Source organism: Ovis canadensis, chromosome 11, assembly GCF_042477335.2.
Source record: "Ovis canadensis isolate MfBH-ARS-UI-01 breed Bighorn chromosome 11, ARS-UI_OviCan_v2, whole genome shotgun sequence".
NCBI classification, from domain to species: Eukaryota; Metazoa; Chordata; class Mammalia; order Artiodactyla; family Bovidae; genus Ovis; species Ovis canadensis.
The window spans coordinates 11,672,228-11,744,316 of record NC_091255.1 but is presented as its reverse complement, the minus strand read 5'-3'; the positions used below and the strand labels follow the sequence as shown (position 1 = coordinate 11,744,316).

Below are 72,089 nucleotides of genomic sequence, written 5' to 3'. Positions count from 1 at the left end.
TCTTTTTGCTTCCTTTTTTTGTAGCTTCTTTTCTTATCTTTGGACACTTTTACCTAATGTTATCTCCTGCTAAAGGTGAGTGTTGGAGGGTGTGAGCAAGGACATTCCTGCTAAAGATAGAGGTTGATGGGCTTTGAGCTAAGACCTAGAGGAACTCTGGCAACATGTCTAGATTGTATTTTAATTGGACTTGCTATTGAATTCACAAAAGACAAAAAATTAGTAGTAGTCACCACGTTTATTGTATTTGCAAAGTGATGTGTTTTGTTTCTTAATATATGTTAATGTTTTATAAATTTTGAAGATTAATTTTGATGGTGGGATACAACAGACACTTGAGCACATGCAAGGTAGAAAACTTTCTTACTTAGAACTCAAAATGAGAGAAGGCTGCCATGCAAATTCACATAGGAGGTTGCAGTCACAGTCAGGGTAACAGCAACCTGGGGCTGTAAGAGGCAGTTTATATATGGTAAATGACTGTGATTAAGTAGGTTCCTAGGTAAATTTAATAGGCTTTTGGGCATGGGATCTGTCCATAGTCCTCTGGCTTCTGGCCCCAGGGTATTAAAGAGAGTGCCTATTGGTCCCAGGTATCTCAAGAAAGGAGACTGTTCAGCTTCTAACCAGGGCTTTAATACTGGATCAAAGCATCATTAAAGTGTGTATTATTAGTAGTGCTATCATCATCAATAATACTATAAGTATTATTATATAAATTTGATATTAATTATTTACAAGAAATTATCAAATTATCCACAACCTCAGATATGTAGATACCACTCTAATTGTAGAAAGTGAAGAGAACTAAAGAGCCTATTGATGAAGGTGAAAGAGAAAAGAGAACAAGCTAGCTTGAAACTCAACATTAAAAACAAAAAAATCACTAAGATCCTGGCATCAGTCCCATCAATTCATGGCATATAGAAAGGGAAAAAGTGGAAACTTGCAAATTTTATTTTCTTGGGCTCTCAAATCACGCAGACTGCAACCATGAAATTAAAAGACACTTGCTAACTGGAAAGGAAGCCATGGCAAAACTCATTGCATTTGTTCTTGGTTTCTCAGTCATGGCTGACTCTTTGTGACCCCATGGGCTATAGCCCACCAGACTCTTCTATCCATGGGATTTCTCAAGCAAGAATACTGGAGTGAGTTGTCATTTCCTTCTCCAGGGGATCTTCCAGATCCAGGGATTGAAACTTCATCTCCTGTGCTACTGCATTGGCAGATGGATTCTTTCACCATTGGGTCACCTGAGAAGCCCATCTTGTCAAAATCTAGGAAGTGTATTAAAAAGCAGAGATATCACTTTGCTGACAATAGTCTGTATAGTAAAAGCTATGGTTTTTCCAGTTGTCATGTACAGATGTGAGAGTTTGGTTATAAAGCAGACTGAGCATTACAGAATTGATGTTTTCAAATTGTGCAGCTGGAGAAGACTCTTGAGAGTCCCTTGCACTGCAAAGAGATCAAATCAGTCAATCCTAAGGGAAATCAAACCCAAATAATCATTGGAAGGATTATTGCTGTAGTTAAAGCTCCAATAATTTGGCTACCTGATGTGAAGAGTCAACTCATTGGAAAACACCCTGATATTGGGAAAGAATGAAGACAAAATGAGAAGGGGGTAGCAGGGGATACGATGGTTAGATAGCATCACAGACTCAGTGGGCATGATTTGAGCAAACTCTGGGAGATAGTGGAGTACAGAAGAGCTTGGCATGCTACACTCTATATGGTCACAAAGAATTGGACATTACTTAGTGACTGAACAACATCAAATTGAAACTGCTGCTAACTTTGTATTGTAGTAATAAAAAATGAGCATCAAGGAGGATAAGAAAAGTGCTAATGTACTCTACAGTTGTAACTGGAAGAGCTTCAATTTATTTTTTCTATCATATTCAATCTATATTCTCAAACTTCCACTCCAAGATGGAGACATAGGAGTTTCAATGAACTCACCTCCTCCCAGGGACACATCCAATCTATGTGTCCCTCCCAGGGACACACAGGGTTTTATTGTCCCTAAAAGGAATACAGAAACTAACTGAACAGCTCCTACACATCAGATAAATGAGAAAGTCTCCATATTGAAATGGTTGATGTGAGATACACTCATATAAACCCCACAACTGGGAGGTTATTCACAATCACTAACTTCTCCCTGAGGAGTCTGAAGGTCTTGGGTTGAACATATACTGCCCCAACTTTTAAGACCTTTACTTGGAGGACTGGCCTGTAAAACACCTTGATCAGAAACCCAACTTGGCTTGTGTCCATGAGACTCACAAGTGTTAGTCTCTCAGTCATGTCCAACTCTTTGGGACCCCATGGACTGTAGCCCGCCAGGCTCCTCTGTCCGTGGAATTATCCAGGCAAGAATTCTGGAGTGGGTTGCCGTTCCCTTCTCCAGGGGATTTTCCCCACCCAGGGATTGAATTCAAGTCTCCTGCACTGCAGCCAAATTATTTACCATCTGAGCCATCAGTAGGCTTGTGTCCATGAGACTCACAAGACTACAGCAAAAAAGAAACAATTCTGAAAAAAACTTGGGAAAACTCACTGTGTCTATTGCTTCAGGACTCTATACAGAGGGAGGAAAAAAAAAATGCTGTGCCCCAGTCTTTCCCTTAAAGAGGCCTATTTGCATATTATAAAAGCTTCTGCCTGACGGTCAGGCTTCTAATTTAGCACCCATATAGAGGCTGAGTGAAATCCTCCCCTTTGTGACACTGACAGGTTCTCCACACATTCTCAACTGCTGGATACACTAAGAAAAAAAAAAAGGGATTTGGACAACCACCAAGGGTTTAGGGACAGCCAAAAGTTCAGCTCTAAACTATTAGGTTCATCTCCTACATGAGGCCATTGTCAGGATTGGAAGAGGTTGCTCACTGAATATATATTCTCTTGTGCAGATCTAGATGAGAGCTCTCCTTGATTCTGAGTCCTCTGGGTTCTCTTTCACTCTGATAGATTCATTCTACGCATTGCCAAATGCTTATGATTAACATCAACCTAAAGCAGAAGAAAATTAATCAATGGAGTCTCCATATTCACTCACTCAAGTCTAACTATAAATGTACTTTCACTGTTTCAACTCACCTAGCTCTGATAATCATAATTCCTCCCAGCACCTAGTTCCAGATTTTTCATTCAGCTGACCTATTAATTAACGGGAAAAGTGAATAAAAACAAAAATTGAAATAATAACAAAATAGAAGATGCTTACTTACTTTCGTGAGGGATGAAAGCCATTCACAAGTATACTGTGAACCTATTATAGTAAGTTTCAACTGATTAAAGGATTCTTGAATATGGGAACAAGATACTCTATGATACAGAAAGATGAAAGACACCAATGTGTTTATAGAACAGTTAATAAATCAATGTGGCTAAGGAAGAAAATACATTTGTGGCAGGGTCAGGAGAAGAACTAGGTACATTAAAACATTAGAACATAGAATGGATGTTTTGTTCTATTGTTTGTACATTTTATTTTATGAATCTACTTAAATTTAAAAGTAGTAATATGGTCATGTTTGCACATTAGAAATACTACTGTCTGTATTGCAAAGGACATGTTGGAGCAAGGAGAGAGTAGAGGAAAGACCAATTGAGAGACTGTTATGGTACTCTAGACAAGGAAAAATGAAAACATATATTCAGGTAGAATTAGTAGAAATTAATAGAAATGAAAATCAGGGCAGAGGAGGAGGTAAAATCAACTATGAAAAAGTGTAGCATTTGCGACCCCATGGATTATAGCCCACCAGACTCCTCTGTCTATGAGAGTTTCCTGGCAAGAATACTGGGATGAATTGCCATTTACTACTCCAGGGGATCTTCCTGACCCAGGGATCAAACTCTCATCTCCTGGATCTCCTGCACTACAGGCAGATTCTTTACCACTGAGCAACTTGGGAAGCTCATGAAAAAAAAGTAGAATACCTCCTAACGCTCAAAAGCAATGAACTCTGTTTTGGATGTGCCACATGAATGCCAATAAGCAAAAGCAGATCTATCTGCTAGGGACATATTATGGTATCTGAGTTTTCTCTGCTTGTGGAATGTAGAGTTGTAGGTATAGCAACCAGAATACTAAGGATGAAATGTGTGCCTTGAAATGTATGTCTGAAGTTTATATTCTCTGAGAACAATATGTCTGTAATCCTTTCTGAAGTTAATATTTGGAAATATGCTATATTTACATCTAAATCACATTTGAATGCTGTGGTAGTTTAAAGTGAGAAAGGTTTTTATGATTCCTGGAAATGATTATTTATTTTACCTTTACTCTAGAATTTTAGACAGGTAATAGAGTGTTAGCAAAAAGAAATTAAATAGCTTTGCTGTGATATCTTCTTTGCATGTTATTATTTTTAATCCAAATTTCATTCTATGTATGAGGATTATATGAACAATAAAGGCAACAAAATTAGAAAGAGAGAAAAAGAGATTCTGTATCCTTCCCCTTTAGGAGCTCATTTAGTGATTAAATGACTAACCTGTCAAGAATTATCATTGTAAAAATAGATATCAAAGAATCACTTTCTCTTTTGCTTTTCCAATTATTTCTGCTGTTCTTTCATGAAGTGCTTCTGTGACTGAGACAAACGTTAACAATGGAAGACTGTATTTCAGTCATTTAATGTCTTAGTACAATGGACTTGCTAGCATATTGTGATAACCTATTTAAATATTTCTGTATATAAATATTTATAATGGGAATTTTTGACAAGGGAAAAAACCCTGTACTTTCTACAAAATGTAGATTTGAAGTTTGAACTATACAAAACATCATGAAAAGGAGAGATAAAATAGCCACCAGTGGCCTCCTGAAGATGATGTCCTGAAGATGGTTGAACTGTTTTAGCAAGTGAAGTGTCTCATTGTGATTGGTGACTAGACTAAACTGTTAATGAAATAATTACTTAATTCACATTCACTGATTTACTCTTTATTGCCATGTCACCCATTATAACTATTATTGTGTTCTTAAAATTCTATTTTGTCTGGTATTAGTATCGGTTCACTAGTCTTCCTTTACTTATGTTTGGCTATCTTGCTCATATCTCCTATTTTATTTATAAGGATACTACAATTTTTTGTTAAAGAAATACTCATAGCAGCATATAGCTGCAATTTAAGAAATTCAATTTAAGTGATTGTACTATAACAGTCTTATTCTGTTAGCATTTACTGTGGTTAATATATTTAGATACTTTTTTCTAGTTTTTTTTTTTGCTATGCTTGGGTATCCTTCCCTTTTTAAATCTATTTTTCTCCTTTTGTGGTTTGTACACTTGAAATGACTATTACCTTTATTGGTGTCACCTAAAATTTTCATACATATATCTTACTGTACACATTTCTAACAAGTCTAAAAACACTTAGTTCTACTATGTTGCTCCTCTTGTGTTTTAACATTGTTTATACTTCACCCCATGCTCTTTTTAAAATTGCTTTCTGAAAGTTTTGTGCACAAACTTAGCTATTATTAATTATAGTCAATATTGAATTAAATTTATAAACATTTTGTTGTTTTTATGAGGCCTAATTCTTCTTTCTGGAGAAGGAAATGCAACCCACTCCAGTGTTCTTGCCTGGAGAATCCCAGGGATGGGGGAGCCTAGTGGGCTGCCATCTATGGGGTCGCACAGAGACTCCAATACTTTTATTTTTGTTTATGTTAAAGCACATTCTTTAGCAATTATTTCAAGAAAGCCTATGTATGACAAGTTGCCATTATTTTTTATACATATACTTCTGTTTTTCTTACTTCATCTTAACTCCTGAATGTTATTTTAACTGACTATAGAATTCTAAACTACAACTACTTTCAATCAACATTTTATAGATGTGTTTCTATTCTCTTCTGGCTTATATTATTGTTGCTGAGAAGCCTGCTCTTTCTTTTTATCTTGAATTAATTTATTTCTTTTAATTGGAGGCTAATTACTTTACAGTATTGTGGTGGTTTTTGCCATACATTGATATGAATCAGCCAGATGTACATGTGTCCCCCCTATCCCTCTAGGTTGTTCCAGAGCACTGGCTTTGATTGCCCTGCTTCATGTTTTGAACTTGCACTGGTCATCTATTTACATATGATAATATACATGTTTAAATGCTATTTTCTCAAACCATCCCACTCTAGCCTTCTCCCACAGAATCCAAAAGTCTGTTATTTACAGCTTTGTCTCTTTTGGTGTCTTGCATACAGGGTCATCGCTAAATTCCATACATATATATATTCCATATATATATATATATATATATATATATATATATATATATATATATATGTTTATATGCTGTATTGGTATTCCTCTTTCTGACTTACTTCACTCTCTATCTTACTTCACTCAGTTTCATCCACCTCATTAGAACTGATTCAAATGCATTGTTTTTATAGCTGAGTAATATTCCTTTCTTGTCAGCTATAGGTATGCAACTTATTTATTTACCCATTAATTTTCACTATTTCTGTCTTTAACCTTAATGTTTCATTGTTTAACCAAAATGTTACAGTTATAAACATTTTCTTTTTTTTTTTTTTTTTTTTGGTTTGATACTTAGTGTACTGATTTAATCTGAGCAGGAAACACAATCTAATTATTGGGAATTCAGTCCCTGAACAAATATGTAGTTTAGTATAGATTTTAGCTGAAGAGGATATGAAGCTTTTCCTACTTTCAGTTTATTTCTTAAAAATAAGTATCAGCTAGTAGTGTCTAATTAACTGGCTATAATGGGCTATATAATTAGCATTCTTTCACCACCTGGGGAGCATTAACACATCTCTGATTTGAAGGTATGAGTTTTACATCTGTCTTCCATGTGTGAGCGTCTAATATTCTTATAACATTAAAACATTTGTTTTTTTGTTTTTTTGTTTGTTTGTTTGTTTTTCCCAGGCTGCAAAACCAGTCATATCTGGACCCAGGTCTTCCCACCAGATGGCCAACACCAGCCTTGGGAATCCCCAACAATTAAAACCAGTTACATTGGGACCCAGCTTCCCTATCAGCAGGCCAGTAACAGCTCTGGTACCACATAGCTGAGCAGTCAGTCACTCTGGGAAGCAGATCTACTCATCAAAGCAATGGAAGCCACTGCATGAAGCAGGGCTAGCAGTCAACCTGGCCAGGGACCAGTCCTGCCTACAACTGCACCCACAGCAGTTGGCTGTAACACAACGGAAGTTTCCATGCAGCCCATATAGGAGACACCTTAGAACATGGAGCTCTGATGACCAGAGGAGAGTGTGCTACTCACTCTCAGAGGATATTTTATGTAAGGCCATTTCTCTAAGAATGAGAAATATAACCAAACTATCTAATACATAGAAATAAACATTAATAATCGGGTAAAATGAGAAGATACAGGAATATATGTTAAATGAAAAATCAAAACAAAACAAAAAACTAGCAATAAAAACAACAACAACAAACAAAGAGAAAAAAATTAAAAAAAACTAAGCAGAGAGTAAATGAGTAATACCCACAATGAACAGTTCCAGGTATTGATCATAAAGATACTCAACCAATTCAGGAGAATGGATGAACACAGGGGGATTAACAGAGTGTTAGAAGACATAAAGAGGAAACATACAGAGACAAATAAATCAATAACAGAAATTTTAAAATTACATTAGAATAAATCAATAGCAGATTAGAAGATACGGAGGAACAGATCATTTAACTGAAAGATGGAGAAGTGGAAAAACCATTCAAGTTTAACAGAAACAAAAACAATGAGGATAGTTTAAGATAAGGATAGCTTCCCTCTGGGGCAACATCAAGCACACTAACATTTATTTAAGGGGTCTCTAAGGGATAAGAGAGAAAGAAAGGGGAAACAAATTTATTAAAAGGAAAAATAGGAAAAAGACATCTAGGTCCAGGAAGCACAAAGCATCCCAGATAAGTTTAGTCCAAAGAGGTACATACCGGGGTCCAGCCCCGGTGGATCCAGGGAATTCGAAGCGGGGACAGTGTTGGTGAGGGAAAAAACTTATTTATTTATTAATATAAGATTAGATTAGGAAGAAATAGTGTGGTAGGAAAATTTAGTGGAGAAAAGAGGCTGATTAACTTGGTTTATGTGGATAACCAATAGTTTCAGACAAGGAACTTGCACCGTCTATGCTGGGCCACAGGCGTCCACATGAATATCCAAGGGTGCCCTGCCTTGGGCTCCCTCTTGCATGGGTCTCAGAAGCCCAGGCAAGTAAGTAGGCTCGGTGAGCCTCTATGTTCCAAGGGATCAGCCTGAAAAGGAGAGGGAGGGAACAAGAGAAAGAATCGACATCGGGAGGCCAGGTTTGTGCAAAAAACCCCTCCAACTTTATTGTTCAAAAGGTGTTTATATACCCTAAATTTTACATAATGGAAGATACAGAGTCACGAAGGGGCAGCAGTCCTGACCCTTTCTGTATATCTTTTTGTATACAAAAGGTCTCAGGTGATTTACAGTATCTTCTGACCCAGAGGCTTGCTAAGACTTTTTGGCTCTCTTTCTTAATGAATGTTAATCTCGTTTCCCCTGAAATGTTTTTCTTTAATCTGCATCTCCTTAAAGCACTAAAGTTACATCTCTACAGAACAAAGGTGCTGTGGGTTATAACAAAGAAGGTACTTAACTCTAAAATCTAATGTTGCTAATACCAGGTCTACTACTTATTTTTCTATATACCAACTATATCTAAAAATAAAGGATATGAAAATTTGGCAGCAAGTATTGGCTCAACAAATAAGACCTTTAATCAGTCCTATTCTAATGATTTTGACTCCTCAGAAGCCCCTACATTCCTAGGATGTTTTAAGCTTCCTGTGCCTCCTGTGGTCAGGAGGCCTCAAACAATCACATGCGCAGCTGTACGAGTCCTGCAGGCAGGCTAGAAAGCCATCAGAGGGTTTTTTGGATTGAAACACTCGTATTATGCCCAGGAGATTTATTATCTAAAAGCTCTATTTTTTTCCAGAAAAAGGTGGTGGGGGGACAGCCCCCTGTTAATGACAGAAGAGTAGGTGGAAAGCATAACACAGTAAAGCAGGCAGTCTGGTCTTGGGGGGTGGATACTCAGGAAATTCCAGGGGGAACCCCTGAAGTCTAATCACGCCCTTGTGTTTTGTCAGCCTTCCTTCCACATGACCTTGTCATGGGTGGGATTCTTCACGCTGGCCCCCGGCAGGTTCACACCAAGATACATTAAAATTAAAATGATAAAAATTAAAGATGAAGAGAGAATACTGACAGTAGTAGCAAGAGAGAAACAACTAGTTGTGTATAAAGCAACTGCCATAAGTCCATCAGCTGACTTTCAGCAGAAACTTTATAAGCCAGAATGGAGCACAATATATTAAAAGTAATGAAAGAAAAGAAACCCATAGCCTAGAGTACTTTATCCAGCAAGATTATCATATCAGCAAGGTTATCATTCAGATTTAAATGAGAGATAAATTATTTTACAGACAAGAAAAAGCTAAAAGAATTCGATACGAGTCAACCAGCTTTAGGAAAAGACAACAGCTAGAAATAAAAATTTATGACAGAAAAACCTCATCACTAGAGTCAAATATACAATAAAGGTATGAGATCAACCATGTATAAAGCTAGCACATGTGCATGCTCTGTCACTCAGTCATGTCTCACTCTTTGAGATCCCATGGATTACAGCTAGCTATGCTCCTCTGTCCATGGAACTTTCTAGGTAAGAATACTGGAATGGGTTATTATTTACTACTCCAGGGGATCTTCCTGACCCAGGGATCAAACCTGTTCCTCCTGTGTTTCCTGCATTGGTAGGCGGCTTCTTTACTATTGAGCCACATGGGGAGTCTCATAAAGTTAACACAAAGGCTAAAAGACAATGCAATAGTTTGATGCATGAAGCAGGGTACTTAAAGCCAGTTGTCTGGGACAACCCATAGAGATGGGGTTGAGGGGGCAGTGGGATTGGGAGAGGTTTCAGGATGGGGGACACTTGGGCACCTGTGAATGATTCATGTCAGTGTATGGCAAAAAACCATCACAATAGTGTAGAATAATTATCCTCCAATTAAAATAAATTAATTAAATAAAAAAGACAATGCAGTAAAATCTTCTCTATGCTCAATAAGTGGTTAAAAGATACACAAAGCAAAAAGATATAAAATATTATGTCAAAAACATTAGTTGTCAGTTGGTGGAGTAAAAAGAGGGGGCAAGAATACACAGAAGAACTGTACAAAAAGATCTTCACAACCCAGATAATCACGATGGTGTGATCACTCACCTAGAGCCAGACATCCTGGAATGTGAAGTCAAGTGGGCCTCAGAAAGCATCACTACGAACAAAGCTAGTAGAGGGGATGGAATTCCAGTTGAGCTATTTCAAATCCTGAAAGATGATGCTGTGAAAGTGCTCCACTCAATATGCCAGCAAATTTGGAAAACTCAGCAGTGGCCACAGGACTGGAAAAGGTCCCTTTTCATTACAATTCCAAAGAAAAGCAATGCCAAAGAATGGTCAAACTACCGCACAATTGCCCTCATCTCACATGCTAGTAAAGTAATGCTCAAAATTCTCCAAGCCAGGCTTCAGCAATACATGAACCGTGAACTTCCTGATGTTCAAGCTGGTTTTAGAAAAGGCAGAGGAACCAGAGATAAAATTGCCAACATCCGCTGGATCATGGCAAAAGCAAGAGAGTTCCAGAAAAACATCTATTTCTGCTTTCTTGACTATGCCAAAGCCTTTGACTGTGTGGATGATGATGAACTGTGGAAAATTCTGAAAGAGATGGGAATACCAGACCACCTGACCTGCCTCTTGAGAAACCTCTATGCAGGTCAGGAAGCAACAGTTAGAACTGGACATGGAACAACAGACTGCTTCCAAATAGGAAAAGGAGTATGTTACGGTTGTATATTGTCACCCTGCTTATTTAACTTCTATGCAGAGTACATCATGAGAAACTCTGGACTGGAAGAATCACAAGCTGGAATCAAGATTGCCAGGAGAAATATCAATAGCCTCACATATGCAGATGACACCACCCTTATGGCGGAAAGTGAAGAGGAACTAAAAAGCCTCTCGATGAAAGTGAAAGTGGAGAGTGAAAAAGTTGGCTTAAAGCTCAACACTCAGAAAACGAAGATCATGGCATCCGGTCCCATTACTTCATGGGAAATAGATGGGGAAACAGTGTCAGACTTTATTTTTTGGAGGTCCAAAATCACTGCAGATGGTGAAATTAAAAGACACTTACTCTTTGGAAGAAAAGTTATGACCAACCTAGATAGCATATTCAAAAGCAGAGACATAACTTTGCTGACTAAGGTCCATCTGGTCAAGGCTATGGTTTTTCCTGTGGTCATGTATGGATGTGAGAGTTGGACTGTGACAAAGGCTGAACACCAAAGAATTGATGCTTTTGAACTGTGGTGTTGGAGAAGACTCTTGAGAGTCCCTTGGACTGCAAGAAGATCCAACCAGTCCATTCTGAAGGAGATCAGTCCTGGGATTTCTTTGGAAATAATGATGCTATAGCTGAAACTCCCGTACTTTGGCCATCTGATGCGAAGCGTTGACTCATTGAGAAAGACTCTGATGTTGGGAGGGATTGAGGGCAGGAGGAGAAGGAGACAACCGAGGATGAGATGGCTGGATGGCATCACTGACTTGAAGGACATGAGTCTGAGTGAACTCCGGGAGTTGCTGATGGACACGGAGGCCTGGTGTGCTGTGATTCATGGGGTCACAAAGAGTCGGACACGACTGAGCGACTGATCTGAACTGAACTGGAGTAAAAATGCAGTATTGTTAGAGTTAAACCTGCTTAAAGAGATCATCAACCTAAAATAATTACTAGTACATATAAAGGTTTTCCTATGTGAACTTTATGATAACTAAATATCAAAACCCATAGAAGATTCCCACATACACAGAAGAGAAAGGAATCCAAACACGATAGGTAGTCATCAAATCATAGATCAAGAGAGCAAAGGAAGAGAGGAAGAAAAAAATTACAAAAACAAACAAAAAACAAGTAACAAATTTACAATAAGTACATGTTTATTAACAACTACTTTAAATATAATGGACTAAATGTTCCAATCAAAGAGATAGAATGATAAACCCAAGTCCAGGGCCAAATAACTTCAAGGCGAATTTTATCAAACATCTAAAAATATCAACAACTATCCCTGTTAAACTATTTCAAGTGTGTGTGTATATATATAAATATATATGTATTCAAAAGAAAGAACACTTCCAATCTCATTCTAGGAGTCCAGAATTACCCTGATACCCAAACCAGGGAAACACACCACACGAAAGGAATATTACAAGCTAATATTACTGATGAATATAGACACAAAAATAGTCAACAAAATATTAGTAAAGCCAATTTAAGAATATATTCAAAGGATCATACACTAAGATCAAGTGTGATCTATCCAACTTTTTATCCTAGGGATGCAAAGATCATTCAGTATTCATGAATCATTCAGTGTAATAGTCCATGTTAACAAACTGAAAAATAAAAATCCTATTACATGATAATCTGAATAGAAAGCTTTTGATATATTTTGACATCAACTTATGATTTAAAAAAAAATAACTCTCAACAAAGTGGTTATAAAAGATTCTTCAATATAATTAAGGCTATATATGGCAAACCTACAGCCAGTATCATACTCAATGACAAAAAACTAAAAGTATTTTTAAGATCAGGAACAAGATAAGAAAGCCCACTCTTGCCACTTTTATTCAGCTATATTATTCTAAATACTTGCCATAGGACTCAAATCAGAAAAATAGAAAAAAATACATAAAAGGAATCTAAATTGGAAAGGAAAAAGTCAAACTGTCATTGATGGCAGATAATAGAATACAATATATACAAAGTTCCAAAAATGTAACCAAATAACTGTTAGAACTAGCAAAACAAATTGTAGATGCAAAATTAATATACAAAAACCTGTTTCATTTTCATATACTAATAACTATCAGAAAGAGAAACTAAAAAAAAAAAAACACATAAAAATATGGCAAAACCAATACAACATTGTAAAATAATTAGCCTCCAATTAAAACAAATAAATTTAAATTTAAAAAAATATATATATCAAAAAGAAGAAAATACCTGGGAATAAGCTTAACTAAAGAGATAAAGGACCTATGCTCAGAAAACTATAAGGAACTGATAAAAGATACTGAAGAACATACATGCAGAAAAATACACTGTATTCATAGATTAGAAGAATATTGTTAAAATATTCATGGATTGGAAGAATATTGTTAAAATGATCATACTCCCAAAGGCAAAATACAGATTAAATGCAATCGTTATGAAAACGACTATGATATTTTCACATAACTAGAATGAATAATTCTAATATTCACATGGAAATACAATAGACCTTGAATAGCAAAAGAGTCTTGAGAAAGAAGAAAAATGTTAGAGGTATCTCATTCTCAGATTTCAAACTATACTACAAAGCTAAAGTAATCAAAACAGTATGGTTAGGATGATTAGCTCAATGGCAAAATAAAAGGACATGAACTCAATCTTTTTTATGTAAACATCAAAATCACAACTAACTGCTGGGAGACCAAAAACTGGAAAACAATTATACCACAGAAGTTCTACCAAAGGAGTGAAAGTCCTGAGCCCCACATCAAGCTTACCAGCCTGAGTCCGGCAATAGGGTGGTACCCACAGGAAATCTTTTTGAAAGGCAGTGAGGCTTGATCACAGGAATTCCACAGGACTGGGAGAAGGAGAAACTCCGCTCTAGGAGGGTGCATGCAATGTCATGCTCACACTAGGGTTCAGGGAAAAGCAAACAAACAAACTGTGGTCTCATAAAAGGCTGGGCTAGACCAACCTAGACCCTACCTGCTAATATTGGAGAGTCTTCTTTTGAGAGAAGAGGCTGCTGTGGGTTATGGGAGTGAGTCACTAGCAGTGGCAGTTCTAGGGAGTACTCATTGACTTGAACCCTCCAGAAGCCACATGAGCCCCACCTTACAGCTTGCAGGCTCTAGTGCTAGGATTCCTTGGACTAAACAACCAAAATGCAGGAATAGTCATAGCAAACAGCAGACAAGCTGTTTAAAGTCTTCCTGAGGATAGCCTTGCTTATGAGAGGGAAAAGACCTAGCTCCACCAACCAGTAGACCAGAACTAGACCCTACTATCAGAAGTCTGCACAAGCCTCTTAAATAGCCTCATCCATCAGACTACAATCCTGCAGCCCAGGGAACAGATACTGAAATCACAGAAAGTGAGATGAAATGAGACGATTGAGGAATATGTCCCAGATGAATGAACAAGAAAAAATCCAAGGAAAACAACTGATTGAAGTAGATGTAGACAATCTCTCAGAAAAAGAATTCTAAATAATGATAGTGAAGATCTCAGGAAAAAAAAATAAAAAAAAATGGAGGCAGGGATTGAGAAGATGCAAGGAATGTTTAACAAAGATCTAGAAGAGCTAAAGAACAAACAGAGATAAACAGTACTATATCTTTTCAGAATAGGCTAAGGCATATAGTAATCAAAGTAACAAAAATTAAAAGGAAAAAGAGAAAAGCAACATACATTATACAAAGGAACTCCCATAAAGTAATCAGTTTATTTTCAGCAGAAACTCTGTAGGACAGAAGGGATTGGCATGATATATTCAAAGTAATAAAAGTGAAGAAACTAAAGCTAAGAATACTGGATACAGCAAGGCTCTCATTGACATTTGATAGAAAAATTAAAAAAAAAATTACTGATAACCAAAAACTGAAAGAATTTGGCACCACTAGACTAGCTTTGCAAAAAATGCTAAAGGAGCTCTCCTAAGCAGAAAAGGTCACACAATCAGAAACAAGAAATTTACAAACGGAAAAGCTGACAGGAAAGCAAAAAAAAAAAAAAAAAAGAAAGAAAAGAAAAAAGAAAAAGAAAACAGCAAAGTAGTAAATAATCCATACACAAATATGGTATCAAAACCAGAAATGACAAGAAGAGGAGAGCACAAATTTAAGAAATTGTAAATGCATTTGAAATTAAAGACCAGCAACTTAAGTCAATCTTGTTTATATATACATTGCTATATCAAAAACTTTTGGTAACTGCAGAATGAAAATCTGCAATAGATACATAGACAAGAAAGAAAAAATTCAAATACATCACTAAATGTAAGTATCAATTCACAAAAGAAGAGAACAAAAGAGGAAGGGGAAGGAAACAACCTACAAAAATAAATTCAAAACAAGTAACAAAATGGCACTAAGAATATATATATATATATAATTACTTTAAATATAAATGAATTATAAGTTCCAGCCAAAAGACATGGAATTGCTGAATGGATACAAACACATATACAACTATTTACATGCTATCCACAGGAGATCTATCAGATCAGGGACATATACAGATTTAAAATAAGGGGATAGAAAATGACATTCCATGCAAATTGAAGTGAAAAGAAAGCTGGAGTAACAATATTCATTAAAAATGAATAGAATTTTAGAGGCTTCCCATTTCAAGATGGTGGATTAGAAGGACATGTCCTCATCTCCTCCTGTGAGAGAACCAGAATCACAACTAGCTGTTCAACAATCATCAAGAGAGTACTAAAATCCCCCAAGAAAGATACACCACATGCAAAGACAAAAAGAACTCACAGTAAGATGGTAGGAGAGGCACAATCACAATAAAATCAAATCCCATACCCATTAGGTGGATGACCCACAAACTGGAGAACAATAAAAACAAAGAAGTTATCCCACTATTGTGAAGGCTCTGAGCCCCAGGTCAGGCTTCCTAACGTTGGGATCTGACAAAGGGACTGGGAATTCCCAGGGACCCTGATCCTGAAGGCCAGTGGGGTTTGATTATAGAACTTCCACAGGGCTGGGGGAAACAGAGACTCTGGTCATGGAGGGCACAAACAAAATCTTGTGCACACCAAAAGCATCAATTCTCTGGCATTCAGCCTTCTTCACAGTCCAACTGTCACATCCATACATGACCACAGGAAAAACCATAGCCTTGACCAGATGGACCTTAGTTGGCAAAGTAATGTCTCTGCTTTTGAATATGCTATCTAGGTTGGTCATAGCTTTTCTTCCAAGGAGTAAGCATCTATTAATTTCATGGCGGCAATCATCATCTGCAGTGATTTTGGAGCCCCCCCAAAAAAAGTCTGTCACTGTTTTCCCATATATTTTCCATGAAGTGATGGGACCGAATGCCATGATCTTCGTTTTCTGAATGTTGAGCTTTAAGCAAACTTTTTCACTCTCTTTTTTTACTTTCATCAAGAGGCTTTTTAGTTCTTCTTCACTTTCCGCCATCAGGGTGGTGTCATCTGCATATCTGAGGTTATTGATATTTCTCCTGGCAATCTTGATCCCAGCTTGTGCTTCATCCAACCCAGCATTTCTCATGATGTACTCTGCATATAATTAAATAAGCAGGGTGACAATATACAGCCTTGAAGTACTCCTTTTCCTGTTTGGAAGCAGTCTGTTGTTCCATGTCCAGTTCTAGCTGTTGCTTCTTGACCTGAATACAAATTTTTCAAGAGGCAGGTTAGATGGTCTGGTATTCCCATCTCTTTCAGAATTTTCCACAGTTTATTGTTATCCAAACAGTCAAAGCCTTTGGAATAGATGTTTTTCTGGAACTCTCTTGCTTTTGCCATGATCCAGCAGATGTTGGCAATTTGATCTCTGGTTCCTCTGCCTTTTCTAAAACCAGCTTGAACATCAGAAAGTTCACGGTTCAAGTATTGCTGAAGCCTGGCTTGGAGAATTTTGAGCATTACTTTACTAGCGTGTGAGATGAGTGCAATTGTGCGGTAGTTCTCTGGCATTGCCTTTCTTTGGGATTGGAATGAAAACTGACCTTTTCCAATCCTGTGGCTACTGCTGAGTTTTCCAAATTTGTTTGCATATTGAGTGCATTTTGACAGCACCATCTTTCAGGATTTGAAATAGCTCTATTGAAATTCCATCACCTCCACTAACTTTGTTCGTACTAATGCTTTTCTAAGGCCCACTTGACTTCACATTCCAGGATGTCTGGCTCTAGATGAGTGATCACAGCCTCGTGATTATCCAGGTCATGAAGATCTTTTTTGTACAGTTCTTTTGTGCATTCTTGCCACCTCTTCTTAATATCTTCTGCTTCTGTTAGGTCCATACCGTTTCTGTCCTTTATCAAGCCCATTTTTTCATGAAATGATCCCTTGGTATCTCTAATTTTCTTGAAGAGATCTCTAGTCTTTCCCATTCTGTTCTTTTCCCCTATTTATTTGCATTGATCACTGAAGAAGGCTTTCTTATCTATCCTTGCTGTTCTTTGGAACTCTGCATTCAGATGCTTATATCTTTCCTTTTCTCCTTGGCTTTTGCTTCTCTTCTTTTCACCTCTATTTGTAAGGCATCCCCAGACAGCCATTTTGCTTTGTTGCATTTCTTTTCCATGGGTATGATCTTGATCCCTGTCTCCTGTACAATGTCACAAACCTCAATTCATAGTTCATCAGGCACTCTATCTTTCAGATCTAGGCCCTTAAATCTATTTCTCACTTCCACTGTATAATCATAAGGGATTTCATTTAGGTCATACCTGAATGGTCTAGTGGTTTTCCCTGCTTTCCTCAATTTCAGTCTGAATTTGGTAATAAGGAGTTCATGATCTGAGCCACAGTCAACTCCTGGTCTTGTTTTTATTGACTGTATAGGGCTTCTCCATCTTTTGCTGCAGAGAATATAATCAATCTGATTTTGGTGTTGACCATCTGGTGATGTCCATGTGTAGAGTCTTCTTTTGTGTTGTTGGAAGAGGGTGTTTGCTATGACCAGTGTGTTCTCTTGGCAAAACTTTATTAGCTTTTGCCCTGCTTCATTCCGCATTCCAAGGCCAAATTTGCCTGTTACTCCAGATGTTTCTTGACTTCCTACTTTTGCATTCCAGTTCCCTATAATGAAAAGGACATCTTTTGGGGGGTGTTAGTTCTAAAAGCTATTGTAGGTCTTCATAGAACCATTCAACTTCAGCTTCTTCAGCGTTACTGATTGGTGCATAGACTTGGATAACTCTGATATTGAATGGTTTGCCTTGGAGATGAACCCAGATCATTCTGTCATTTTTGAGTTTGCATCCAAGTACTGCATTTTGGACTCTTCTGTTGACCATGATGACTACTCCATTTCTTCTAAGACATTCCTGCCTACAGTAGTATATATAATGGTCATCTGAGTTAAATTTACCCATTGCAGTCCATTTTAGTTCTCTGATTCCTAGAATGTCGACATTCACTCTTGCCATCTCTTGTTTGACCACTTCCAATTTGCCTTGATTCATGGACCTGACATTCCAGGTTCCTATGCAATATTGCTGTTTACAGCATTGGATCTTGCTTCTATCACCAGTTACACCCACAACTGGGTATTGTTTTTGCTTTGGCTACATCCCTTCATTTTTTCTAGAGTTATTTCTCCACTGATCTCCAGTAGCGTGTTGGGCACCTACTGACTTGGGGAGTTCCTCTTTCAGTATCCTATCATTTTGCCTTTTCATACTGTTCATGGGGTTCTCAATACAAGAATCCTGAAATGGTTTGCCATTCCCTTCTCCAGTGGACCACATTCTGTTAGACCTCTCCACCATGACGAGCCCGTCTTGGGGCATGGCTTAGTTTCATCGAGTTAGACAAGGCTGTGTTCCTAGTGTGATTAGATTGACTAGTTTTCTGGGAGAATGGTTTCAGTTTGTCTGCTCTCTGATGCCCTCTTGCAACACCTACCATTTTACTTGCATTTCTCTTATCTTGGGTGTGGGGTATCTCTTCACGGCTGCTCCAGCAAAGTGCAGATTCTGCCCCTTACCTTGGATGAGGGGCGTCTCCTCACCACCGCCCTTCATGACCTTCAACGTGGGATGGTTCCTCTAGGCCCTCCTGGGCCTGCGCAGGCACCACTCCTTGGACGTGCGGTTGCTCCTCCCAGCTGCCGCCCCTGACCTCAGACGTGGGGTAGCTCCTCTCTGCTGTTCCTGTGCCATCGCATCCTGGCACTCTCGGCTGCTGCCCCTGACCTCAGACTTGGGGTCACTCCTCTTGGCCACCAGCCTTCAGGCATGGGGTTCTCCTGGCTTCTGCCCCTGACCTCCGATGTGGGGTAGCTCCTCTCAGCTGCCCCTATGTTGGTGCATAAATATTTATAGTTGTTATGCCTTCTTGGATTGACCCCTTGATCATTATGTACTATCCTCCTTTATCTCTTATAATATTCTTTAAAGTCTATTTTGTCTGAAATAACGATTGCCACTCTGGCTTTCTTTTGGTTTCCATTCACATAGAATTTTCCATCCTTTTGCTTTATGTTTGTATGTGTCTCTAGGTCTGAAGTAGGTCTCTTGTAGGCAGCATTTATATGGGTCTTCTTTTTGTATCCATTCAGTCAGTATGTTCGCTTTGGTGGATCCATGCTATCCATTTACATTTAAAGTAATGATTTAGATAACGCTCCTAAAGGCATTTCATTAATTGTTTTGGGTTTGCTGTAAGTCTTTCTTTCTCTTGTGTATTCTGCCTACGTAAGCTCCTTTATTATTTGTTATAAGGCTGATTTAGTGGTTCTAAATTCTCTTAAATTTTGCTGTCTGTAAACCTTTTGATTTCTCCATCAGCTTTGAATGAGGTCTTTGCTGGGTATAGTAATCTTGGTTGTAGATTTTTCCTTTCAGTATCATGCTGTATTTCTGTCTTTTATTTATTTATTTATTTATTTTTTTTTTTATGTGCTCCACTTGAGGTCTCCTTTCTCCAGGTTTTAGGGCTGTATTACATTTTCCTTTTGTTTTTTGCTCTTGGAGGGAAAGGTTGGTTGTGGTTTCTGTTGTTTTCTTGTTAGGGGTGACTTGTGTCTGTACTCTAGTGGGAGGAGGTGAGGTTATTTTCTTTTAATTTTTTCCTTTGATGGGCAAGGCTATGTGAGGTAGTATATTTCACAGTGTCTGTGGGACTCTTGTCTGTTGATTATTTTTGTTTTTGTCTTGCTTTTGTTTGGGAAAATTTTCCTGGAGTGTATACTTTCAATAGCTGGGTAGTACTAAGTTTTGTGTACAGGTGTCAAAGTTCTCAGTAATTAATACCCTATGGGGTTAGGAATTCTCTGGCATCTGGGATCTTGGACTCCATGCTCTCACCTCACTGGTTCAGGTGCAACCCTTGATCAGGGGATTGGGGCTCCATAAGTAGCTTATGATAGGATTAAAGGGATTAAAGCATACACACCAAGACAAAAAGCAAAGCATTACATAAAATAAAAGTTGAACCCAGATAGATGGTAAATGCAAGATCAAGCAAGTAATTATAGAAATAATGGTATAATACAAAAATAATACAGAAGATTGACTTGATGAACAAGGGAAACCAAAAGTGATATCAACCAATTAAAAGAAGAAATAAGTATCTCTCAACCTGGAAAACTGAGTTTGAGCAGAGTGCCACTTGGGGAATATAGCAAAGGGAGCACAACAATGTAACTTACATAGTGAAAAAAGAAACAGTAAAGGAAAAAAAAGCAAAAAGAAAAAGGGAAAAAGAAGAGAAGGGAAAGAAAAGATAAAATGAAGGGTGGACGAGAATGTAAAAAAAAAAAACAAAAATTTGAAAAGCAAAAATAAATAGACATATGTGAACATTTATATATATTCAGGAATAACTATAGCCAGTAAAAAACTATAAGAAAAGCAGACAAATATATCAAAAGCAAAATCAGAAGAATCACAAAAACAGGTGAAAAACATATTAAAAACATTTATTTTATTTTTTAAATGTATTTATTGTTATTATTATTATTATTTTACTTTACAATATTGTATTGGTTTTGCCATACATCAACATGAATCCATCACGGGTGTACATGTGTTCCTCATCCTGAACCCCTCTCCCACTTCTCTCTCTGTACCATCCCACTGGATGATCCCAAACCACGAGCCCCAAGTATCCTGTATCCTTCGTCGAACCTGGACTGGTGATTTGTTTCTTATAAGATATTAAATGAAAAAAAAAAAAAAAAAGAAAAACAAAGAGTAATACTCGACAGCACTGCAAAAGGCTAATGTGAATGTAGGAATACGTAGCGGTGATAGTATGATTTAAGATTGAGAAAAGAAAAATGTTCTTAAGGTCATAATTCTTCTTGATTGTGGAACCTGACCCCATGGATGGGATTGGATTAGTGTTCTGTGATGTTCTCCTGGTTGGGGGAGCTTCTGCCTGTATTCTCTTTGATGGAGCTGGATCTCATCTCTCTGAAGGGCAATGAGTGCAGTGTTCAGTAGTAGGTTTTGGGGTGTCTATGGGGTCAATACCTTGACCACCTGATGTGAAGAACTGACTCCTTAGAAAAGACCCTGATGCTGAGAAAGAATGAAGGCAGGGGAAGGGGGCTACAGAGGATGAGCTCGTTGGATGGCATCACCAACTTGATGAACATGAGTTTGAGCCAGATCTGGGAACTGGTGATGGACTGGGAAGTCTGGCGTGCTGCAGTCCGTGGGGTTGCAAAGAGTCAGACACGACTGGGTTCAGTACGTTTTGGTGCAGTCCTTCTGGCTTTGGCAGTGTTAGACACACCGATTTTCATAGTCATGTTGAAATGGCCCTCTCAGTATATCTTCACTGCCTCCAGCCCCCTGCTTGTCCCCGGAATCTTTGCCGCTGCTTCTGTCCCCTGGTCCCACCCTGAACTGCAGGCGGAAACAGAGTAGGTAGGGGCTTGTATTGATCTTTTCTCAGCTCACAAACCCTGTCCCGTCTGCATCATGGAGACTTGTGAGGGCTTTGTTCAGCCACTTGAGCTTGCTCTCTACATCACAGGGCTTCTGTGCACTTGTTTTGGCTCACTGGGCCCTCCCTTTGTGATGGGCTTGTGTGTTATTTTGGCTCCCTGGGCCCCCCTCTGTGCCATGTGGTTTGTGTGTGCTGCAGGGGTTTGTGTGTGCCTCTCTGTCGGTCCCCAAGGCCTAGACTGCACAGTGAGGCTCGTGAGAGCTGCAGAGATCTGTATGCTGTGCTTCTCTCAGCACCCTGGGGCCACCCTCTATGATGCAGGGCTTCTGTAGGCTTCTCTTAGTTCCCCTATCCCACTCTCTAGTCAAGGCCACAGTCTGTGAGCTGTTTCTGGGCTTAGAAGTGCAGCTTTCTCTGTTTTCTGCCCTCCAAGTTCCTGCTTTCCTGGCTTTCCGAGATTCCATAGCTTCCCCTTGGGTCTGCCTTTGAGGGAACTTCCAAAGGCATGGGAACTCTTCATCCTTCATGACTCCTTCCCTCCCTTAGGGCACAAGCTCCCATCCTGAAGTTCTCCATGTCTTCCCTTTTTTATGTCTCTATCCTCTCTCCTATCTCATCCCAGGGAGCTTAGCCTATCCCCTGGAGGCCTACAGTTTTCTGCTGTTGCATCAGTTCAGTTCAGTTGCTCAGTCATGTCTGACTCTTTGCAACCCCATGAACTGAAGCACACCAGGTTTCCCTGTCCATCACCAACTCCCAGAGATTGCTCAAACTCATGTCCATTGAGTCGGTGATGCCATACAACCATCTCTTCCTCTGTCATCCCCTTCTCCTCCTGCCTTCAATCTTTTCCAGCATTAGGGTCTTCTCAATTGAGTCAGTTCTTTGCACCAGGTGGCCAAAGTATTGGAGTTTCAACTTCAGCATCAGTCCTTCTTATGAATATTCAGGACTGATTTCCTTTAGCCAGGAGAGATAAGAAAGCCTTCTTAAGCCAACAGTGCAAGGAAATGGAGGAAAACAGAATGAAAAAAAAAAAAAAAAAAAACTAGAGATATTTTCAAGAAATTTGGAGATATTAAGTGAATATTTCATGCAAAGATAGGCACAGTAAAGGATGGAAATCACAAGGATCTAACAGAGGCAGAAGAGATTAAGAAGGGGGTGGGGCAGGTACAGACAGAAGAACTGTATGAAAAATGTTAGGAAGACCTGGATAACCATGATGGTGCTTCCACTCACCTAGAGCCAGACATCAGGAATTGCAAAATTCAGTGGGTCTTGCTACAAAGCTATTTGGTCCTGGTCTTTTGTTGTTTGTTGGGAGTCCTTTAAATTTGTGATTCAGTGTTCTCAGTGGTTCTCTGTTCAGGTTTTCTTTTTTCTTATCCAGTTTGTGTTATTATATGTTTCTAGGAATTTATCATTTACTTTTAACTTTTCTGTATTTTTGATATACAGTTGCTAGTAGTAATCTCTTTTGATTCCTGTTTTCTGTGGTGTCAGCAGTAACTTCTCTTTTCATATTAGTTTTACTTACTTGGGTCTTTCCCTCTTTCTATTAATGTCTGTCTAGTTATTGAATAACTTTGTTTATCTTTTCAAAGAACTAGCACTAATTGCATTACGAATTTCTGTGTGTTTTTTTTTTTTGAATGGAGATAGAGTTGGTTTAAAATGTGTTAGTTTGTGACATAGAGGAGATATATATATATATATATATATATATATATATATATATATACACTTTCTGCCATATTAAAAAGCAGAGATATTTCTTTATGGACAAAGATGTGTTTAGTCAAAGCTATGCTTTTTCCAGTTGTTATGTATGGATGTGAGAGTTGGATCATAGAGAAAGTTGAATGCTGAAGGATTGATGCTTTTGAACTGTGGTGCTGGAGAAGCAAGTAGATCCAACGAGTGAATCCTAAAGGAAATTAGTCCTGAATATTCACTGGAAGGACAAATGCTGAAGCTGAAGCTCCAATACTTTTGCCACCTCATGGGAAGAACTGACTCATTGTAAAAGACCTGATGCTGGGAAAAATTGAAGGCAGGAAGAGAATGGGGTGACAGAGGATGATGTGGTTGGATGGCATCACTGATTCGATGGACATGAGTTTTAGCAAGCCCTGGGAGTTGGTGATGAACAGGGAAGCCTGGGATGCTACAGTCCATGGCGTTGCAAAGAGTCAGACACGACTGAACTGAATCACAAGTGTTGAAATTGAAACAGTGATTTTAATGCTCCCAACAAACAGTATTCCAGGACCTGATGGGTTTATAGGTAAATGCTATGAAGCATTTAGTAAAGAATTAAAAGCTATCTTTCTGAAACTCTTCCCAAAAACTGCACAGGACAGAATACACCCAAATTATTTCTATGATGTCACCATCATCCTAATACCAAAGCCAAACAAAGATATCATGAAAAATAAAATTATGGGCCAGTATGGAGCTTCTCTGATGGCTCAGTGGTGAAGAATTTGCCTGTAATGCAGGAGAGGCAAGAGACATGGGTTCAATTCCTTTGCTGGGAAGACCCTCTGGAGAAGGAAATGGCAACCGGCCCCAGTATTCTTGCTAAGAAAATCCCTTGGACAGAAGAGCCTGATGGGCTACAGTCCATGGGGTCACAAACAGTTGGACACAATTGAGCAACTGAGGATGCATGCACCAATTATGAACATAGAGACAAAAATCCTCAACAACATACTGGCAAACTGAATCAAACAATACATTTAAAAGGCCACATAACATTATAAAGTGAGATTTATCCCAGGGATGCGAGGATTTTTCAATATCCACAAATCAATCATTGTGGCAGTTCACATCATCTAAATAAAATAAAAAACTTATTATAATCCAATAGATCTAGAAAAACTTTTGACAAAATCCAACAATCATTTATGATAAAAAAAAAAAAAAGAACTTCAGAAATTGGGCATAGTGGGAACATACATCAATATAAAAAAGGACAGATATGACACACCTTCAGCTAATATCACATTCAGTGATGAAATGCTGAAAGCATAGTTTCAGAAGTCCTAAATGTGATAATCACAGGAGAAAAATAAACAAAAGGAATTCAAATTGGAAAAGAGGAGTAAAACTGTCACTATTTACAGATGACATGATACTATAGATAGAAAATCCTAAAGATGCTACCAGAAAATTAATAGAATTCAACAGTGAATTTGGTAGTGTTGCAGAGTACAAAATTAATACAAGAAATCTGTTTCACTTATATACACTAGTAATGAAAGATAAAGAGAAATTAAGGAAATCATCCTATTTACCACCTCACTGAAAAGAATAAGATAGCTAAAAGTAGATGTTCCTAAGATTACTTCTACTCCAAAAAGTTTAAGATGCTGATGACAGAAATTAAAAATGACACAAACAACTGCAAAATATCCCATGTCCTTGGATTAGAAGAATCGATATTGCCCTAATGACTATACTATCCAAGACAATCTACAGAGCCAATGCAATCTGCATCAAATTACCAGTGACAATTTTCACAGAACTAGAATAAAAATTCTCAAAGTTATATGGAGACACAAAAGAACCCAAATAGCCAAAGCAATCTTGAGTAAGAAAAATAAAACTGGAGTAAGTACACTACCCTCTTTGATATCTGTCTTAGTGATATTTTTGAATTTGTCTCCTCAGGTAAGGGGAAGAAAAGAAAAAATAAATAAACAAGTGAAACAATTCTAAACTAAAACGAGATTTCTGCATAGCTAAGGAAACTATTTAAAAAAAAATCAAAGACAACCTACTGAACCAGTGAAAATACTTCCAAACAGTATTTCTCATAAGATATTATTGCACTAAATATACAAAGAACTCATTTAACTGGGAAAAAAACAAAAAACAAAAAACAAAAAACTATTAAAATGGGAGAAGTCCAGGGCAAACTTTCTTCTGAAAAAGACAGGCAAATGGGAAATAGCCACATGAAAAATTGCTTAGTATCTTTAATCATTGAGCTTCCCTTGTGGCTTTGACCTGCAATGTGGGAGACTGGGGTTCGATCCCTGGGTTGAGAAGATTCCCTAGAGAACGTAAAGGCAACCTATTTTAGTATTTTGGCCTGGAAAATTCCATGGACTGTATAGACCATGGGGTCACAAAGAGTCGGACACAACTGAGTGACTTTCACTTTCACATCCTTAATCATTAGAAAATTTGATGAAACAGTGACATACTTTATTTTGGGGAGGGTTCCAAAATCACTGCAGTGATAGATTTTATTTAGCAGGGGGATAGGGTGGGGGGTGAATAAAAGTTTTGACCATCCTAGACAGTATATTAAAAAAGCAGAGACATTGCCAACAAAATTCCATCTAGTCAAAGCCATGGTTTTTCCAGTAGTCATGTACTGATGTGAGAACTGGGCTATAAAGAAAGCTGAGTGCAGAACTGATGCTTTTGATCTATGGCATTGGAGAAGACTCTTGAGAGTCCCTTGGACTGCAAGGAGATCCAACCAGTCCATCCTAAAGGAAATCAGTCCTGAGTATTCATTGGAAGGACTGATGCTGAAGCTGAAACTCCAATACTTTGGCCACCAAAGATGGGAAGAACTGACTCATGGAAAAAGACCCTGATGCTGGGAAAGTTTGACAGTATTAGGAGGAGGGAACAACAAAGGATGGGATGGTTGGATGGCATCCCCAACTTGATAGATATGAGTTTGAGAAAGCTCTGGGAGTTGGTGATGGACAAGGAGGCTTGGTAAACTGCAGTCAATGGGACCATAGGGAGTCAGCCACAACGGAGTGACTGAACTGAACTGAATTGATATGATAGAAACTCTGTTACTTCCTGTCTCAATAGAAAAATCCCATAGTTGTTCTCACATCTGTTTATGCACGAAGAAGTTTTTTTTTTTTTTCTTATCTGCTTTGTGTACCTTCTGAAAATAAAAGAAGGAAATGAGTGATCTAGTTATATTTATATTTTCTGTTTAGTAACTTCTAACATTAAAATATCTCAACATTTATGATATACACACACAGAGTCTTGCATCTGACAATGAAGTAAACAAATGAACAAATAAGAAAATGCATGATGGTTAAGATGGAACACAGGGAGATTATAAAAATATGCTGTGTTTGATTTTTCATTTTTGTTTCTGATTTTTCTTTGGCTCAATAGCAATGCAAACTTCCAAAAGTAACATTTCCTTTACTCAGACCCGATACATTGGAAGAGAGCCCGTGAGAGCATTGTTGATGATTGAATTCCCACAGCTTTCAAAATCCTATTTTCTCTCACTGAAGCTGTCAGCCCTCAAAGGGAGAAACTAGATTGCTAATACATGGCTGAAGTCTAAGTGCTACAGCACATTTTTTGGTCTTGAGAAAATTGAATAACAAATTTCAAACTGCCTATAGCTTGCCTTGCAGTAGTTTCATATTTAGAAATGAAGAGGATTTTCTGATTGGAAAATTTATGGCTGACGGAACCTAAGTAGAGTGACAAAGGCTCATATGCAGAACCTGTAAACAAATCTCAAGTGAAGGCATTACCCAAGTCTATAGATTTTATACCTTGGGCTAAGGGGTAAAGAGACGTATTTCAAAGTTAACAAGCCAATACATAAAACCATTCTTGTGCAGCATAGGCCACATTTCTCAGCTTTATTTAAATTGCTCTTCTCTTAAGGGAGCGGCTTCCCATGTGTCTCAGTGGTAAACAATCTGCCTGCCAATGTAGAAGACACAGGTTCAATCACTGGATCAGGAAGATCTCTTGGAAGATGAAATGGCAACTGACTCCTGTATTCTTGCCTGGAGAATCCCTTGGACAGAGAGGCCAGGCAGGCTACAGTTCATAACGTTGCAAAGAGTCAAACAACTGAGACTGAGCAAGCAGGCATGTACTCCTAAGGGACATCAGAAGTCAATGTTCAATGTGTGAGTATATGTGAGTGTATCATGCCTTGGTATTTTTCTTTTTTTTTTACCTTAAACCCTTTTAGTTATTTATCTTGGCTTCTCCAATTTAAAAGGCATACACACACACACACACACACACACACACACACATGTGCAAGCTAAATCACTTCAGTCATGTCAGACTCTTTGCAAACCTATGCGCTATAGCCTGCCAGGCTCCTCTGCCCATGGGATTCTCTAGACATAAATACTGGAATGAGTTGCCATGTCCTCCCCCAAGGGATATTCTCAACCCAGGGATAGAACCGGTGTCTCTTATGTTTGCATGCAGGTTCTTTACCACTAATTGTCACCTGGGAAGCCCATATACAATCTATACTAAGTGGAATTTTAGGTTTGCAGTGAAATTAAACAAAATATATTGAGAGTTTTCATATATCCTAAGAAGTCCACCAACAAGACTCCTTCCTATCAATATCCCACACTATAGAGATATATTTGTTACAATCAGTAAGCTTACCTTATTACCCAAAGTTGATAATTTGCATTATGATTAACTCTTTGTGTTATATATTCTATGATTTTGCACACATATATAATGACCATTGTAGTGTCATACAGAACATTCTTACTGACTCTGTATTCTGATAACATATCCCTCTCTACTTCCTAGCAACTATTGGAAACACCTGATCTTTTTATAGTCTCCATAGGTTTACCTCTTCCAAATTATCATTTGGTTGGACTCACAGTACATAACTTTTCTGATTGGCTTCTTTTAATAATATGTATTTAAGTTTCCTCTCTATATTATCATGGCTTGGTAGGGCATTTATAGAGAGCACTGAATAATATTTCATTGCCTGGATGTACCACAATCAATCTATCCATTCTCCTATTAAAGCAACCTATTATATCTTGCTGCTGCTGCTAAGCCGTTTCAGTCGTGTCCGACTCTGCGAACCCATAGATGGCAGCCCACCAGGCTCCACCACCCCTGGGATTCTCGAGACAAGAACACTGGAGTGGGTTGCCATTACCTTCTCCAATGCATGAAAGTGAAAAGTGAAAGTGAAGTCGCTTAGTCGTGTCCGACTCTTCACTTCCCCAAGGACTGCAGCCTACCAGGCTCCTCCATCCATGGGATTTTTCTAGGCAAGAGTACTGGAATGGGTTACCAGTGTCTTCTCCGATTATATCTTAGTTGTTTCCAAGTTTTGACAATTGTAAATGAAGCTGCTATAAATATCTATGTGCAGGCTTTGTGTAGACATAAATTTTTCATATATTTGAGCACAGTTATTGGATTCTCTTCTACAGTACGAGTGTGTTTCTCTTTGTAAGAAACTGGCAGTCTGTCTTCCAAAGGAGCTCTACAATTTTGCATTCTCATCTGGAATAAATGGGATTTCCACATCCTCACCATTATTCAGCATTGTCAAAGATTTGAATTTTGGCCATTCTAGTAGGTGTGTGATACTCAATATTGTTTTATTTTCCTTTTCCATAATGAAATGATATAAAACATATGTTCATATGCTTATTTACCATCTGCCTATCTTCTTTGATGAGATATCTACTCAGATGTTTTGTACATCTTTAAATCAGCTTATCTGTTTCCTTATTGTTGAATGTTTGTGTACTTTGTATCCAGTAACAATCTTCATCTGATATATCTTTTGCAATTTTTTTTCTCCCACCCTGTGGCTTATCTTATTCTCTTCATAGCATTTTCTGCAGAATAAAAGTTTTCAGTTTTAATAAAGTATGCTTATCAGTTATTTCTTTCATGGACTGTGCTTTGGTATTGCATCTGAACAGTCACAATCATAGGAAAGGTCATAGGAATTTACTCTAGTGTTATCTACTAGGATTTTTATACTTGTATTTTATATTATGTTCATAATCTAATTTGAGTAATTTTTGTTAAGAGTATAATGACCCATAGAATGCAGCATGCCAGGCTTCCCTATGCATCACCAACACCTGGAGCTTGCTCAAAATTACATCCATTGAGTCGGTGATGCCATCCAACCATCTCATCCTCTGTCATACACCTCTTCCTGCCTTCAATTTTTCCCAGCATCAGGGTCTTTTCCAATGAGTCAGTTCTCCTTAGGTGGCCAAAGTATTGGAGCTTCAGCTTCAGCCTCAGTCCTTCCAGTGAATATTCAAGACCAATTTCCTTTAGGATTGACTGGCTTGATCTCCTTGTAGTCCAAAGGACTCTCAAGAATCCTCTCCAACACCATAGTTCAAAAACACCAATTCTAAAGTGCTCAACTTCCTTTCTTTATGGTCTCACATTCATACATGAGAAATGGAAAAAAAAAAAAAGATATCCTTGTCTGTATGGAAGTTTGTCAGTAAAGAAATGTTTAACATGCACTTTTTAACATGCTGTCTAGGTTGGTCATAGCTTTTCTTCCAAGGAGCAAGTGTCTTTTAATTGTATGGCAGCAGTCACAACCTGCAGTGATTTTTGAGCCCAAGAAAATGAAGTCTGTCACTGTTTCCATTGTTCCACCATCTATTGCATGTAGAAATGGGACTGATGCCACAATCTTAGTTTTTTTTAATGTTGAATTTTAAGCCAGCTTTTTCACTCTCTTCTTTCACTTTCATCAAGTGGCTCCTTAGTTCCTCTTCATTTTCTGCCATAATGGTGGTGTCATCTGCATATCTGAGATTATTGATATTTCTGATTCCAGGTTGTACTTCATTCAGCCCAGAATTTCACGTGATGTACTTATTCTACACAGAAGTTAAATAAGCAGGATGACAATATACAGCCTTGACATAGTCCTTTTCCAATTTGGAACAAGTCTGTTGATCCATGTCCGATTCTAACTGTGGCTTCTGGACCTGAATATAGATTTCTTAGGAGGCAGGTAGGGTGGTCTGGTATTCCCATTTATTGAATAATTTTCCACAGTAAGTTATGATCCACACAGTCAAATGCTTTAGCATAGTCAGTAAAGCAGAAGTAGATTTTTTTTTTTTTTCTTGAATTCTCTTGCCTTTTCTATGGTCCAAAGGATGTTGGCAAATTGATGTCTGGTTCTTCTGCCTTTGCTAAATCATTTTGAACATCTGGAAGTTCTCAATTCCCATACTGTTGAGGCCTAACTTGGAGAATTTTGAGCATTACTTTGCTAGTGATTGAGATCAGTGCTGCTGTGTGATAGTTTGAAAATTCTTTGCCATTGCCTTTCTTTGGGATTGGAATGAAAACTGACCTTTTCCAGTCCTGTGGCCATTGCTGAGTTTCCCAAATTTGCTGACATATTGAGCACAACACTTTCACAGCATCATCTTTTAGGTTTTGACATAGCTCAACTAGAATTCCATCACCTCCATGAACTTTGTTTGTAGTGATGTTTCCTAAGGACCACTGGATTTTGCATTCCAGAATGTCTGGTTCTAGGTGAGTGATCACTTATCTGGACTATGAAGATTTTTTTTGCAAAGTTCTGTGTCATCTTGCCACCTCTTCCTAATATTTTCTGCTTGTTTTAGGTACATACAATTTATGCCTTTCATTGTGCCCATCATTGCATGAAATGTTCCCTTGATATCTCTAATTTTCTTGAAGAGATCTTTAGTCTATCCCATTCTATCGTTTTCCTTTATTTCTTTGCATTGGTCACTGAGGAAGGCTTTCTTATCTCTCCTGGCTATACTTGGGAACTCTGCACCCTAATGGGTGTATCTTTTCTTTTCTCCTTTGCCTTTAGCTTTTCTTCTCTTCTCAGCTGTTTGTAAGGCCTCCTCAGACAACCATTTTTCATTTTTCCATTTCTTTTTCTTGGAAATGGTCTTGATCACTGCCTCCTGTACAACATCAAAAATCTGTGCTCAAAGTTCTTCAGGGACTCTGTCTATCAGAGATAATCCCTTGAATCTATTTGTCACTTCTACTGTACAATCATAAGGGATTTGATTTAGGTCATACCTGAGTGGTCTAGTGGTTTTTCCTACTTTCTTCAATTAAGTCTGAATTTTTGAATAAGGAGTTCAGGATCTGACTGACAGTCAGCTCCTGTCTTGTTTTTGTTCACTGTGTAGAGCTTGTCAATCTTTGCCTGCAAAAAATATGATCAATCTGATTTCAGTATTGATCATTTGGTGATGTCCTTGTGTAGAGTTATCACTTGTATTGTTGGAAGAAGGTGTTTGCTATGACAAATATGTTCTCTTGGGAAAACTCTGATAGCTTTTGTCCTGCTTCATTTTGTACTCTGAGGCCAAACTTTCCTGTTACTCTGGTAAACTCTTGACTTCCTACTTTTGCATTCCAGTCCCCTATGAGGAAAAGGACATCTTTTTTAGATGTTAGTTCTAGAAGATCTTCTAGGTCATCATAGAACCATTCAACTTCAGCTTCTTTGGCATCAGTGGTTAAGGCATAGACTTGGATTACTGTGATATTGAATGGTTTTCCTTGGAAACGAACAGAGATCATTCTGTCATTTTTGAGATTGCACTCAAGTACTGTATTTTGGACTCTTTTGCTGACTATGAGGGCTACTTCATTTCTTCTATGAGATTCTTGCCCACAGTAGCAGATATAGTGGTCATCTGAATTAAATTTGCCCATTCTGGTTCATTTTACTTCACTGATTCCTAAAAGGCCAATGTTCACTCTTACCATCTCCTGTTTGACCACTTCCAATTTACCTTGATTCATGGACCTAACATTCCAGGTTGGAGTATACAATATTGTTATTTACAGCATCAACCTTTACTCCCATCACCATTCACAGCCATATTTAGGTGTTGTTTTCATTTTGGCTTCATCTTTTCATTGTTTCTGGAGTTATTTTTCCACTCATCTCCAGTAGCTTATTGGTCACCTTCCAACTTGGAGGATTTCATCTTTCAATGTCATATCTTTTTGCCTTTTCATACTGTTCATGCAGTTCTTAAGAAGACTGAAGTGGTTTGCCATTCCCTCCTCCAGTGGACCATGTTTTGTAGGAACTCTCCATCATGTCCCATCCTTCTTGGGTGACACTATAAGGCATGGCTCATAGTTTCATTGAGTTAGACAAGGCTGTGGTCCATGTGATCAGTTTGGTTAGTTTTCTGGAATTGTGATTTTAATTCCTTCTATCTGCCTTCTGATGGATAAGGATAAGAGGCATGTGGAAGCTTCTTGATGGAAGAGACTGACTGTCTCTTTTCCTGGGTCTTATTCTCATGGGCAGGGCCATGGGCAGTATATCTTTAACCCAATTTTCTGTTGATGAGTGTGCTGTGTTCTCTTCCTGTTATTTGGCCTGAGGCCAAACTATGGTGTGGGGAGCGCAGTAAGAGACCTCCTTCACAAGGGCTTATGCATGCACTGTCGTATTTAGTACTCCAACCCTGCAGCAGGCTGCTGTCAACTCTTGCCTCTGCTGGAGACTCCTGGACACTCACAGGCAAATCTGGTTCAGTCTCTTGTGGGGACACTGCTCCTTTTTCCTGCTGCACACAAGGTTTTGTTTTTGGCCTCCAAGAATCTGTTTTCCCAGTCTTGTGGAAGTTCTGCGGAAGTTCAAATCTCACCTGCCTTCAAAGTCAAATTCTGTGTTCCCTTTGCCAGATTTCCAGGTTGGTAAATCTGTTTGGGGTCCTAGAACTTTCTTAACAGTGCAAAAATTTCTTTGCTCTAACTGTTCTGCAGTTTGTGGGTCATCTGCCCAGTAGCTCTATGGTGGGGCTAATGGCAACCTCCTCCAAGAGGGCTTATGCCACACATTGTGTACCCCAGGTCCTCTGCAGCCAGAGCCACTGTCCCCATGCCAGGCCACTGCTGACACATGCCTCTCCATGACACATTCAAACATTCAAAGGCAGGTCTGGCTTAGTCTCTGTGGGGTCTCTGGGCCCTGGAGTATGCAAGGTTTTGTTTGAGCCCTCTGAGCGTCTCTCACAGTATACTTATGGGAATCTATTTCTGAGCTCTCTACTCTATGTCATAAGTCTATTTGCTTATTCTTTCACCAATATTACATTGTCCTGATTACTACAAATGTACTGATTGTTAGCTACACCTTTATAATAAGCCTTGAAGGTTTGTAGTGCCAGTCTTTCCACTTTGCTTCTCTCCTCCAATATTGTATCAACTATTCTGTCCTTGCCTCTACATATACACTCTGGAATTAATTTATCAATATCCACAAAGTCAGTTAGTGAAATTTTTATTTGATTCACATTGAATCTCTAGTTTAATTTGGGAAGGACTGATTCATTGACAAATTGAGGTTTTGCACGGAAAACATCTTATTTATGCAGGTCTTTTAATTCTTCCATCAATTTTATAATTTTCTCATATAGATCTTGGACATATATTTTTAGATTTACACCAAAGTATCTCAGTTTTTAGGATACTAATATAAATGTTATTTTGCCTTTCATTTTTTTTTCTTCTTTAAAAAATTATTGCAAATACTCTCCTTGTATTACAGTCTTTCATATTCATTTAAATGATGAACTCTCCTAGGGTGGGGCTTCCTAGAATTATGACTCATGCTTACAAGAACCTGAGGCTTAGGCCTAGTGTGGCCTGTTGAGCCTCTCATGGCTTAGGTTAGGTCCCAACATTAATACATATAACTTTTTCCTTCTTTGTAATTCTCTTCCTAGGACAGGTTCCCAGGGGTGGGATTACCAGATCAAAGGGCATGAGTGGTTTCATAGAGCTTAATTTCCCAAAGGACAGCACAAATTTTCAACGTCACAATGACATGTGAGTGTTCCAGTTCCCTTGCAGCCCTGGCATTAGACTTTATAAGAAATCTTTTTGGATGGCTTAAATATTTAATTCTACTTTGTTGCTGCTGATTGAGTTTTGTACATTAAACTTGTATTCTGCAATCTTTCTATAAATACTTACTAATTTCTCAATTTTCAAAAATTCTTTTTGGATTTTTACAAGAGATAGTCATATTGTATTCGCAATAATGCAGTTGTATTTCTTTCTCTTAAATTTGTATACTTCTATTTCCTTTTCTTGTGTCAGTGCATTGCTAGAACTTCCAGTATAATAATGAAGTGATGAGAGTGGATAGTCCTGCCTTGTTCAGATCTTATCAATAAAGCTTATCAATTCTCAACATTAAGTATGATGATAGCCAAGGGTTTTCATGTAGATGTTCTTTATCAGGTTGAGAAAACCCCTTCAATTCATAATCTGCTTAAAGTTCTTTGTCATAAAAGGTGGAGAATTTTTTAAACTACTTGTTCTGCATCTGTTGTAATTACTTGATTTTTATTCCTTAGTCTGAGATGATGGACTACATTGACTTTTTCATGTTGAACCAGCCTTGCATAACTTGAATAAATCTCTTTGTTGTGGTAAATAATCTTTTGGAACATTGTTGGATTTGACTTGTTAATATGTTGCTTAGAGTTTTTGCATTTATGTTCATGAGATATTTTGGTCTATGCATGTGTGTGCTAAGTCACTTCTTCAGTTCAGCTGCAGAGTCATGACTGACTCTTTGTGACCCCATGGACTGCAGCACTCCAGACTTTCATGTCCATCACCAAATACCAAAGCTTGCTCAAACTCATGTCCATCAATGCCATCCAACCATCTCATCCTCTGTCATCTCCTACTCCTCCTTCCTTCAACCTTTCCCAACATCAGGGTCTTTTCCAGTGAGTCAGTTATTCTTACCAAGTGGCCAAAGTATTGGAGATTCGGCTTCAGCATCAGTCCTTCCAATTAATATTCAGGACTGATTTCCTTTAGGATTGACTGGTTGGATCTCCTTGCAGTCCAAGGGACTCTCAAGAATCTTCTCCAACACCACAGTTCAAAAGCATCAATTCTTCAGTGCTCAGCTTTCTTTACAGTGCAACTCTCACATCCATACATGACTACTTGAAAAACCATAGCTTTGACTAAAAAAAACTGTGATAGCAAAGCAATGTCTCTGCTTTTTAATATGCTCTTTAGATTTGTCATAGCTTTTCTTCAGTCATGTACAACTCTTTGTGACTCTATTGAGTGTAGTCCACCAGGCTCCTCTGTCCATACAAGAATACTGGAGCAGGTTGCCTCGTCTAGCTCTGGCCCTGTCTCGATTAACCAGTCTAGCCTACTCTGCCCCTGCACCGTTGAGTGGTCCCCGAGGCACACAGCAGCCTCCGGAGCAACCCCAGCTCATGAGGGCCACCTGCCCAGCCGTTGGTGCTGGTGAAATGGAACTCCTCGCCCCGGAGGAGGAGAGGAGGATCAATGAGTTTCCAGAATCGATTCCAGCAGTTCATGAACCACTGGGCTCAACCAAAGGCCGCTACAAGCCAACAGGTTGCAAACATATTTCTGACTGTTACACACATGCATTCTTCATTGCTCCGGCGATTGTGGGCAGTATCCTCCTTCACCAGCTATCTGATGACTGCTGGGAAAGATAACAGCCTGGATTTACAGAATGGGCCTCTGTGCCTTCTTCATCTTTTCCACAGATTTCACATCAAGTCAAGGAAAAAGAGCAACTTAAGGACAGTGGAGCATTGCGTTCACATGTGTGATAGAATGGTTATCTATTTCTTCATTGCATCTTAAACTCCATGGGTAAATCTCCATGAACTTGGATCCCTGGCATCTCATATGCATTGGTTTATCTGGCTCATGGCAGCTGGAGGAACCATTTATGTATTTCTCTACCATGAAAAACCTTCTGATGTAAACCAAACTCACATTCTTCCCCATTTCCCAGATATGATTACTTCCTGGTGAACTTTGAGTACAAAACACTAAGAACAAGATGCATCACCATTGGTCACTCGGTTTGGCAGGTATAAGGTGGTTGAGCTCTTTATCTATCGCATGATGGGGTTTTCTCCAGCCTTGGTGGTAACATCAATGGACAACACTAATGGACTTCACAAACTTGCCTGTGGGGTCTAATCCTTTGCCTGGGAGTTGTGTTCTTCAACAGTGATGGCATCATTCCATTTCCCCGTGCCATCTGGCACCTGTTCATGGCTACGGCAGCTGCAGTGCATTACTATGCCATTTGGAAATATCTTTACCAAAGTTCTGACTTTGTGTGACATTTATGGCCAATCCTCAACTGGTCTCCAAACTAGTATTATTTCAATTATGGCACTAAGGAATGGGATAAGAGCTGAAAATTGCACAGAGGAAGGAAAGAAGACAACTGTACTGCCTTTCTTTTTATCTTTTGAATATAATTACTGTGAAAGTATGAAAGCTGTGTTCTGGAATTTTCCCCCTCACAGCAAGTAAATAAGATAGCAACTTAGCTATTCAATCCATTTCACTATCATGAAGGACTCTGGAGAGACTTGGCCAACTGGAGTTTACAAACAAGAATTTTGTATTTTAATTTTACAGATTTTACTGCATGATTTTTCTAAATTACTAGATCAGGTTGTAAAAGTCAGTGCAATAACAAAACTTCCTTTTTAAGAGAAGATGATTTATATCACTTTCCCACTAGCTGTGTAAAGAATCATTGACAGAAGTTATACTACTCTTTATCATGCTTCACCTTGAGCATGCATGATCATTTTTTAAATAGGAACTTTAGTTTTTCATAAATTAAAAAAAAAATACTTCATTGAAGTGCATTTCTGCGGTTCTTCATTCATGTGAATTTTTGCAGCAATCTGTCAACATTCCACAAATGAAAACATTATACCTCTTCTCTCATAATTTTATTAGGCATGGAGAAATTGCCAATTTTTAAAAACTTGAAGTTTTCCAAAACTTTCCTGCCAACCTCTGACTCTGAATTCCGTGCTGCTTTGGGCCATATATTTGACCTAGCTTGGTTTCCCAGCAATAGAAACGTATTTTGATATCACTAATTTTTTCAAAAGATTGATTTTTTCTCTATGCCCTTTGCTATGTCTTATTCAGGGTATTTTCCCATAGAGGATGTGTATCCAGTCTGTATTAAGACAGGATTTCTGGCTTGGGCATCCACCAAACACTTCTGAAGAGCGCTATGAGTTACAGTGAATAGCGGTTATGCCTGTCTGGTGCCCAGTGGTTAAGTTATTGCCACTTAGCTTTATATTATTGGTTTGATAGTCATTTTAAGTTGTGGAACTAAATGGGTAAATTCACATTTCTACCTTTCCTTTGCATCTCCTGATACACTTTTTATCATAGAAAAGTATTTAAAGCACTGTTTGACAAATTCATGTATCCGTGGTCCATCAGTTATATCCTGGCTCAGTGGAGTGATATTTAATATTTTGTTTTTGGTTTTCCTTCAATGACTTATATTAAGATTAACATAGTTGCTTTTTGGTTAATCTCCTGTTGGTGCTTTAATAAATAACCTTGTATTTAACTGATGCTGATATTGCCTATTTTCTAGTGATAAATTTGATCATTGAAATTGTTAGTTTGACAGTATATTGAATTCAGTCCATTGAAATTTTCTACTGATGTAGCTTTAAAGGAGGGCTTATTTTGTGTGTGCATATGTTTAGAACTCTGACTTTGGTAAGTTATATGGGAATGAGGAACAGAAGAACTGCCTTTTGCTGATGAATTCTTAAATAGGCAAAAGTGAAAGTGATAGTTACTCAGCCGTGTCCGACTCTTTACAACCCCAAATAGGCAAGGTGCCCAGTGAAAACACCAACCAGACCATCCCTTCTGGTTCTGAGCATCTGGATGCCTCTTGTTTTATTGTGTATATTTAATTTTAAGTATACTAACTTTGTGGATTCATTTGAAGTCTGCTCAAAAGTACCACTGTCAAAACCACTAAAGTGTAGATAAAAATTTGTTCTGTAGGCTAAAATAAAATTGCTATTTGGACTTGCTAAAAAAGAAATAAAATAAAAAAGAATACTGGAGTGGGTTGCCTGTCCTCTTCCAGGGAGTCTTCCACACCAGGGATCAAACCTGGGTCTCTTACGTTTCCTGCAGTGGCAGGTGGTTTCTTTACCACTAGCACCACCTGGGAAGCCCATTATTGATCTATGTGCAGATTCACTCAGTCATGTCCAACTCTTTGTGACCACCTGGACTATAGCCCACCAGGCTGCTCCACCAGGCAGGTATACTGGAATGGGTTGCCATTTCCTTCTCGAATATTGATCTATAGTTGTTTGTTTTTTTTTTTCCCAATATCTTTGAATGATTTTAGTGTTAGGGTAATGCTGGCCTGAAAGTATGGGTTAAGAAGTATTACTTCTGCTTCAGCTTCTGGAAGATATTAAATAATTGCTATATATTTTTTCTTAAATGTTTGGTGCAGTTTACTGGTGACCCATCATACCACATCCAGCACAGTGGGTAAGAAAGACCTGAAACAGGGTGAGCGCATAATGAAAAAACAGAAACATATAACTTGGTGAGCAGGGAGTCAGAGGGCCCTCCTTCTCTCCATGGCAGGAAGATAAAACGGCTCCTGTCAGCCTGCACTTTTATTGGCAGAAGTCACATGAGATCCTTAGGGAATAGCTATTCTGGGGAGTCTGATTAGCACACCATAGAGAGGGAGTAAAGTTAAAGTTCTGCTGTTGATCAGGAACATCTTGTTTTGTTTCCATGGGGACAGAGGCAGGGGTAGGCAGTGAAGTAGGGCAGAGAGCACATCCAGCCCCAAAAATGTCCATTTGGCATGTTTACTAGGACAAAAACAAGGCCACAGTTTGCTGCGTGCTTAAGTCATGGGGCAGGTTCTGGTCTCTGCTCAGCCAGGCTGCAACGTCTCACCCTTTTTGACTGCAGGACTATCATGGTCACTCCAGAATAATAATATAGAGCTCTTTTTTATGTGTTAAATTTGGAAGTGCCTTGTTAGAATCAGAGAACCAGTGAGAACTGTTGGTCCAAATTGAAGGGGAAGGGTCAATCCAAGTTAGTTAAGTTCAGTCATTCAGTCGTGTCTGACTCTTTGCGACCCCATGAACCACAGCACGCCAGGTCTCCCTGTCCATCACCAACTCCCAGAGTCCACCCAAACCCATGTCCATTGAGTCAGTGATGCCAAGTTAAGGGTCTAGCTAATGGAGAGTGCTACACTCAATATGCCAGCAAATTCAGAAAACTCAGCAGTGGCCACACTACTGGAAAAGGTCAGTTTTTATTTTAATCCCAAAGAAAGGTAATGCCAAAGAATGTTTTAACTACTGCACAACTGCACTCATCTCACACACTAGCAAAATAATGCTTAAAGTTTTCCAAGCCAGGCTTCAACAGTGCATGAACCATGAACTTCCAGATGCTCATGCTGGATTTAGAAAAGGTAGAGGCACCAAAGATCAAATTGCCAACATCTGCTGGATCACTGAAAAAGCAAGAAAGTTCCAGAGAAACACCTACTTCTGTTTATTGATTATACCAAAGCCTTTGACTGTGTGTGTGAGAGTTGCTCAGCTATGTCTGACTCTTTGCAACCTCACAGACTGTAGCCCTTCAGGCTCCTCTGTCCATGGGATTCTCCAGGCAAGAATACTGGAGTGGCTACCATTCCTTTCTCCAGAGGATTTTCCCAACCCAGAGATTGAACATTGGTCTTCTGCTTTGCAGGCAGATTCTTTACTGTTTGAGCTATAGGGAAGTCCTTAAAATCTGTCTATGTGAGTCACAATAAACTTTGGAAAATTCTTCGAGAGATGGGAATACCAGACCACCTGACCTGTCTCTTGAGAAATCTGTATGCAGGTCAGGAAGCAATAGTTAGAACTGGACATGGAACAACAGACTGATTCCAAATTGGGAAAGGAGTGTGTCAAGACTGCATGTTGTCACCCTGTTTATTTAACTTATATGCTGAGTACATCATGTGAAATGCCAGGCTGGATGAAGCACAAGCTGAAATCAAGATTGCCAGGAGAAAAATCAATAAACTCAGATATGCTGATGACACCACCCTTATGGCAGAAAGCAAAGAAGAAAATCAATAGCCTCTTGATGAAATTGAAAGAAGAGAGTGAAAAAGTTGGCTTAAAACTCGAAATTCAGAAAACTAAGATCATGGCATCCAGTCCAATCACTTCATAGCAAATAGATGGGAGAACAATGGAAACAGTGACAGACTTTATTTTTGGGGGCTCCAAACTCACTGCAGATGGTGACTGCAGCCATGAAATTAAAAGACACTTGCTCCTTGGAAGGAAAGCTATGATAAACCTAGATAGCATATTAAAAAGGAAAGATAATACTCTAACAACAAAGATCTGTCTAGTCAAAGCTATGGTTTTTCCAGTAGTCATGTAAGGATATGAGAGTTGGACTATAAAGAAAGCTGAGGGCTTAAGAATTGATGCTTTTGAACTGTTGTGCTGGAAAAGACTCTTGAGAGTCCCTTGGACTGCAAGGAGATCCAATCAATCCATCCCTAAAAAAATCAGTCCTGAATGTTCATTGGAAGTACTGATGCTGAAGATGAAACTTCAATACTTTGGCCACCTGATGTGAAGAACTGACTCACTAGAAAAGACCCTGATGCTGGGAAAGATTGAAGGTGGGAGGAGAAGGGGATGACAGAAAATGAGATGGTTGGATGGCATCACCAACTCGATGGACATTAGTTTGAGTAAGCTCTGGGAGTTGGTGATGGACAGGGAGGCCTGGTGTGCTGCAGTCCATGGGATCACAAAGAGTCAGACATGACTGAGTGACTGAACTGAACTAAATGGAGGATTTGGAATATAAGCCCAATACAAATCAGCATCTGCCCTAGTTACCACACATGAGACCAATGCCACCATAGCCAGCAGCATGGTGACGGGGGTGTTTTTGTTGTTTGTGTGCAGAGGCATATATTTACTCTTCTGACTGAGGCTCTTCAGTTGTCTCCAAGTCACAGGAGGTGCCTTAAGAGTATGTGGTCCTGGATCTTGCTCTGGTGGGGTCCACCTTGTGTAACCTCTGGACTTTCTATGTCACCATCACCACACTCACTCTGGGATCCCACATCTGCTGTGGAACAAATGGAGGGTTCATGGTATGGCTTGATGCACCTGCTTGGTATCCAGTGAGGGCTTTGACTTACTGAGACACAACCATATCCTCCTCCCCATGTTAGTAGGGTGTTGGTCCATCCCAAGGACCACCTTCTGGCGCCTTCCACCAGACCTGTATGCATTACACTAAGGGAGTATGTGAATAGTGTTTCTTACATGGGGTTGATTTTTGGTCATTTGTTGTGAAAAAAAATTAAGGTTAGGAGAGCTAAATGCAGATGTGCAGGTGGAGATTTTCCTGCTATTCCCCCGTTTTGTTTTAAAAGCTGAATTTTAAGAGCATAATGCGCTCATTCAACAATAGCTTGGCCAGTTGGATTATATGGGATGCCTGTGGAGTGACCAAAGGACCAGAAATTTCTTTGCACTGCCCATATGAGCAAAAGCAGCTAATAAATGGCATTGGGCATGAATGGTGGCTTCACTGGGATGAGTAGAAACCCTAAGCATATGAGAATAAGTATTGAAAGAAACATGGTCCAAACTCAGGAAAATGGGTTACATCCATCTGCCAAATTTCATTTGGAGTAAGCCCTTGAGGGTTAACTCCAGGTGATGGAAGTTGATAAGCACTGACTTTGTGATAGCAAGGACAGGCTTGGCTAATTTTTGTTGTTTGGTATTTAGTAATGTTGAAATGATGTCTAAGGAAGCAGGCAGATTGATGAAGAAGTTGATGAGACTAGTAAGCCCGTTTAAAAATGGGCATCATGAAAAGATCAGCCTGAGAACTGCCAAGGGTGAGAGGCCCCAGGATGGGGGAGTGAGCTCAAATATGTGTAATAAAGAAAGGAAAGGAACAGGAACAAATGACTTTTTTGAAGTTGGAGAAATAGGAGGAATAATTTCTCAGAATTAACATGTTTAATTTTTGCAGTTTCAATAGAGTTAGTCATTCCAAAGATATAGGTAGAGTCACTAACAATATTAAGAAGGGTCTTATCTTTAGAAGCAAGTACTGTAATTACTGCTCCTAGTTCCACCTGCTGAGCCAAAGCATGGGGCATAACTAGAGTTTCCCATCCCTCATGCCTGGCAATGCCTGCTTTGCCATTGATAGAGCCATCTGTAAAATAAGTAGGAGCAACTTGGATAGGTGTGGCCTTGATGACTCTGGGCCACACAAAGGGAGTTAGGGAAATAAATCATAACAATTTATGTGCAGGAGGGTGATTGTCTAAAATGCCCACAAAATCAGCGAGGGCAACCTGCTGTAATAAGCAAGTTTGCCAAAGTTGCTATTGTTGAGTCGTGTCAAATGAAATATGAACAGTTTGAGGATCAAAGCCAGTCAACTGGTGAGTATGTTTTCTTCCCTGCATAATTAAATTAGACATAGGGGTAACATATGTCATCAGGGTTTTGCCCTCTTGAGAATGCAGGAACAACCATTCTATGATGCCAAATGTAGGCTGTTCCTGAAATAAAACTCCTGTAGGGCCTTCTGGCGGAGAAGGCAGTGGCACCCCACTCCAGTACTCTTGCCTGGAGGGTCCCACGGACGGAGGAGCCTGGTGAGCTCCAGTCCATGGGGTCGCTAGGAGTAGGGCATGACTGAGCAACTTCACTTTCACTTTTCATTTTCATACATTGGAGAAGGAAATGGCAACCCACTCCAGTATTCTTGCCTGGAGAATCCCAGGGACAGAGGAGCCTACTGGGCTGCCATTTATGGGGTTGCACAGAGTCGGACAGGACTGAAGCGACTTAGCAGCAGCAGCAGCAGCGGGGCCTTCTGGAGAAGCCACGTCAATGAAGAGAATAGGATACTCATAATGAATACGATTAAGCTGAGCATTTTGAATGGCAATATTTACCATATCAAGTTCCTTTTTAACTTATGGAGTCAGAGTCCAAGGGGAGGAAAGGGCTGAGCCCCCTTTATGAGTCTCAAAGAGGTGTTTATGTGAACTGGTAGGAATGCCGAGAGCAGAGGGCAACCAATTAATATCTCCTAAAAATTTTTGAAAATCAATTAATGGTTTGAGATTATCGTATCTAATGGATACCTTTTGGGGTATAATGGTGTGTTCTGAAACCCAATAACCTAAGGAGGAAAAGGGAGCTGTTTTTTTTAATTTTGGGGGGCGCTACATGTTGTCCCAATAGGATCATGTTGAACTTGGTGAAAAAGTGGATTTAGGAGAGACTCCTCTGGGGCAGCTAAGAGTATGTCATCCATATAGTGAATGACATAGGCTTGAGGATAGAGGGATCAAGCTACCCTCAGAGAGCTAGCCATGTATTGTTGGCATAGCATAGGACTATTCATCATCCCCTGAGGCAACATTTTCCATTGGTACCATTTCATGGGAGCTTGTTGGTTAATACTGGGCACTGAAAATGCAAAGTTTTCTTTGTCTTGTGGGGCTAAGGGGAGCGTATTAAAAACAATCTTTAAAATCCAGAACTACAATTGGCCAATTTTGAGGTATGGCTGAAGGGGATGGGAGTCCAGGCTGCAAGGCCCCCATGGGGTACATAACTCCATTAATAGCTCAGAGATCAAGAAGCAGCCTCCATTTGCCAGACTTTTTAGGGGCTATAAAAACTGGAGTATTCCAAGGACTAGTATACTCCTCTATATGTCCTGCTCGAAATTGTTCTTCTACTAAGGCTTGTAAATGCATAAGTTTCTCCTTTGTTAAAGGCCGTTGATCTACCCAAACAGGTTTAGATGTAAGCTACGTTAGAGGTGTGGCACGTGGTGGTGGAGAAATTTCAATGGCCCCCATTAAAAACTTTTATATCCCAGCCCTTTTTTGTCCAATTTGGGATGAACAGGAAAAGGAGAAGGATCTCCCTGTAAATTCTTTCCTAGCCTTTTTCCTGGTTGGTACTCCGTTCTTGCCATCATATGATTTGCCTTTCCCTCACTGGAGAGAACTAGGTGACATTGGGCAAGAAGATCTTATAAATTACAGGGAATGTCTGCAACAAAAGGCTGGAAATGAGCAAGTTGTCTATCGGGTCCTAGGCAAGGAAGAACTGTTGCACTTTGAGCAAGTTGTTGGGGTTCTTGCAAGCCTGATATTTTATTTTCCTCTGGGGTTCAGTCAAGGGCCAATCATCTGGCCATTGATGAGAAGCAATGATGGAAATGTCAGCCCCAGTATCTTAGAGACCAGAGAAGGACTTTCCTCAAATTTTACCTTACAAGTGGGCCGATCTGAGAGTATTTGTTGATTAAAGCACACTACTTGATCACCCGTGCTTCCACATCCTTGTTCTCCTCTGGTGACAGGATTAAAATTGTTAGGGGTATGGTAAGGCAAGAGAAGGAGCTGACCAATTTGCTGACCTTGAGGAATGACATGGAATGAATGAGAGAGAGTCATTATTTTAATTTCTCCTGAATAGTCTGGATCAATAAGGCCAGGAAGAATTTTGGAGGCCCTTAAGAGTAAGGCCACCTCTGTCCAAAATGAATCCTATGGTCCCCAGTAGAACAGGGCTATGAATCCCAGTAAGGATAGCTACGGAGGGATCCAATTCATTAATCTGAACAGTTACTCTGGTCGGGAAGTCCCACTCAGCATTTTCACTGGTAGCAGCTGAGGCTGGAAATACACTGAAGAGTGGAGGTCCTCACAGGATATGCCCCCATTGTCTGTGGGGCCTGAGGCTGGCCCCATTGGCTGTTTCCCAGTTGTAAAGGGAAACCATTTTTATGAAATTTAGACCTGCATTGATTAGCCCAGTGATTGCCCTTCTGGCACCAAGGATATAGTCCTGGTGCTTTATTGTCACCAGTAGGTGGAGGAATTGTAACACCTGTTTTGGGCCAGAACGGCAATCCTTTTCCATATGTTGGGGCTTTCCACATTGAAAGCATTTGGCAAGGGGAAGAGCTAAAATTATTTTTAAAGGCAGTAGAACTTGTTTGGGCTAGAATGGTTTGTTTGTGAGCCTGTGTATCAATATTTTGACAAAATAAGCAAGGCTGCATTTTAACTAATAAGGTTAAGGGTGGCCTTGCAATCTTCATTGGCATTTTCATAGGCTAATTGTTTTAACAAAATGTCCTCCACTGTAGGACTGTTAATTTGACGGTGGAGAGCAGATGAAAGCCAGTTTACAAATTCAGTTCAGGGTCTTCTCCAGGTCTCTGTAATATTTTAACAAATGAACCAGTAGGCTTGCCAGGGTCTGACACTGTCTGCCATACCCTTCGGCACCATTTTGCGATCTGTTCATATGCTCTAGTTAGTGTACCTTCATAAGTCAACTGGGCTACTGGACTGGTATATTGTCCTGTTCTTGTGAGCATTTCAAAAGTAAGATTATGTCCATTGGCTAAATTAATATGGGCTTGCTCTTGGCACAACTCAGTATAAAAGGCAAAAACTGTAAACACTGGGGACCACTTAAAGCAGCTTTGGCTAACATATTTACATCCTAAGGAGAGCATTTCCCATGCAAACAAATATCCAATAGTTATTGTGTATATGGGGAATAGCCCCATTCAACCTAACGCTAGATTTTAATTACTTTAAAACCTTGACGTCAGAAGTTTCGTGGGTTGCAACAACCTGGGTGGAATCACTGGGGTCAGGCCTATAACCAATAGGGAAAGCAAGATCCTAAACGTCCAAAGCACCAGAATGAAAGGCGGAGGTCATGGCCTGCTGAATCAGAGGCTTATCCTCCCGAGACATTTCTGGACCTGATGGAGGCGGTAGTGGCGAAAAATCATCCTCAGGCTTGGATGGCAAAGGGGCGGAAGGGTTAGCAGGAGCTGCCTCTGAGGATGCCGCCTTCTCACACGGTTTCTCACTCTGTAGAGGGTATAGGACCGATTACACTAGCCCCCAGGTCTCAGATACCCTCACGGGTATGTTGACCCCCTCTTCTGTGTGCTTTTTAAAATTTTCTCCCACTCGAGCCCAATTTTCAGGATCTAGAGTGCCTTCTTCTGGAAACCAAGGATTATATTTAACCATCTCTTTTAGCAGTTGCGTCAATTGCTCCTCTCACCCGTGCTCCAGCAGTCCGGAGGAGGTGCTTTAAAAGCTGGAGATAATGTTTCTCAGCTTTACTCAAATCATTCACCATTGTTATCCTGATTTTTCAGGACAAGGGACTTCCCACGCTTAGAGTTTGAGGGCCTGGTGGCGATCCAGGTGTCTCACTTACTGCTCACTCTCTTCACTTTGAGTGTTCCGTTTGGGGGAATCCTTCCCGACTTCAGGTCCCCTTGGGCGCCACCTGCCGCCTCCAGCATAATGGGTAAGAAAGACTTGAAATAATGGGACGAGCGCATAATGAAAAGACAGACATGTAATTTGGTGAGCAGGCTGTCAGGGGGCCCTCCTGGAAACCAAGGATTATATGTAACCACCTCTTTTAGCAGTTGCGTCAACTGCTCCATAGCAGGAAGATAAAATGGCTCCCTTCATCCGCACTTTTATTATAGAAGTCACATGAGATCATTAGGGAATAGCTATACTGGGGAGTCTGAATAGCACACCGTAAAGAGGGAGTAAAGTTAAAGCTCTGCTGTTGATCAGGAACATCTTGTTTTGTTTCCATGGGGAGAGAGGCAGGGGTAGGCAGTGAGCGAAGCAGAGAGCATGACCCGCCCCAAGAATGTCCGTTTTGCATGCTTACTAGGAGAGTCACGAGGGCTCAGTTTGCCTCACCCTCAAGTCTGGGGCAGGTTCTGGTCTCTGCTCCGCCAGGCTGCAACACATCCAGCCCCCAAATTTTAAAATAAACTGCAATGAAAGAAATCAGGCAAATACATTGAAAAACAAAAACATTTCATATTTTTCACTTGAGTTTTAAGTAGCATCATCTTATTCATGCTTTTGTAGCACTATTATTATTATTTTTTTTTTTTCTTTCACAGTTGGATTAGAAAGACAGTGGGATAAACACTACTCCACCGGAACAGAGCAAGTGGGTGGTTCAGGCAATCAGTCGTTTCCAACTCTTTGCAACCCCGTGGATCACAGCATGCCCGACTGCCCTGTCCTTCACCATCTCCCAGAGTTTGCTCAAACTCTTGTCCATTGAGTCGATAATGCCACCTAATCATCACATCCTCTGGCGCCCCCTTCTCCTCCTGTCCTCAATCTTTCCTAGCTTTGAGGTCTAGCATTAGAGTCTTTTCCAATGAGTCAGCTCTTCTCATTAAGTGGCCAAAGTATTGGAGCTTCAGCTTCAATATCAGTCCTTCCAGTGAATATTCAGGGTTGATTTCCTTTAGGACTGACTGGTTTGATCTCCTTGCTGTCAAAGGGATTCTCAAGAGTCTTCTCCAACCACAGTTCAAAAGCATCAGCCTTCTTTATGGTTCAACTCTCACATTCATACATGGCTAGTGGAGAAACCATAGCTTTGACTGTACAGATCTTTGTCCACAAAGTTTCAGTTGTCTTTGCTTTTAAATATGCTGTCTAGGTTTGTCATAGCTTTTCTTCCAAGGAGTAAGTTTCTTTTAATTTCATGATTGCAGTCACCATCTGCAGCGATTTTGGAGGTCAAGAAAATACACAGAAGAGAGCAGGTCTAATATTTCTCTAATGAATTATCGAAAGCTCATACTTGGGTACACCACTAGTAGATCACAGTACTCACAAAATAAGTTCTGAATTTGATAAAATAACTTGTAGCATATAATTCCATATAAATGTGATACATAAATTTAATGTTAATTTTCTTCATTTACTTCAACAAATATTTCTCAAATAGTCACCATAGCTGATCTCTGGTTCTAGTTACTGGGAAGGATACAAGATATTCCTTTTAAACAAGGAAATTTGAATATAGTAAGATGGAATAGATTAATAAAAAATTCAAAGAAAATGTGAAAGATATTTTTAAAGAACACCAAATGAAGTTTTATAGATTTATAGAGGTATGGGAAATAATTTAAATTGGAGGTAATAGCCAAATGTTTACAAGCTTAATGTGCTTCATGTAATAGGTGAATTTTTTAATATGTGAGGATATCTGGACACGTGAATATTATAATATTCAAAAGAAAATTTATTCCAGAGCTTAAAACTCTGATTTGGATTGATTTTTAAAATAAATCTGTCAACATACATTATACCATTTAGAAGCAGCATAATACTTACATTGACATGAAGCAAGTGTCTTGTATTTGCATGACTGCAGTCCCATTCTGCAAGTCGGACACGACTGAGCGACTTGACTTTCACTTTTCACTTTCATGCATTAGAGAAGGAAATGGCAACCCACTCCAGTGTTCTTGCCTGGAGAATCCCAGGGATGGGGGAGCCTGGTGGACTGCCGTCTATGGGGTCACACAGAGTCAGACATGAATGAAGCGACTTAGCAGCAGCAGCAGCAGCAGTCCCATTCTGCAGTGATCTTTGAGACCAGGAAAAGAAAATATGTTACTGTTTCCACTTTTTCTTCTTTTATTTGCCATGAAGTGATGGGATTGGATTCCATGATCTAAGATTTATGAATGTTGAGTTTTAAGCAAGCATTTTCACTCTCCTCTTTCACCCTCATCAAGAGGCTTTTTAATTCTTCTTCACTTTATGCCTTTAGAGTGGTTACCATCTGCATATCTGAGATTGTTGATATTTCTCTTGGCAATCTTGATTTCAATTTGTGACTAATCCAGCCCAGCATTTCACACGATGTACTCAACATAGAAGCTAAATAAGCAGAGTGACAATATACAGCTTTGATATACTCCTTTCCCAATTATGAACCAGTCCATTGTTGTACCTGTTGTTTCTTAACCTGCATTCAGGCTTCTTGGGAGATAGGTAAGCTAGTCTGGTATTCCCAACTCTTTAAGTATTTTCCAGTTTGCTGTGATACACACGCTCAAAGGCTTTAACATAGTCAATGAAACAGAAGTAGAAGTTTTTCTGGAAATCACTTGCTTTCTCTATGAGACAACAAATGTTGACAATTTGATTTTTGGTTCCTCTGCCTTTACTAAACCCAGCTTATACATCTGGAATTTCTTGGTTCATGTACTGCTGAAGCTTTGAAGGATTTTTAGCATTACCTTGCTGGCATGTGAAATGAATGCAATTTTATAGTAATTTGTATTCTTTGGCATTTCCTTTCTTTGGGGTTGAAATGAAAGCTGTTGTTTTCCAGTCCTGTGACCACTGCCCAGTTCTCCAAATTTGTTGACATATTAAGTGAAGCATTTTAACAGCATTATCTTTTAGGATTTTAACTAGCTCAGCTAGAATCCTGTCACCACTTGAATTCACTCTCCAGGATGTCTGGCTCTAGGTGAGTGACTACAAAATCATGGTTAAAACACCATGGTCATAAGACCTTTATTTGCATATTTCTGTATATTCTTGCCACCTCTTCTTAATCTCTCTGCTTTTCTCAGGTCCTTACTATTTCTGTCTTTTATTGTGCTCATCCTTGTATGAAATGCTCCCTTGATATCTCCGGGTCTCTTAAACAACTCTAGTCTTTTGCATTCTATTGGTTTCCTCTGTTTCCTTGCATTGTTCATTTAATATGTTTTCCTATATCTACTTGCTATTCAAACTTCTGCTCTCAGTTGGGTATGTTTTTTTTCCTTTCTCCCTGGACTTTCACTTTGCTTAATTTCTCAGAAAATTGTAAAACCTCCTCAGACAACCACTTTGCCTTCTTGCATTTCTTTTTCTTTGAGATGGTTTTTGTCCCTGCCAGCTGTAAAATGTTGTGAACCTTTGTTCATAGTTCTTAAGAAATTCTCAGTACAAGTTTAATCCCTTGAGTATATTTGTCACCTCCATTGCATAATCATAAGGGATTTGGTTTAGATTATACTTGAATGGCTTGGTACTATTCTTTAATTTCTTCAATTTAAGCCTGGATTTTACAATAAGGAGCTCATGATCTGAGCCTTTTGCTATCTATATAAACCTTCTCCAGCTTTGGCTGCACAAAATACAATGAATCTGATTTTGGTATTGACCATCTGGTGATGTCCATGTGTAGAGTTGTCTCTTTTGTTGTTGGAAGAGGGTGTTTGCTGTGACCAGTGTGTACTCTGGACAAAATTATTTGCCTTTTCTTTGCTTCATTTTGTGTGTGCATGCTCAGTTGTTTCAATCTTGTCTGAATCCTTGCGACAGTATGGAATATAGCTTGCCAAGCTCCTCATGGGATTCTCCAGGCAAGAGCACTGGAGTGGATTGCCATGTCCTCCTCCAGGGGCTTCATTTTGTACTCCAAGGCCAAATTGCCTGTTACACCAAATATCTTGACTTCCTACATTTGCGTCCCAGTCCTCTATGATGGAAAGCACAGCCATATATCACAGGGCTCATAGCTTCATGGAGTTACACAAGCCCCTTCACCTTGATAATGCTCTGAGCAATAAAGGGGAATCATAATATATTACTTAGAAAAAAGTGTATAATATCTACATAATCAGAATTAATTGGCATTTTTGAAAAGGTTTTGACTCTTGGCATCTTCCTCTTTTAATCGGTAATAATATTTCTGAAACCATCAAAAGTGATTATGATGATTAAAGATGATGTATTATTCAGTTCAGTTCAGTTCAGTCTCTCAGTCATGTCCAAGTCTTTGCAACCCCATGGACTGTAGCACGCCAGGCCTCCCTATCCATCACCAACTCCTGGAGTTTACTAAACTCATGTCCGTTAAATCAGTGATGCCATCCAACCATCTCATCCTCTATCATCCCCTTCTCCTCCTGCTTTCAGTCTTTCCCAACATCAGTGTTTTTAGGGAAATTCAAATGGAGGCAGTCTTGTTCAGGCTTCAGAAATTTTGAGAACAGACCTCTGACCAACTCTTGACCTTACCTGGACTCTGTCTGGACTACATGCATGCCTGCTGGGACACCATTTACTACCAGTACATTAAGCAGCACTTTAGATGGGAAAGGGAGTGGGTTTGGAATTTCTTAAGCTCCAGGGACTTCACTAGTCCCCCAGAGTCCAAGGAATCTTATGGCTCACAAGGTGAAATAAACTATTATAAAAGTTGAAGAAAAATCAGAGTTTTTTTGATTTTAAACATAAACTGAGGAGGATGTCATATTGCAGCCTGCGATTATAAATTGGAGGCCCTAAAGCTGCAGTATGAAGTCTTACTGTGAGGTGGGCACATCACCTTGGACTCTCTCCTAATTGGGATTCCAGATTGATATTATGTGGACTTTCTCAGTGCTATCTCAGTCTGAATATTACACTTGGCCCAGTTTGGTGATGTACACATTGTTACTTCTCTCTATTGTTTCTATTTTTTTTAAATGACTGAATATTGAAATTAAGTTAAATAATCTTCTACTAAATATTGACATTGTCATTTGTATGTAGAAAGTGGTTCCTTTTGTTAATGAACACTTCAAACCTAAAACCAGAGTAAAACTTTCAGCAAAACAAAAAAGAAGGGTGCTTATCAAAGCATGTATTATATGGTGATATTTAATTAATTGTACTTATTAAAATAAATTATTGCTCAGACAAATGAGCATATGCAACATTCATAAAATAAGAATGCTCTTATTGGAGAAAGAAAAAAGAATAAAAACTATTAGAAGGCATAGTCAAGGTTACTTTATAGTCTCCCATAAAGGTGAAGGTGAAAGTTGTTCAGTCGTGATGTACTCTTTGCAATCACTTGAACTTAGTCCATGGAGTTCTCCAAGCCAGAATACTGGAGTGGGTAGCCTATCCCTTCTCCAGTGGATCTTCCTGACCCAGAAATTGAACCAGCATCTCCTGCATCACAGGTGAATTATTTACCAACTGAGCTATGAGGGAAGCCCTCAGTTTCCCATAAAGTAGAACTTAATAGATAAAATCACAGAAAAATAGGAAATAAAATATATGGAAATTAAGAAAATATTTAAGAGATCAAACATCCAACTAACAGGCATTAGAGAAAATAGATGGTGGATAATGATAGCTTACAGTGAACGGTGTCAGATTTGTGATCTCTGAAGAAGATTTAGCTTTGAGACCAGGGACAAGGCTTGATCACTCAAGAGCTTTTGTGTAGCAGAGTTTTATTAAAGAATGAAAAGCGACAAAGAAAGCTTCTGACATAGACATCAGAAGGGGAATGGAAAGTGACCCCCTTGATAGTCTTAGCAAGGCAGCTATATACTTTTCAATTGGTTATTAGCAATAAATCTAAAGAATGTCTCAATGTTGTAAAGGTCTTGCCAGACCCACTTCCACAATATATATTTTTAAATAACAGGATTAGAACTAACAATAGAAAGATCTTACCAAACACACTCCCATAATATAGATTTTAAGACGACAGGATTAGTCAGAAGGTTCTCAAGAAGGAGAAACATGTCCACAAGTAGGATACATTGCTGTTATATAATCATTGGTTCAGAGTTTAAGGGAAAGCATTTCCTTGAACAAGACGAATTGCTTTGTTGTGCAATCATCAGTTCTGGGCTTAAAGAAAGAAGTGTTTGTCCTTTTCTCCTCCTTGATAACTCCAGACCTCTATCTACTCCTCAAAAGCCCACACTTCTTTCTCTTCCTGGGGGACCCCAGATTTCTTATTAATCTGCCTAGGATAATCTTTAAAAATTACTATGTAATGCAACTAAAGGGCATGAACCTCTATATTTATGTTTTCATGGAGAGTCCAAATGCAATATATGAAGAAAAATAAAAGGCTCACATTTAAGTACATCATAGTGAAATTTTACTACAATTGGGTAAGGTATTAAAAGATTTCTGATAAAAAAAGGACAAAAAAATGAAGGGCAATTATCATGATGAAATTAATCTTATGAACAACAAGACTGGATATTAAGAGAAAATTATTATCAATAAATGTAATGGGGGCAAATACATTTTAATAAATTAACAGTCTCAAAAATATTGCCTCCTATGCACCTTTAATTGATAGATGCTATTAAAAAGCACCTATTCGACCCAGGTATTGAACATAGGTGGTATTCGACCCAGGGGTCAAATCCAGGTCTATTTCATTGCAGGTGGATTCTTTACTGTCCTAGCCACAAAGGAAGCCCCATTAAAAACTTAAATAAATTAACAAAGAAGTAGATATGCAATCTAACTATAGAGGTACAGAGAGCTCATAATAGACACAAGGTACCTGTGACCTATAGAACAGTCCATTAGTTTGGAGAAGAAAGATCACTCTTCCAGGGAGATACTCAATAAGGTACTAAAAATATGTATTTTTACAGGAATATGAGAAGATTTCTAATATATTTGAATATTTTGAGTACATATAATTAAATTTTTATTTGAATATTCTGATAATAATACTTGTGTTTGAAAGATTTGTTTAGGTTTAAAATATTATCTTTATATAGAACAGCAGATTAAAAATAAAACAAATAGAAAATCTAGAAAGAGCAAAATGTACAGGAAAATAAATACTGTAATTGTATATTACTTGGTGCAGCAGTGAACAACATTTACAAATAAGGATAATGCTATCATGACTACAAGATTCCAAAAAAATTCCATGAAATTGAGTCAGGTTTGGAAGGTACATGAAAGTCAATAAAATAATAGGGGTGGGAGTGACCAGGCCAATCGTAGAGTTAAATATTTTCCAGCTATAAATGACATCTGAATTTTCTTAATGTAAATCACAATATAAGCAACCATTTTGAAACATGGAAATGGTTGCTTCTGAGAAGTACACCTGGTTAGTGTGACACCATAGGATGAAGACTGTTTCTTTTTGGTATGAGCCTAATAACATTATTTGGGTTTTAAATGATGCATGTACTTGTATAACTCTAAAAATCCAAAGTACATTTAAGAATATTAACAAAAATGTGTGGCTTCCCAGGGGAATAAATCACCTTTCTCTTTCAAAGAACTAAAACAAGTTTACCTTCTGCACCTGCTGAGTAAGTTTATTGCAATTGTAAGACCTATATTCCTGTTCCCCACACCCAACACACATACACCAAATATTTTCAACTGTCTTCAGATGCTTAAGATGTCATTAGTGTGTAGAAAAACCTTTTTTTTGTATAATTTAAAACAACAGAATTTAATTCAAATGTGTTTATAAAATTGCTCTTGGATATAAATGCATTTCCATGAACAGCAATTATTCATTAAGCTAAGCTGTTCAGGTTGTTCTATGAGACTTTGTTTGACATTTCCAGAATGTTAACCTGTGATAGTAATGTTGAGAAACGACAACCTAGCATAATTGAAACTTTAATATGTTAGCTAAGCATTATGCTCTTAGTAAATGATCTAATCCCTGCTGAATATCAGAATTATCTGGATCCAAAGAGAGTGCAAGATAGGTGTAATAGCTCAGCCCTGAAGACACAAAAGGATTTGATGCAGTTTTATCTTTAATAAAATATCATTTAAGGAGAATTGTCACCCCCAGAGAAGCTACTTGAGGAACAAAAGTTTGACTCAGAGCTTTTTGATGAGGTCTGGTGTCAAAAACAAACAAAAAAAATTACCTGAAATAAAATAGATCTCTTTAGTGCTGAATAACAACATGAAGAAAAAGACAAATAGAAAGATGTGGAGAGGATGGGAGAAAGAAATTTTCCATTGCTAGTGAAGCTAAAGAATGCAGATAAAAAGATGGGTCTGAGTGGCCACAATGGAAAATCTGTAAGCCACATTTGTAAGAAAATAGATGCTGAATGAACAAGAGATACAAGATATGGGTTGGGATATTACATAGCTGGGGAGATGGCATATGTTTTGACATAGTCATTGTGAAGTGTGGGCAAGCAGGAAGTCAAGAAACAAGAGCACATAGAAATGTCTCCTGCCTGGACGGATCTGGCAATCACAAATCTGTGTTTAATCTATTCCTAACTTTCCCGGTCAACATGAGGACTTGGAAAGTCATCTGCCCATCTAGGTCTCTGTTTTTAGAATATATAATTTTAAAATATTCATTTCTTTAGCAATGATGTGAAAGGGCTAGATTTTGCCCTACTTGTTCCATCCCACATGTAACGAAGATAATCATCATATGTCACTGGTATGAGGCTAGGGAATGGAAAGTAGAAAGTTTCACCAGGCAAATTCCTGCTCATGAAAACTTCACGGTCTTTGTGGTTAAGCTATATCCTTTCGGCAAGAGTCAGAGGCTCCACTTCAAGAAACACATTGACTGTAAATTTCCTTTCATGTTAGCATAATTGATGATATTTTTCCAGTCCACAAATCAGTGTTTCTCAAGGCTTTGGGGCCCTTAATTAATGCCACCTGATATTTTTCTTCTCATGCTATGTATTTCCTAACAGATTTCCTGCTGCAGCATTTTGATTATTTACATTTTGAAGCTTTTTACTAAAATTGCTCTTGGGGTGGGGATCTGCAAGGAGATAAAATATGGTTGTAAAATCACAGAATGAATCAGGAGTTAGAATCCAGGCACTGAGTCCCTAGCTTATAACCTGTTTAGCTTGCCACATGAACCTCTGTTTAAAAGTCTGAAGTTTCACCTTTGAATGTGAAATGTCTCTGTTCTAGTTGTTTTCCTCTGATGTAAACATGTAAACTCTTAGTACACTGTTCTTGACAGAGATGAATATAAAATGTCATCCAGGGAATTTTTAGAATATAATGTCAAGGTCTTGTACTTAGAGATTTAGTATTGAGTATTTGGTATTGAGTATGCCCAAAGCAGGCTTTCTTTTTTCAAGTTTTCCAGATGATTCTCAGGTGTAGTCAGAATTGAGACCCACTGTTTTCAGAATAATGACTAGGCTAAGTGAGTAAATTGTACAACACCTTGGGAAAGAATGCAGAACACCTGCTCTGGTCCAAACAAAATACTTTCAAAAATCCTCCAAGATTTGATTAAAAAAAAAAAAAAAAGTCAAGTGATAGGGAATGGAAGAAGGTAAGTTGAAGAATACTAATGTTTGATATTGGGAGCAGAGTAAAAGGGAGAATAGAGAATTTGTGGGGAGGTTCTTTAGAATCTGAGATTTACCCAGTGTATAGAAATTACATGCATGATTTCTACATGAAGCTCTTCATTAAATAATTTAAAGAAAAATTAGGTTTATGTGAAATTTCTAACATTTTCCAGGTCTGTTTAGCATTGCTCTTAGTATGAGTATGATTCTGCTAAAGGCCTGTGGTCTAGTGCTAATTTGCATGCCTAATCCCTTGATGCTAACACAGGTCAAAGCTTTGGAATACTTCATCTATGGCTATCACCAAACTGAAATACAGTTTTGATTTTTGGAATGTGCAGCATGTTACTCAAACTAGATATATCTTGTTCAGAGATTGGCTAGCTGGCTGACTTTGATTCCAGGCTGAGTCCTTTTAACTACAGGTGAGAGTAGTTCAAATAAATCAAAATGGTTATTATAATTCATCTTCTTTTCATAATGTCTCCCTTCTGAAATAATCCCATCCCTTGGATTCCTGGTTTTGTTTGACCTTGTTATTTCTTCCTCCAAAACTGTCTGCCCCCCGCGCTCCCCGCCCCGCCTCCCCCCGCCCCCGCCGCCCTCCTATTGTTTTGGGGTCTGCCATAGCTTTGAAAACTTCTGATTAGGAGTCACACATGTGTTATTTAGAGACTAAGATACTGTGTGAAGGTAAAGCAGGAGTTTGGCTTCATGCAAATCCCTTGTGAGCAGTCAAGTATGCCATTCATACCTAGTCATGTTTTTCTAAACCCATTGGAAATAAGTATCAGTAATATAGCCAGAAGATAGAGCTCTGAATCTGTAATGGTGGCCCTCTCTTGTGGGAAATCACCCTTTCTTTTCCTTACCTGATATAGATAGTCATTTTAATTTATCTTTGAGGGTGAATTGACTTTTTTTTTTTTTTTTGCTGCTACAAAAGAAAGAGAGAGGTTCTCCAGAATGCATTTTCCCATGGAATAACTTTAAGAAAAAAGCCAGATGATAATATACTTAATTTACATGCATTGTAATTTACATGCATTGTAAAGGCTACTGCCTTCTGCTGCTAATTAGTGTGTGGTGCATTAATGCGAGTTCAGGAGTAGCCTCACTCCTGGTTAGTCGCTTAGAGAAGTATAAGCTGGGGAAATGCAAATTTCCTACAGTTCTGTAGAATAATGAAACTGTTGAAAGAGTAATGAACTGAGGATTTGTACATACACAGTCATTAAAATGAATTTTAATCTAGTTTCAATTCATAATATCTTTGCTAATTTAGTCATTTTTTGCAAGATTTTGCATGAACTCTTTTGTTTTACAATTAGATTTACACAGTATTTATTTTATTCTTTTAAATAAAGATTTCTAAAAAGCTAAAGTATTTCCCTGAAATCTTGAAGGGCAGGTAATCTTTTTGAGGATCACTCTCCCAGAATAATGTAGTATAGTGACTTTAACCCCAAAATCTCTTTAGTTTTCAAGTGGCAGGGCATTTTAGGATTATCTTTCCCTTAAGGTATTAAAAGGTCTCCAGTGTGTATCACTGTCAGTTTTATATTATTTGATGTCTCAACTAGTTTTATTGCCATTATTTAGAGCATGTGGTTATTACCAAACTCTATTGTTCGCTTAATGAATGTCTGCATAATTTGGACAAAGTTCTCAAGTTTGAAGTCAAATAACTCTTTGTGTTCTATTTTCTACTAACATTTTGTGCAGTTTTGGACAAGTTGATTAAAAATTAAAATATTCCATTTTATGTCAGAGGCAGAGAATCACCTGTTAAATGAGATATTGTAATTAAAGGGTCTAACTAAGTAAATGCTAGACTAAGTAAATTAAAGTAAAGTAATTAACTAAGACTACATAAAGTAACTAAGACTAAGTAAAGTAACTAAGTAAAGGCACAAACTAAATAAATAATAGATTTTGCTATTACTTCTAGAACTACAATGAGTTAAAATGCTGGTAGTGGTATTGAGAAGAATAAGAAACAGACTTTCTGAACTGACAGATATGATCTATGTCATCTAGGTGAAAGCTCTTTGAGCACTTCACTTATGATTTACATATCTTACTATTTTTTTGTTTGTTTTAAATTTATTTCTTTTAATTGGAGGTTAATTACTTTACAGTATTGTATTGATTTTGCCATACATCAACATGAATCCACCACAGGTATACACGTGTTCCCCATCCTGAACCCCCCCTCCCTCCTCCCTCCCCATACTATCCCTCTGGGTCATTTCAGTGCACCAGCCCCAAGCATCCAGTATCATGCATCAAACCTGGACTATTCATTTCATATATGATATTATACATGTTTCAATGCCATTCAACCAAATCATCCCACCCTCTCCCTCTCCCACAGAATCCAAAAGATTGTTCTATACATTTGTGTCTCTTTTGTTGTCTCGCATACAGGATTATTTTTACAATCTTTCTAAATTCCATATATATGAGTTAGTATACTGTATTGTTGTTTTTCTTTCTGGCTTACTTCACTTTGTGTAATAGGCTCCAGTTTCATCCATCTCATCAGAACTGATTCAAATGTATTCTTTTCAATGGCTGAATAATACTCCATTGTGTATATGTACCAAAACTCTCTTATCCATTCATCTGCTGATGGACATCTAGGTTGCTTCCATGTCCTGGCTATTATAAACAGTGCTGTGATGAACATTGGGGTACACATGTCTCTTTCAATTCTGATTTCCTCGGTGTGTATGCCCAGCGGTGGGATTGCTGGGTCATAAGGCAGTTCTATTTCCAGTTTTTTAAGGAATCTCCACACTGTTCTCCATAGTGGTTATACTAGTTTGCATTCCCACCAAGAGTGTAAGAGGGTTCCCTTTTCTCCACATCCTCTCCAGCATTTATTGCCTGTAGACTTTTGGATAGCTGCCATTCTGACTGGCATGAAATGGTACCTCATTGTGGTTTTGATTTGCATTTCTCTGATAATTAGTGATGTTGAGCATCTTTTCATGTGTTTGTTAGCCATCTATATGTCTTCATTGGAGAAATGTCTGTTTAGTTCTTTGGTCCATTTTTTGATTGGGTTGTTTATTTCTCTGGATGTGAGCTGCAGAGTTGCTTGTATATTTTTGAGATTAGTTGTTTGTCAGTTGCTTCATTTGCTATTATTTTCTCCCATTCTGAAGGCTCTCTTTTCACCTTACTTATAGTTTCCTTTGTTGTGCAGAAGCTTTTAATTTTAATTAGGTCCCATTTGTTTATTTTTGCTTTTATTTCCAGTATTCTGGGAGGTGGATCATAGAAGATCCTGCTGTGATGTATGTCAGAGAGTGCTTTGCCTATGTTCTCCTCTAGGTGATTTATAGTTTCTGGTCTTATGTTTAGATCTTTAATCCATTTTGAGTTTATTTTTGTGTATGGTGTTAGGAAGTGTTCTAGTTTCATTCTTTTACAAGTGGTGGACCAGTTTTCCCAGCACCACTTGTTAAAGAGATTGTCTTTAATCCATTGTATATTCTTGCCTCCTTTGTTGAAGTTAAGGTGTCCATAGGTGTGTGGATTTATCTCTGGGCTTTCTATTTTGTTCCATTGATCTATTTGTCTGTCTTTGTGCCAATACTGTCTTGATGACTGTGGCTTTGTAGTAGAGCCTGAAGTCAGGCAAGTTGATTCCTCCAGTTCCATTCTTCTTTCTCAAGATTACTTTGGCTGTTTGAGGTTTTTTGTATTTCCATACAAATTGTGAAATTATTTGTTCTAGCTCTGTGAAAAATACTGTTGGTTGCTTGACAGGGATTGCATTGAATCTGTAAATTGCTTTGGGTAGAATACTCTTTTCACTCTATTGATTCTTCCGATCCATGAACATGGTATATTTCTCCATCTGTTAGTGTCCTCTTTGATTTCTTTCACCAGTGTTTTATAGTTTTCTATGTATAGGTCTTTAGTTTCTTTAGGTAGATATATTCCTACGTATTTTATCCTTTTCATTGCAATGGTGAATGGAATTGTTTCCTTAATTTCTCTTTCTAATTTCTCATTATTGGTGCATAGGAATGCACGGGATTTCTGTGTGTTGATTTTATATCCTGCAACTTTACTATATTCATTGCTTAGCTCTAGTAATTTTCTGGTGGAGTCTTTAGGGTTTTCTATGTAGAGGATCATGTCATCTGCAAACAGTGAGAGTTTTACTTCTTCTTTTCCAATTTGGATTCCTTTTATTTCTTTTCTTGTTCTGATTTCTGTGGCCAAAATTTCCAAAACTATGTTGAATAGTAATGGTGAAAGTGGACACCCTTGTCTTGTTCCTGACTTTAGGGAAAATGCTTTCAAATTTTTACCATTGAGGATAATGTTTGCTGTGGGTTTGTCATATATAGCTTTTATTATGTTGAGGTATGTTCCTTCTATTCCTGCTTTCTGGAGAGTTTTTATCATAAATGGATGTTGAATTTTGTCAAAGGCTTTCTCTGCATCTATTGAGATAATTATATGGCTTTTATTTTTCAATTTGTTAATGTCATGTATTAGATTGATTGATTTGCGGATATTGAAGAATCCTTTCATCCCTTTATGAAAGCAAGGTAGTATCCCTTAATTGCCAAATACTAATGTGAAACTTATTAATGTGAAATTAGTGCTTCCTAAGCACTAATGTGATCATCTTAATAAAATTAATATATTAGTAGGGCATATACATATAAACCAGTGCAGTTAGAAGACAATGCATGTACCAGGATGAATGAGTGAAGGAGTGGATATAAAAATTAAAACACCTAGCTTGCTTAGGATATAAAAGCTTGATCATAGCTTTTAAAAACATTTTTATTAGAGTATAGTTGATTTACAACATTGTGTTAATTTCAGGTACACAGCAAAGTGAATATACATGTGAATCCATTTCAATCCACTCTTTTATTGATTCTTTTCCCATATGGGTCATTACAGAGTATCAAATTGAATTCTCTGTGCTATATAGTAGGTCCTTATTAGTTATCCATTTTATGTATATTATTGTGTATATCTCAATCCCAATCTCCTAATTTACCCCTCTTCCCCCCTTTCCATCTGGTAACCATTAGTTTGTTTTCTATGTCTGTATTTCCATTTCTATTTTGAAAATTAGTTCATCTGTTTCACTTTTTAGACATCACCGATAAGTAATATCATATTTTTGTCACTATCTTCCTGGCTTACTGTACTCAATATGTCAGTCTCTAGGTTTATCCATGTTGATGCAAATGGCATTATTTTGTTCTTTTTTATGGCTGAGTGAATTTTCATCGTTTATACATATATCTTCTCTATCCTCTAAACCTCTCTTCATGGACTTTTAACTTCTTTCCATGTACTGGCTATTGTAAATATAATGGCAATGAACATTGGGGCGCATGCATTTTTTTTCTTTTTTTAAAATTATGGTTTTCTCCAGTTGTATACACAGGAGTAGGGATGCTGGATCATATAGTAATTCTATATTTAGTTTTAAACATACTATATTCCCATTCTTCATAATGGTGTACCAATTTATATTCCCTATTTATCAGCAGGATAGGAGGGTTCCCTTTCCTCCACATCTTCTCCAGCAATTATTGCTTGTATATTTTTTGATGATCATCACTTTGACTGGTGTGAGGTGATGCCTCAATGTAGTTTTGTTGTGCATTTCTCAAGTGATGGTGAGCATCTTTTCATGGGCATGTTTTGTCATCTCTATGTCTTCTTTGAAGAAATATCTACCTAGTTATTCTGTCCATTTTTTTAATTGGGTTCCCATTCTGCAGGCTGTCTTTTTGTTTTCTTTATGATTTCCTTTGCTGTGCAGAAGCTTTTAAGTTTAATTTACTCATATTTATTTATTTTTGTTTTTATTGCTCTATGAATTGGACAAAAAATATCTTGCTGAAATTTATGTCAGAGTGTGTTCTGCCTTTGTTTTCCTCTAAGAGTTTTACATTATCTATATTTACATTTAGATCTTTAAACCATTTTGAATTTATTTTTGTGTATTGTGTTAGGTGTAGCCACTTAGTCATGTCCAACTCTTTGCAACCCCATGGACTGTAGCCTACTGTGCTCTTCCAACCATGGGATTTTCCAGGCAAGAATACTGGAGTGGGTTGCCATTCCCTTCTCCAGAGGATCTTCCTGACCCAGGGATTGAACCCCAGTCACCCACATTGTAAGCAGATGCTTTCATTCTTTTATATGTCACTGCCCAGTTTTTCCAGCAGACTTATTGAAGAGGCTATCTTTAATCCATTGTATAGTCTTGCCTCCTTGGTCATAGGTAATTGAGGTTGAGTGCATAGGTTTATGTCTGAGACTCTCTATCCTCTTCTATTAATCTATATTTCTGCTTAGGGGCTAGTATCTGACTGTTTTGATGACTGTAGCTTTGTATCATAGTCTGAAGCCAGTGTGCCCAATTTCTCCAGTTCTTTTTTTTCCCCCTCAAGATTAACTTGGCTATTTGAAGTCTTTTGTGTTTCCCCATAGACTGAACTTTTGGTTGTTGTTTTAATTTTATGAAAAATGTCATTGGTTATTGGATAGGGCTTGCACTGAATCTGTGGTTTGCTGTGAGCAATATAGTTATTGATCAATATACACTATTGATCCTTTCAATCCCAAAATATACTGTATCTTTCCATCTGCAACATCTTTGGTTTCTTCATCAGCATCTTATAGTTTTCTGAGTGCAAGTCTTTTGCCTTTTTAGATAGATTTATTCTTAGGTATTGTGTTATTTTTGATGCAATGATAAATAGGATTGTTTCCTTAAGTTTGTTTTCTGATCTTTTGCTGTAAGTGTATAAGGAATGCAAGAGATTTCTCTGTATAAATTTTGTAACCTGCAACTTTATCAAATTAATTGATAGGTTCTAGGAATTTTCTGGTAGCATATTTAGAATCTTCTGATCCGTAATCAGACATATTGTTCATTGTGCCACTGCCCCCCATTGGTAGCATACTTAGGAATATTTATGTAGAGTATTGGTCTTCCCTGTTGGCTCAGAGGTAAAGAATCCACCTGCAGTGCAGGAGACATGTATTCAGCCCCCGGGTTGGGAAGATCCCCTGCAGAAGGAAATGATAATTAATTCCAGTATTCTTGCCTGGGAAATCTCACAGACAGCAGAGACTTGTGGGCTAAGTCCATATGGTCACAAAAGGGTAGGTCATGACTTTACAACTAAACAAAAATAACATGTATAGTACTGTGGATCCAGCAAACAGAAATAGTTTTACTTATTCTTTTCTAATTGGTATATTTTTCCCTCTATAATTGCTGTGGCTAGTATTTTTAAAACTATGTTGAACAAAAATGGTAAGAAGGAATACTTGCCCTATTTCTGATCTTGGAAATGCTTTCAGTTTTTCACCATTAAAAATAATGTTAGTTGGTGGCTTGTATATGGCCTTTATATATGACCATTTATTATGGAATAGGCTCACTCTATACCTACTTTCTGGAGAGTTTCTAATCAAAACTGATTGTTTAAGTTGGTCAAAAGGGGTTTTCTGCATCTATTTAGATGATCAAATGTTTATTTGCCAGTTTGTTAATATAAAGTATCATATTGATTGATTTACATTTATTGAGGTATCCTCATATTCCTGGGATGAGTCCCATTTGATCATAGTGTGTGATCCTATTAATGAGTTTTTAGACCCAGTTTGCTGGTATTTTGTGTCCATGTACATCAGTGATATTGGCCTATAACTTTTTTTTTTTTTTTTTCCCTCCTGTGGTATCATTGTCTGATTTTGGCATCAAGGGTATGGTGGCCTCATAGAATTAATTGAATTCTTTCTTCTGAAAATTTTTGAAAGTTTTCAGAATGGTGGATGTTAACTTTTCTTTAAATGTTTGAGTGATTTCACCTTTGAAGCCATCTGGTTCTAGACATTTGTTTTTTGGAAGTATTTAAATCAATTTCAGTTTCACTACTTGTGATTGGTCTGTTCATATTTTATATTTGTTCCTGGTTCAGTCTTGGGAGATAGTACTTTTCTAATGTTTTGCCCATTTCTTCCAGGTTGCCCATTTTATTTGCATACAGTTGATTGAAGTAGTCTTTTATGATCCTTTGTATTTGTGTTTGTTGCAAATTCTTTTTTTTTTTTTCCTCTTAAACTTTATTGATTTGGGTCCCTTCCCTTCTTTCCTGATTAATCTAGCTAAAAGTTTTTTGTTTGCCTGTTTTAATTTTGTTTATCTTCTCAAAGAACTAATTTCACTTATCCTGCTATTATTTTCTTGGTATATGTTTCACTTATATCTGCCCTGATTTTTATATTTTTTCCCTTGTACTAAATTTGTGTTTTATTTTTTTCTTCTTTCTCTGGTTTCTTCAGTTGTAAGGTTAGGTTGTTTATTTGAAATATATCTTGTTTCCTGGAGCTTCCCAGGTGGCTCAGTGGTTAAAGAATCCATCTGCAATGCAGAAGACACAGGAGATGCAGATTCAATCCTGGGGTTGAGAAGAGTCCCTGGAGGAGGGCATGACAGCCCACTCCAGTATTCTTGCCTGGAGAATCTCATGGACAGAGGAGCATGGCTGGTACAGTCCATAGGGTCACAAAGAGTTGGACATGACTAAAGTGACTGAGTATACAAGATTATACAGGAAATACATGTTTATTTCCTATAGTAAAATGTTATTGCTATAAACCTTCCTCTCAAATATTGCTTTTGCTACACCCCATAGGTTTTGCATTGTCATATTTTCATTCTCATTTATGTCTAGGTTGTTTTTTTTTTTTTAATTTCCTCCTGGACTTTTCAGTGATCCATTGGTTATTTAGTAACATATTGTTTAGCTTCCATGTGTTTCTTTCTTTCTTTCTTTAATATGTTTTTTTCCTGTTGTTTTTGTTCATTGCTAAGTTGTGTTTGACTCTTTGAGACCCGTGTCCTTCACTATCCCCTAGAATTTGTTCAAATTCATGTTCATTGAGTACAGTAATGTTATCTAACCATCTCATCCTCTGTCACACCCTTATCTTTTTGCCTTCAATCTCTCCTAGCATCAGGGTCTTTTCTTTGCATAAAAGAGCCAAAGTATTGGAGCTTCAGCTTTAGGATCAATCTTTCCAATACATATCCAGGGTTGATTTCCTTTAGGATTGATTCGTTTGATCTCTTGGTGGTCCAAAGGATTCTCAATAATCTTCTCCAGGATCACAATTGGAAAGCATCCACTCTTTGGCACTCAGCCTTCTTTATGGCCCCATTTTCATATTTGTACATGACTGTTGGAAAAACCATAGCTCTGACTGCAGATGCTTGCTGGCAAATTGATGTCTCTGGTTTTTAACATGCTGTCTAGATATTCTTGCCTGGAAAATTCCATGGATGGAGGAGCCTGGTAGGCTGTAGTCCATGGGGTCGCTAAGAGTAGGACACAACTGAGCGACTTTACTTTCACTTTTCACTATCATGCATTGGAGAAGGAAATGGCAACCCACTCCAGTGTTCTTGCCTGGAGAATCCCAGGGATGGGGGAGCCTGGTGGGCTGCTATCTATGGGGTTGCACAGAGTTGGACACTACTGAAATGACTTAGAAGCTTAGCAGCAGATTTTTCATAGGTTTCTTTCAAAGAGCAAGTGTCTTTTAATTTCATATCCTCAGTCACCATTGACAGTGATCAACCCCTCACTTTCAGTTTGTATTTGTCCCTAGTTCTGAGTTGATTGCCTTGTATATACTATATTATTTTTGCATCACTTCACCTTTCTATGTCATGTAGTTGAAACATTTAATTCATTTACACTTAAGGTAATTGGCCATATGTCAGCTCTTGTTACTATTTCCTTAATTATTTGGGGTTTGTTTTGTTGGTCTTTCTTTTGTTCTTCTTTGGTTCTGTTCCCTTGGGGTTTGATGACTGTCGTTAGTGTTGTGATTGGAATGCTTTTTTTGTGTGTGTATTATTGTAGTGTTTTATTTATTTATTTAATGGTTTACATTTCCCCTGAGCTTTTGATGTATTAGCCTATATATGTGCAAAGTTCTTTAAATTGTTGTCTCTTGATTTAAAATGAAATTAGAAGTTCCTACATTTTTACTTTCCTCATGGTTTATTTCTCAATATCATTACAGGTTTGGATGATTTCCTACTATTACTTTATATTTGTCTTCACTGGTAAGCTTTCCCATCTGTGATTTTCTTGTTTCTAGTTATGACATTTTTTTTTAATGCCATAAAAGATGTCTAAAGTTCCTTTAGGGTTTATTGTAAAGCTGTTTTGGTGGTGCTAAATTAGCTTAGATATTGCTCTTCTGTAAATCTTTTAATTTCTCCACTGAAACTGAGTGAACTCTTGCTGAGTAGAGTATCCTTGGTTGTACATTTTTCTCTTTCATCACTTTAAATATAGCATGCCATTCTCTTCTGGTTTGCAGAGATTATGCTGAAAATCCAGCTTATAACTTTATGGTCTTTCCCCTTTATGTTACATATTGATTTACCCTTGTTGCTTTTAATATATATTTTTAAACTTTATTTATTTATTTATTTATTTATTTATTTTTGAACTTTATTTATTTATTTATTTTTTTAACTTTATTTATTTATTTTTTTAGTTTTTTATTTTTTAAATTTTAAAATCTTTAATTCTTACATGCGTTCCCAAACATGAACCCCCCTCCCACCTCCCTCCCCATAACATCTCTCTGGGTCATCCCCATGCACCAGCCCCAAGCATGCTGCATCCTGCGTCAGACATAGACTGGCGATTCAATTCTTACATGATAGTATACATATTAGAATGTCATTCTTCCAAACCATCCCACCCTCTCCTTCTCCCTCTGAGTCCAAAAGTCCGTTATACACATCTGTGTCTCTTTCCCTGTCTTGCATACAGGGTCGTCATTGCCATCTTCCTAAATTCCATATATATGTGTTAGTATACTGTATTGGTGTTTTTCTTTCTGGCTTACTTCACTCTGTATAATCGGCTCCAGTTTCATCCATCTCATCAGAACTGATTCAAATGAATTATTTTTAATGGCTGAGTAATACTCCATTGTGTATATGTACCACAGCTTTCTTATCCATTCATCTGCTGATGGACATCTAGGTTGTTTCCACGTCCTGGCTATTATAAACAGTGCTGCGATGAACATTGGGGTACATGTGTCTCTTTCAGTTCTGGTTTCCTCGGTGTGTGTGCCCAGCAGTGGGATTGCTGGGTCATAAGGTAGTTCTATTTGCAATTTTTTAAGGAATCTCCACACTGTTCTCCATAGTGGCTGTACTAGTTTGCATTCCCACCAACAGTGTAGGAGGGTTCCCTTAAATTTTGTCAGTTTGTCATGTGTCTCAGCATGTTCCTCCTTGAGGGTTTTTTCTTTTTTTCTTTTTTTTTTCTTTTCCATGTGGAACTCTCTGTGCTTCCTAGAATTGGGTGACTCTTTCTTTTTCCATGTTAGAAAAGTTTTCAGCTATAATCTCTTCAAATATATTTGTCAGGCCCTTTTCCTTTCTCTTATTTTTCTGGGACCCCTATAATGCAAATATTGGTGCAATTAATGTTTTAGATGTCTCTGAGACTGTCTTAATTTCTTTTCATTGTTTTTAAAAATTTTGTTCTGTGAAAGTGACTTCCACCATTATGTCTTCCAGCTCACTTATTCGTTCTTCTGACTCATTTATTCTGCTAGTGTATTCTGCTGGATTCTAGTGTATTTTTCCTTTCAGTTATTGTGTTGTTCTTCTGCTTATTTGTTCTTAAACCTTCTATCTCTTTGTTAAACTTTTCTTATATCTTCTCTGACTGTGCTTCTATTATTTCCAAGATTTTAAATCATCATTACTTTGAATTGTTTTTTTAGGTAGATTGCCTACCTCCTCTTCATTTAGTTATCCTCGTGGGTTTTTACCTTGTTCCCTTATCTGCAACATATGTCTCTGTTGTATCATTTTTTTTTCTCTCTCTTAATTTCTGTGTTTGTGGTCTTCTTTCTACAGGCTGAAGAACCATAGTTCTTGTTGCTTATGGTGCCTCCCCCTGGCTAGATGTGGTTGATCCAGGGGTTTGTTTAGACATCTTTGTAGGTGCACTGATATAGCCTCTGGTGCATGGAATTAGCTGCTGTCTCTGGTGGGCAGGGTCATGTGTGTTTTGAGGTGGCTGTGAGCTTAGTATTACTTTAGGTAGCCTGTTTTCTGATGGATGGGTTTGTGTCCCTATTGTGTTGGTTGTTTGTCCTGAGGCTTTCCAATACTGGAGTCTGCAGATTGTTGGGTGAAGTCAGTTTTTGATGCCAATATGGAGACCTCTGGGAGAGCTCAGGTTAATCAATATTTCCTGGGTCCTCTACTACCTGTGTTCTTCCCATTACAGAGAATTACAGTCAATCCCCACCTGTCCAGGAGGCCATATAAGACCCCTAGATAGATCTGTCCCAGGTTCCTGTGGAAGTACTACATCGTGCAGAGTCTCAGTGCATGTGATACCTTGTGTGCATCCTCCTGGAGTATAATTCCTATTTCCTCCAGCTCTGTGGCGCTCCTGCACTCTAGCCTTGTTGACTCTCAGGGATAAATGTTCTGGGTTTTTTTCCTCCTGATGCAGAAACTCAGACTGTCTTGGAGGGCTATTTTTATGTGAGAGTATCCCTGTGTAGCCTGTGTGGGCTTAATTTGTTGTTCCAAAGGTTGTTTTTAGTATAAATATCTGCTGTCTCCTTCCTCCCTTTATGCTGCCTAATATCCATTTAATAGGCAGTGTGACTAATGTTGTGGTGACCATAGCCTGCACCACATGCTGAGTAGGACCTCCCCTCTGCAGTTCTCTCTGTCATATCAGGGATAGGGTCTGCTCCCTAGTTTTTGGAGTAGGGCCCCCAAATCTGTTTCTTATCTGTGTTTCTGATATACAGTGTGAGGTAGGTGGGGTTGGAGCATTCACACTGGGAGAGATCATTGAGTATTCATCTTCTGGAGCTGTTCATCTGTGGATGTACCTTTCATGTCAAGTTTCATTAGCTGTGCAAGCTCTCAGGTTACACAGAGCAGTTGGCACTACTCTCAGCTTCACCATAACTGTGTTTATGCTAGCAATTGTCCCTGACAACTCTTAGACTTTGTTTTCACCCAGGCCACCAGTATCAATCCACAGAAACCATGTCTCAGGACTGAAGTAATCATTAATCTAGACCCACTGTGGATGCCATGGGGACAATGACACAGGTCCCTTCTTCCTTTTCCTTCCTTCTTTCTTTCATCATATTCCATTACACAGGGAACTTTCCTGTCCTTTCAGGTTTCCAAAGTCCTCTGCCAGTGCTTAGGAGGTGCTCTGTGAGAATTGTTCCATTTGTAGATGTAATCGATGCCTTTTTGAAAATAGATGTACTATATGTCCTCCTACATCTTGGCTGTCTTGACTCCTCCCCCTATAATTATAGTTTTTTGGAATATAAAATATTTTTTTAATTGTGGAAATCAAGCAATCAAATCAGTCAGTCATAGAAGATAATTCAGGATGTCATCATCTACAGACAACCACAGTTGGTATTTTGCTTAGGTCTTTTTGTATTATATACATTTACACACATATATATATCACATAAACTTTAATAATGTTGTATCTTAGTGGGGTAATTTAGCATTTTTATTTAATGATGTTTTATAGTCCCTGAATTTCAGATAGTTTTACATTATTTTTAATGTCTGCAGAAAAGTTCAAAATATAAACATAAACTTTATAAATAATGTCTTATTTGGCATTTGGATTACTTCTTTGGATTTGATTTAATTATGGTTACTTTGCAATAATATTATACAGAAAATTACTAAATATATCTACCTAGCAGTAGATTGCTAGACTAAAATATACATATATTTTAAACCTTTTGATAGCTTTATCCAAATTATCCTTTCAAAAACTTGGTTATTTACATTCCTGCCTGAAATGAATCAGAGCCCATTTTCTCACATGTTTACCAGTGAGAAAAACTAAACTTTACCAAAGCAGTAGGCAAGACACCACATTTTGTGTTACACTATTTTGTTTAATTGTGATGTTAAATGCCAAAGTAAATATTTTTTACCTGCTGTTATTTCTATACATTTGCTTACTTTATCACAAGCTTCATATAATTGAGTGGCATTTTATCTGGAGAAGGCATTCTAAATATAATTGCACCAGAATTTGATGCAGGGCAACATCTGGTTAAAATTACACATTCTTATAATTCCTCAGCGTTACAGATTATTAGAGATTCCTTTAATGAGGACAGCGGTTTTTTTCTTCAGTGAAATTAAAGGTGTCAAATTCAAAATGCCTTTTTTTTCTTTTAATGAATTATGAAGTGACCCTCTTCTGTCTGCTCTGTTGGGGAATAAATGATGAGACTGAACAATAGCAGACAACCTCCCTCCCCTAGTCCCCACCCCCCTACCTTTTTTCCCCTGAATATCATATTGGAGGTTAGTAGCAACCATTGACCTGGCAACAAAACCATAATATACCATGTAGCTGTTCAGTTTTCCCAGCACCATTTATTGAATAATATGTTTTGCTCCACTATACAATGGAGAATACAGTTCAACTATGTTGAATAAAAGTGCTGACAGTGGACATCCTTGTCTTGTTCTTAATTTTAGAGGAGATGCTTTCGGGTTTCCCAGTTTTGCCTTTTTGCATAGGTGCATTGGTTATTGCTGGGTTTCCTATCCTGCTCCATTGATCTGTATTTCTATTTTTGTGTCAGCACCATACTATTTTGATGGCTACAGCTTTGTAGTATAGTCTGAAGTCAGGGAGCTTCATTCCTCCAACTCTGTTTTCCTTTATCAATATTGATTTGGCTATTTGGGCTTTTCTGTATCTCCATATAATGTTAAGTTTTCTTCTTTTAGTTCTGTGAAAAATGCCATTGGTATTTTGAAATATTGATTCTCCAAATCTAAGAACATGGGATAACTTTCCATCTGTTTGTGTCATCTTTGATTACTGTCATAAGTGTCTTATGCTTTCGGGAGGACAAATTTTCTGCTTCCTTAGGTAGGTTTATTCCAAGGTATTTCATTCTTTTTGATGCAATAGTAAATGAGATTGGTTCTTGAATTTCTCTTTTTATTATTTCTCTGCTAGTGTATAGAAATACAACAGATTTCTGTATATTAATTTTGTAACCTGTAACTAACCTAATTCATTAATGAGCTCTAGTAGTTTTCTCATTGTGTCATTAATATTTTTCTTGTTTAGTACCATGTCATCTTCAAAGAGTGACAGTTTAAATTCATTTTTCCCTATTGGGAATTCCTTTATTTCTTTTCCTTCTCTGATAGTCATGGCTAGAACTTCCAAAACTGTATTAAATAAAAGTGCTGAGAGTGGACATCCTTGTCCTGTTCCTAATCTTAGCAGAAATGCTTTCAGGTTGCACAGTTGAGTATGAAGTTAGCTGTAGTTTTGTCATATATGGCTTTTATTACATAAGGTATATACCTTCTATGCCCAGTTTCTGGAGAATTCTTTTATCATAAATGGATGTTGAATATTGTCAAAAGCTTTGTCTGCATCTATTGAAATGATCATGTGATTTCTATTCTTCAATTA

At 38.1% G+C, this 72,089-nt stretch overlaps 1 pseudogene; it reads left to right on the top strand.

Moving 5' to 3' along the window:
• Nucleotides 1-35,952: 35,952 nt before the first annotated feature.
• On the top strand, nt 35,953-44,864 carry LOC138414795 (monocyte to macrophage differentiation factor-like; annotated as a pseudogene).
• Nucleotides 44,865-72,089: the final 27,225 nt, after the last annotated feature.